We start from the raw sequence: 72089 nt of genomic DNA on the forward strand, positions 1-72089 counted from the left end.
TATTCAGAACATTGAATTGGAGACAGGTGGAAGTAAGAGTTCATGAAGAATACCTCCGCATTCTCGGATTTTCTAAAGACGTTGCCTTGCTAGGTTACCCAAGGATGAATTGCAAAGCATGCTTACCGCACTGTACAAACAGAGTAGAACCGTTGGCCTGACAATATTATGCGGAAAACTAAAGTAATGATCAATAACCTCGGGACAGCACAGTGGTTTGAGATAGGTGGCGAGGCAGTGTAAGTGGTAAGCGAATATATTTACTTAGAACAAGTTGTGACCACGATTCGCAAGCACAGTGCAGAGATAATTAGAAGGATAAGAATGGGGTTGAGTGGATACGGCAGGCTTTCTAAGGTAATGAATTGCAAATCTACCACTGTCCCTGAAAGAGAAAGTGTATGACAGCTTGGTCTTGCCGGTACTCACCTACGCGTAAGAAACATGGAGGCTCATTAAGAATGTTGAAATTAAATTGAGGATGACTCAGCGAGCAATGGAACGGAAGAGGATAACTGTAACGTTAACGGACAAAAAGAGAGCGGTGTGGTTAAGGAAAGAAACGAGTGTAAAGAACACATTTGTAGCACTTAGAAGAATGGACGTGTTCAGGGCAGGACATGTAAGGCGAAGGCAATACAGCTGTTTGTTATTAAGGGTAAAAGAGTGGATCCCTAGTCGAGGCAAAAGTGGCAGGTGGCGGCACAAAAATAGACGGGAAGATGAGACCAAGGAGTTTGCGGGATTAATTGGTCGCAGTTAGTACAGAAGAGGGGTAATGGGAGATTAATTGGAGAGGCCTTTGTCCTGCAGTGGGCGGAGATAGGCTGGTGATGATGATGATGACTTTCGTTACAATCATATACCCCGGGCCTGTCGACACTAGACCTGATCGGGTCGGGTGGTTGGTCAAAGAAAGAAAAGGCATACTTACCTGGTGCCGAGGCCTCATTGATTACCAATGACGAGGCCCAAGGGGGAAGCGGGGGCATTGCACTGCACCCGCATCGACCCCTGCCACTACTCCAATGTGGGGCAGATGGGGAATGCAATTTGCTGAAATCAGGTTCAACGGAAGAAGGCATTGCGTATCCGCCTTGATGCAAGAGAGCGCGCCACCACCTCGGAAAGCGCGCCGTCGATCCTCTTACCACCGCTTTTCCCGCGCCTAATCAGGGCGTGCCATGTGGAAAGAGAAAGACGAGCCATCTTCGAATGCACATATACACCGCATGCTTCGCCCCTCGCCAGATTTCACTTTAGTGTGATTGCCCGGAATTTTTTTAGACCTTGCCGTAGGCTGGGAATTTCGCATCAGCAACGTTGTGACTTTTTTGCGCTACTCTATGTATACGCTCACTATTTTTTCACTGCTTCCAGATTTGGCCGTAGTACCGTTTCCAAGCACACAATTCCCACCGTTGAGGCGGCACATTCAATTTCTCAACGGCCGTACCCAGTCTCACACATAGAACGAAAACAAATACAAAACCAGGTTTAAGACCTGCTGAAGGAAGATCATATTCACACGTGTAACAGTCCCTGAGCTGCCGTGGTGGGGCTTGCATGAAAAACGACTGAACATTACGACTTTTTTATACTGTAGGTGGCTAAAGAAAATTACAAAGAAAGATCTGTACCCGTTCCCACATGTTGATGACACCCGGCGTAGGCTTCGCCACACCCTCTACTTCTGGTCAGTTTATGTTAACAGTGAGTACTAGCAGATTGGCGTACACGATTGAGATCGAAGAGAGACGGCATTAATTACTTAACATAGACTTTATAAGTTAAAAGGCATGCCTACGGGCTCTGTACGGCACCAGCAACTTTCCAGCGCATTCTTGACATCGTTCTTGCCGGCCTCAGGTGGCAGACCTGCATCGTGTACCTGAACGATGTCACCATCATTTATCATGAATTCTTACATTATTTGCGGCGCTTTGGAGCAGTGCTGAAGGCTCCCGAAACCGCTGGCCTCACGCTGAATCCATAGAAGAACAGGATAAAGCATTGGCTAATAAATGGGTTTTTCAAGCACAGCCTCAGAGGACTGGCTTGTTTTGTCCTTGCTGTGGCCCTGCGTGATAACAGTCCGCCTCACATTTCTCCCATCTCATCTCATTGGCAGCTGGCGGTCGTTTCTTACCGGAGTCGTGCGTTTTCACTCCATATTTGGAACCAAACAAAGCGCTCCATTTTCCGGAGAAGAGAAAGGGAGCGTCTCTTACTCAGAGCGCGTTTCTCGGCATCTAGTCCCAGTCCCTCTGCGCCGCTCAGTCCCTCTGCACCGTCTGGCCACGCTTTGTCCGCTACATTGAATAGTGGGTAGCTCAAAAATAATCGCAACAGGAACGAGTCCGCGATCGTGTATACATTCTTACAGAGGTATTCCCGAGTTTCAGAAATTGTAAAACAGGCGAAGAGAAAACGGCGGGATCCACAAAGGGTTCGTATGGCAGAGGCAGAAGCCAAACGACCATGACGGACCGTTCCGGTGGTAATACTAGTTTCGCCAAGGGAGCGACGCAACGCAGAGCCAAATATAGCGGTTCGAGAGACTGACATGAAGTGCTAACGAACATGACTCCCTTGCAAATATTACACTGTGCTGCAACATCAATGCCCCACTAGTGTTTTCTAAAAGGAGAGGCTTTCATTGCACCCCTATTTCCAATAAGCCTCGAGTGCTGCCTGTAGAGGACCACTGATACGCCTAGCGGCCCGTTTTAAAAGCAGCCACGGGAGGCTCCGGCCGGCTGCCTATTCTCGCTGCTGCATTTGCGGCACGTTCACGAAATACATATTTATGTGAAGCAGTCACTCTGTTAGCCAACGTGGTGTATTTAGGAAGGCGTAAACATTTCTGACGCGGTCTTAGTGTCACAGGCCGGCTTCACAAAACCGCCTAATGCATGGAGTTGATGGTAATTGCACTGTCCTGAAAATTAGTAACAGTGTCTTCGTAAGCAGTGTTTCCTCAGATGGTCACGCTACGGCTACACACTACGAAGAAAATCCGTTGTGTGTGTGTGTACTTACAAAATCTAGCGGAGCACTCATACCTCACAACACGAAAGTCATACTAGCGAGTATCACTTCAGATGTTGATCAGTACCCTGCACAAGCCAATCATGCATAAATTTTACGAAGACTCCACGAAAAAAGTATGGCGCATAATGTGAAATATAGTCGGCAATCAACACACGACGAAGAATTTTTTTCTGGGCAGTCTTGTTGGGAGGTCAGCGCTCGCAAAAATTTATCTGTTACACTTATCCTCCGCGAGCAGCGTGGAGACGGACTCATAGAGCAATCCATGTCCGCGGCTAAACCCTTCTTTGAAACATCGTCATATGACAGAGGGAGCCTGCAGAATCTAGCACAAACTGAAATCAGAGGGCCTCATCAGATACCACACACTTGCAACGGCACCTTTTATCGCTTGTGAACCACCTAGCCAATATTCTACAAAAAGTGTCCCCACCGAGTGATCAGGTGTTCGTTGGAGTCTAAAAACAAACGGAAAGTTAACCTGAAGCTTGTATGTATGGTTACTAAAATGTTCCTTCCTCGATTTTGCTCCGCATTTGAACACAACGATAATTAAGCGTGCCCTGTCCCACCGTCCCACCTCAGATATTGCTAAGTAGCCGTGCAATTCGCATCTATAGTGGGTCTGGCAAGTCCTACGTGGCTTCAGTTTAGATGAACTTTAGCATTTCCGAAACTACGCTGGTTTTTTTTTTCATTCCCGCACGAGGTATTGTTTTTCCCGGACTTGCAGGCCATTTATTTTTCCGTGGTTTTACTAACCCACTTTTGTTCTTAAGAGGGTTCAGCAGTTCGGCGCCAACTCAGATTCGCACTTTTTCGCTTCATAGATGGCATCGCGTACTGCCCCCAAAAAGCTGCGTCAGGTAGTTGCAATCTAGCAGTGTAAAAACAACCAGGACACCGAAGCACGCTTTATTCCGCCGCACGAAAGGAAATATAGCTCCGATGACGGCACTAAGCGGTCGTGCGATGACACGAGCGTTCCCTGATACGACCGAAGATCGTGGCCAAGAATGTCAGATATCAGTGCGGAATGAATACCGGCATGACTTGGCCCAGATGTTTCTTTTTGCGTTTTTGCATGCTGTTGTTTTTTCTGGAGAACACGAAGTCGGCGACTTGCAAAGAGGGCGAGGAGGGTGCTTCTCGTGGGGCGAATGAGAAGATACATTCATTTCCTGCGACCCCCAGATAAGGCCACAGCGTCTAAGAAGGCGACAGAAAATGTATTTAGAGGTTTTCTAAACCTTTGGTATCAATCTACGCGCACAGGTAAGAACACAGGAATACGACAGCGCGTATACACAAGTCACTTTCGCGCCAGCATAAACGGCGGCGGTTACATGGCTCCGACCGACAGAAGAGCATTGCAGCGACGGAAGCGGCAAGGGGTGCGTGTGGACTACTGGGCTGCAGGCTTCCCTCAGCATTCGTTGTCGATCCTGCCGTTTGCGGATAGAAGCTTGGCTCGCTGCGCTTCTGTGGAAGCCACGAAACGTGACTTCTTCAAGGAGAATTCTATCCCACTTATGCGTGTTAAATTACTGCAGCGACGATTGCGAGTGTTACGCATGAAGAAAATCGCACCAATGTCAGAGCAGAAACTGAAAACACATCTCTTGCGGGCGAGAAAATCACGCTGTGCGGCGTTGTGCCGGCGATAACTATAGCTTTATCAGCCCTTCTAGGTGAAGAAGGGTGCCTAAAGTTGTCACCCACTGCGCAAATATATTTGTACTCTGAGCGAATTTCTTCCTTAATATTTTCCGCAATCGAGATAACATAATTTATAACATTTCTCGAATAGTGGAACAGCTTAGTTGGAATTTATTACCGCTGTATTGCTTTTGAAACGTTTCGTACAATCCGACATGGGATTTGAAGTAAAAGTACACGATTGTACGTAGTATCGACGAGACAACATTTCGTCATAAAAAATCAGCAAACAAGAAGAACTATCACTTTCCCGATCACACTATTATGCAAGCGGTTAAGCCCAATCTAAGCTACGCGCATAGTGGTTCGAACGGTAGTAATTGTGGTCATTGCTGCGCCGACTTGCGAGTTCTTGGACAATTCAATTTGGCTAGCTGCCTGGTGTCTTTAGCATGGGAAGTGAAACGGGAAACCGGGTGTTGCGGATGGGATCCAGCCATGGCTCTGCTTTGAACGCTCTTTTATGACCTGTTCTTGCTCTACGTAACAATAGTGATTTCTCTCTTAGCTCGTTTTCTCTCTTAGCTCGTTCTTTTTGTTCTTTTCCGCGATATGTGTTTGGTGTACCAAGATGTTCTATTTAGACGGCTTTAAACCCTACGCAGCACACTTATTTGAGGCGTTTCGTTGTATTGTTTATTTTTGTAAAGAAATATAACAAATTATTGTGACCATAAATATTACGGAACGACGAAAGCGCATGTAACAAGTGCAATGCGTAGGTTACAGCTTAGGTAAACGTTACCGTAACGCTAAAGTCATATGTTATACATTGAGCTAAATGTGAATAACGAAATGTGATGCCGGTTTACTTAAATTATCGCACGTTTTTTCTCAATTTTTCATAATACGTCAACACTGCGTACATTGAGTAGTATACGTACGTACGTATGTGCATACGCAGGTATGTATACATGTATGTATGTATGTATGTATGTATGCATGCATGTATGTATGTATGTATGTATGTATGAATGAATGAATGAATGAATGAATGAATGAATGAATGAATGAATGAATGAATGAATGATCAGCCTATCAAGGGCGTTGCCCGTGGAAGTCCACCTGCTTTTATATTGCTTTGTCCGAATAACTCATTTAAGCTTAATTTCTTTATTTCATTCTTTCATAGCGCTAGCGGTCTTCTGCTCTCTCTATTCTCATTTCAGGGTAGTCATTCCGTTGCCACGGTGGTCCAACGGTTATCCGTTGGGGCAAAACATGCCCTCCCTTATTTCACATTCAGTGGTATACCCCCTCCTCCTCCTCTCCCCTCCCCCCCTCCCCCAGTAACACAGTAACCCAAGACGCTCATTCCCAATGTCCGAGGGCTTTTTTTATCATTATTGTTTCGGTGGCCACATGGGCCGACCGAAGATTGTTTTGACGTAATAACTCTCTGACTGGGAACTTTGTAACCTAGAAATCCGGCTATCAGATGCTTTTCGGCTGTTCAGGTGCCCCTTGCCTCTGTTCGGGCCGAAGATAAAGCCCGGCGTGCGTGTGACATGTACAGCTCCGAGTGACATGAGCCTGAGGGCGCAGCTTCGCGGCGCTCAGCTTCCGCCCGGAGCACTTTACGCACATCTGGTGAGCTTAGGCTCTGAGCGCTGTACCTCTGCCCGCAGTTACAATTTCGGAAATGTAATAATCGATACGAGATGCACTCGTGATCCTCTACAAGTTAATCATTACAATCAAGCACCTAACTTTTGATAATTGAAACGGTGATTAACCAAGTCAAGTTACTTATTTCCATAAATAGCACTTGGCACCTACCAGGGCCCCTGATCACTCAGCGCAGGAAAAACAGCTTTACTTCGAAAATCCAATTTTTTTTTAACTAATTAATCACGATGAAACACCCCGTATCCCCACACATTTCTTTTAACCATTTTTTATTTACTACCCTTGCTTATGTGTTGTCTCTGTATGCCCTATATTCCTCATTTACCCAGTGCCTCACCCGAGAAGGCACACCACTGTTGGTGAGTGCTTCAAATAAATAAATAAAATAGTGCGTGGTTGCACTCCTTGGCGGCCGTGGACGTAGCCGTCTTCCTAAATAAACCAAACATTCATGAAAACGGAAAAATGCAGCTAACAAAGAAGATTTTGCACGTATGTATGATCATTTATTAATATTTTTGGGCACTTTTTGTGCTGTTAAAGAGAAGCTTCAATGTTAATATGTACAGACAACGTAAAGAACAATGAATATTCAATTGTGCACTATTCGAAATCGACACGTCCAAAAAACTTTGAAAGCAATTGGTAAAAATTAACCTCCAGCAATGACCCCAGTAATTACCAGAAAATAACGCCAAAACCAAGAGTGAAAAGTTGGGCTCATCAAAACATCAGTTTGAAAGAAACCAGCGCATCAGGCGGAACACGAAGTGAACTTGACAAACACTTGCGCAAGTGTTTTTTATACTTCTCTTTCCGTCCTGTCTGATGCGCTCTTGCTTTCTTTCGAACCATTGAAAGACCCATGCAGATTAATTGAATGCCTGCCATGAAAGCAAGGTTTCTGTCACTTCCTGAAACTACCTTTCAACGTTCCATTAACAACGTTTAAAGAAAAAAATAAACCGTTTACTGTAACAGATGACGTGAACGGGGCAGTCTCACGCATTGTCCAAGACTACATGACCCAGCGTTATCAATAGTCGCAGCGTTCACGTGGCTGCGACAGACGTGCATCGCAGCCAGCTGAGGCAGCGGCGAGATAACGAATATGCGCCTGCTGACGCTGCGACTACAAGGCGACTTCCGAACGTGGTGTACCATGTACGGGCATGAGGTCAACGCGGCCTGGACTGGGCTCTGTACGCTTTAAAAAAATTGAAATTTTGGGACTGTAACACGCTGCAGCCACAACTGGGATATAAGCCCCCCCCCTGGGATAGTGGGGGCTCCGGATGAATTACAACCAGTTGCAGATCGTTCTGTGAAATCTCGCCACGGGGACGTTGTTCCTTTTCGCCTCCATCTGAAGAGCGGCTGGGATGGCACCCGCATCTTCGCTGCGCTTTTGTCGCAGCCACGCAGTGACGGGTATATGGACATATTGGTTTAGGCTGTCCGGTTGTGCACGGGTCCTGCAGGGTTGCTATGGGAACCTTCCCGAGTGCTTGCTTTGCGCTTTTTTATATCGCTAAATTTTGATTGATTGTAGGGTTTTATCGCGCCGACGCAACGCAGGCGATGAGGCGCGCCGCAGTGGAGGGCTCCGGAATAATTTTGATCGCCTGGGGATCTTTAACGTGCCCCGAAATCTCGTACACACGGGCGTTTTCGCTTTTCGCCTCCATCAGAAAAGCGGCCGCCGCGGCCCGCGCGGCCGGAAATCGAACCCGCGACCTCGTGCTCAGCAGCGCAACGCCTTAGCCACTAAGCCACCGCGGCGGGTAAATTTCTAAATTTTGCGTTGCTGTTGTGTGATGACTGTAGCCTGGGTAGTTGTGTTTTTGCTGCCCGCAACCCTGAAATCACGGCGGTGTTCCACTGAGCAAGGGACGTCGCTATTCCTGTACACACGGGTGGTGCGCCTTAGCCACACTGCATTAGTATAGTTCCCCGACGTGGGACGGGCGTGCTGCGTATCTTTCTATGAAGTATTTCAAGGTACAGGCAAGGCACGGAATTTGCTATCGAACTGATCAAGAATCTTGGATTAGCACTCTGCTTTATTCCGGACCGCAACGGTTATTCGTGAGTTATATGGCCGTGGTAAACTGATTTCGCAATTCTAAAAGAAAAGTGTGAAGAATCTGCAGAAAATACAATGCAAGATAATAAATTGCATGAAATCGCGATGCTACTTTGGCGTCAAATTTTCCTGGCATGCTTGCACCCCGAGTTACTTTGTATCAAAGTAACTCACAGAACATCAAGTAACATCAAAGAGCTCTGGCTTGCGTGCGTGCGTGCGTGCGTGCGTGTGTGTGTGTGTGTGTGTGAATGTGCGTGTGGGTGGGTGGGTGGGTGGGTGCGCGTTTCTGTGCGTGTGTGCGTACCTGTGTGTCTCTGTGTGTGTGAGAGCGATAACTGTGAGAGCGTGAGAGCGATAATTGTGAAACGTGCCACCGGAATCTGGGTGCGTCATCGTAGCATTATCAGGCACAGGCCCGCCCTGTAAACTGGATGTTGGCAGATTCACGTGTGTGGTAGAGATGTATTTACAAACGTATTTACTGTGGGCGGAGTTATTGAAATGGGCTAAAAAATCTGAATGATTACGGGCACTGAATCTCGCCGCCCCAAGTGCGGATGAAATGCAGAGAGTAAGCGATAAAAAAAACATCAAAGAGCTGTGCATGGGGGCATGCACAAAATAAGAAGCAATGTGTGATACCTCGAAAAGAAACAAACAAGTCCACTTATTTTCCGTGAAGGCGAAATCATCTCTCTGAGCAGGACATGTCTGGCTTCCCAAACCCCTAGGTTAAAATACAGCGTAAATTGCACATCCATGTGTGTGACCAGAAATAGATTGAAAAAAAGGGAAAAAGGGAAATATAATATGGAATAGCTCCAACCTGTTTCATCCAAAATACAATTTAAGGATTTTTTTTATAAAAGTGTTAAGACTACGATATTATCATTTATGTAGCTGTAAAAGGACAGAACCTAGCTGAGTTATTACAAGCCATGGCGCCAGCATGATGGACGGGACAAGATCAAGCAAGTCACCGTCGTGGCCTGCCGGTGGTTGGTCTAGATCGGTCGTCTGTAACAAAAATGCGCCGAGCATGCTCGAATGGAATATAAATGAAAGCAAATGAACCAAGTACCCGCCACAGAGCATTTTAACAAATACGAATCACTGAAATCTTTATTTCAGCATCACAATTCTGGATGTGGGAGGGGGGGAGGGGAGGGGGCGGTTAAAATCATAAAGCCGTTAATCGGTTTGACGACAAAAGTGTGCCGCAAAACCAGCAAGTGGTGTTGTAGCCGACCCACTAGACACATGAATGCATACGAGTTACAGCAGAGTAGTGGTTTTGACGAGTTGGTACATAACGACGTGTGGAAGCGCAGCACAAGACGAGGGTAAAGAACACTGAGAAGAAACACTGTGCGATCTGCGTCTTCTGCATTTTTGTCGCTCGTCTTGTGCTGCGCTTCAACAGGATGATACAAGTTACAATTACATACAAGTGGCACCTTCGCTTTAAAATACGTAATATGCGCTGATACTAGAAAACACATTGTAACGTTCGTGTCTAATTTGTACACAAATTGACCATACTGCGAGAATAAATAAAAGATGTATGTGCGTGGACTGACACAAAAAAATAAAAAAATAAAGGAAGGTGAACACCGGTGAACGGCCATTGACGACCAATCGTTTATCCCTGCTTTAAACGGTTCAAAATGAGCGATGAACCCTAAACGTAATAAAAAGAACGGAAATAAAAACAGTCACTATTAAACAAAGACCGCGCTACCAGGGATGGAAAAGAAGATGAAAGGAACAAACGGGGGAAAAAAACAGAAAAATCAGATTTCGTTCTTTCAGAGACTAAGCTAAACTTCCGAGCGTGGCTTTCTTACCTCTACGCTGTATCAGTGCATATTACAGCACACCGTGCATTTCTTTGCTTTGGGGACTGAAAATCGAACGGTTGAAGGAGGATTTGGAAGAAATTTTGGAAGGGCACATTTAAACTGCAGAAAAATTAACGTCAGCCTGAAGAATTTTCATTAATTGCAGTACAAGGAGAGTGATACTTTTGATTTAATATACTTAATTTCAAGTAAGGTGAACATTCTGTGCACTCGCACAGTTACCTCCGTCTGCAACTTTCAGCAATTTCCGCCTTGAATGGATATAAACAAGGAATCAAGTAATAAAAACATTGCATTTTACGATTTCTATAAAGGCACCCTGACATTTAGGAAGATTGCTACGCTAATTGAACAATACAATAACGTGGTACACCTGCTTCATATTAGCGCACGAGTCAGCGGGTTTACGCATTACTCCGCTAACGCACACGTACGCAGATGCAAGTGGCTGCGTAAGCTAAGTCTCCGTTCGCAGTAATGCCGAAGTTGAAGATAAAGAAGAAGCTGTCCCTGTAATCTGAATAACGGGTGCTCCTAAGTGTCTAACGCTCATGCTACGCGAAGGGGAGAGAGAGAGAGTGAGAGAGAGAGAGAGAGAGAGAGAGAGAGAGAGAGAGAGAGAGAGAGAGAGAGAGGTTGGTTGATTGATTTTAGGGTTTAACGCGCCGACGCAACGCAGGCGATGAGGCGCGCCGTAGTGGAGGGCTCCGGATTAATTTTGACCACCTGGGGATCTTTAACGTGCGCCGAAATCTCGTACACACGGGCGTTTTTGCTTTTTGCCTCCATCAGAAAAGCGGCCGCCGCGGCCGGGAATCGAACCCGCGACCTCGAGAGAGAGAGAGAGAGAGAGAGGAGAAGGAGGAGCCGAAAGAGGAGGCAAAACGTTTTAATGAGCAAACAGAAAAATAAAGAAGTCAGGTGGCGTTTCCCGTTCAGGAAGCCCCACTAAAGTTTTTTTAGCCGCTCAAGTGCGAAACCACCCCCTTGCCCTCTTCCCCCCTCCGAGCCTACAAGAAAAATAATATTACTGCATTTTTGCACCGTGACACCACCATTATGCAATGGACACAAGCCACAGCTTTACCGGCAAGATTTGAGGTCGCGTCACTTCGAACAAGCGCTTGTCTTTGCTACGGCTCAGAGTTTAATAATAAAAAAACTAAACAGCATTACTGCGGAATCAAGCCGTCGTTCGGTGAAAAAGCAAAATATTCACCGCTTCGACCAACGCCATCGGTATACCGTGCTCTTCCCCGCGCGCTGATAAGCGTGGAACCCGGCTCGCAAGAGATGACGCTGCAATGCATAGTTGCAATCAAAGCAGTGGTGCCACTCGCATGAGTGACGGCAAACGTTTCTTCGCTCTTCCGCGTGCATACCGCATAAGCCCAAAGTCCGGCTATCCGCGCAGTAACATAGCAAGACCGCAGCGTGTACGCGGTGAATGGTAGAGCATAATAATGTTTCCTCCTGATTACGAAAGACGGAGCCACCAACAAGAGTGCGAAATTTGAATGCGAGCGTTCTCGAGCTGCGGAACTTTCAGAAAGCCTAGCGCTAAAACTATTCGCCTCAGAAGAATTCTACCGGCATGTACGCAATCAGAAGAGCCTAAGGGAGGGAATGTTGCGAACAGAATTTTGTTATTGGGAGATTTTTTTTAATGCGACGTGCAGAAATACAGGCACCCCGAAAACCCAAGTTTTTGCTCATATTTCTTACTCGTTTGTAAAAAAACGAGATCCCAGTTTAAAAATCTGTCCGCAACATTCCCCCCGTTTTTGAAAGCGGAAAACGTTGATACGAACCCCATAGGGTTAGACGAAATATTAGACGCGCTATAGCTTCTGAAAGTGTCCATGTATTGTCTACGGCAGGCCGGCACTGCTGAACCCTCTTAATATAGGGCGTGAATGGGCATGTATTTAACGACACACAACCTTTGAATATACTTAGCATTTTTGCGTGGCTTAATATTCCCATAAGTGGCCCAGGTTATATTCAGGTATTGGGTAATCACATCCCCGAAACATATTGTTCTACTACATACAGTGGTGAGCTCGCTTAGGGTAAACACAGGAGCACGTGGCCGCCGGTATTATCAGAGCAGCCAACCGTGAGCTGCGTGAAGCTTCACGTTTGCGCTGTACATGTCGAACGAGAATTTCCTTTCAGCGTGCGCACTTCGTCGTCGGAGCGTCTGCTCGTCTTTTGGTATTCTGCGCGTCGTGTCCTAATGGTGTCTCGCCTCAACCTCGAATAGGCATATCCTTGTTTGAACATGCCTAATAAAAAACAAAGGTGCTTTTACACCATAAATTAAATCGAGGTTGTAGTGCCCGAGCAAACTTCAAACTCTCAATTTATTTCTCATAAACATTGTGCACACGTGTTCCTTTGGTTTCAGTGGCCACCACTTACAAAAAATAAATTGCTATTCAAAATTGGTGTTACCTTTTTATCGAGTCTGCTTGAAGCAAGCTGGCGGGGTGCCATGTGACGAACCAATTCCAATTGCATTTAAAGCTATTGAACGCGTACACGCTCACTGAAACATTTTTTCTTGCGGATTCCAGTTTGCAGTTATGTATACAGCGGCCGATTGCTCCAGCGCTATACACAATATGAAGTTAGCGGACGACGCTCAGACACTGAAATAAATGCTGCGACCACTGAAAGCATCGCCTCGTCGACACGCACAGCAGTTGCGTGCTGCTTCACACATCACACAGTATATTGCTTGGATAGTACCGGCGGCCACGCACTCCCATGTTCACACTAAGCGAACTCACCGCTTCACATATTCAAAACAAAGCCGCATTTGTTGTCCGCGCAGCAAAACAAAACCAAGTTCTCACTGTGCCAGAGTCAATAATACCGACTATGCCAATATCAAGTAGAAACGAGGTGGCCGTAGAATTCACTTGTGTCTGACGTGTTCGGAAACGACAGTAGTGATATGCTTCTGCCGTCGGTGACGCCCGTAAGCATGGCCGAGATGGCGCAGAGCTGATCTGAATGATTGATTATTGTGTTTAACGCGCCAGCGCAGCGCAGGCGATGAGGCGCGCCATAGTGGAGGGCTCCGGATTAATTTTGACCGCCTGGGGATCTTTACGTGCGCCGAAACCTCTTACAGACGTGCGTTTTTGCTTTTCGCCTCCATCAGAAAAGAGGCCACCGCGGCCGGGAATCGAACCCGCGATCTCAATCGCTCAAAAGCACCTTCACGGATAGCTCTTGTTCGCATTCGAGCAGTCTCCCAAGACGTAGATGTTTATCGAAGTGCCGTAATAGTTACTATTTGGTTGCAGGTGTCTCCATAACAAGTTGTTTAGGGCGTCGGAATGCTGACAGAAGTGAAAGAGAACCAAAGCATTTGATGAGCCTCTATCAGCCACGCAGCGGTCATCCCATGAATTCCACGGTAAAGCAGCAGCAGGCGGCGCAGCAATCGCGAAGCTCGAGGCGTATGCAGGTGGGATTGGTTACTTTTAAACAGAAAAATCATTTATGGAACAACCTAGGAACCACGTACAGGCACAGGAACTAGCACGTGTGCGAGATTGTTGAGACATTTTTCATGACGTGATCAAACACCCCTTGATTAATCCACGCGTGTGTTAACATTTTAAGAGGGTAGAGTTGCCTATGTTTAAAATGAATTCTCCGTTGAGAAATAGCGTGACGTCGAACATTGTTTGTTTGGTACAAATTGGCCAAGGTTTTTTATCTGTGTAGCTGTTTCTGTAGTGAGGGAATTTATTAAACTGTTTAAAATTAACGGCAATTTTGTGAGAAGTTGTGAGAATTTTCTTGCTCATTATAACAGTATCATGTAATAGTAAATGAATTCACTGGTTGTTTTTTCGTAGTACAGTACGTGTGATAGAGCAATCAGTTTACGCATAATATTAGACGGAAAAAGTTAATGCGCCTGCCATGTAAAGGTGGAACAATTGCAAGGTTACTTACCTTGATCATGTTATGAAGAGCAACAGGAAAAAACTGGAGCGGGGCGAAGAGTTGAGATTAGAAATTTGAACACTTTCAGAGCATTTAGAGGAACATAATTTCAGGGTGGGTACTCTAAAATGTAGTGTACTACAACTTCCCGAGCCTCTAACGCGATACAAAGGTCAAAACAGTGTCACACTAAATTTATGCTTGTCTAAAAAATAACCTTGAGTAACATTCCTAATTGCCTTCGAATTTACACCTTCAACGTTTTAGTACTTTTAAAGGAGTTGGCATCAGCGTCTTTGTTAACTACTTTTTGATAAACTGAGCCGTGATAAGGCCCTCTAAGTAATTCTCAAGCCACGAGGTACATCCGTACTCAAAGCAGTGAGAGTTGCAGTTTTTCGGAGGAATATTTGTACGGCTATTTATATGGCGATAAAGCTTTTATAAACATACAAAACGTTTCAAAACTTTTCATCGACAGCAATACGAGAACAGACATAAATCGAAGAGTTGGCGCGGATTCAGTCGTAAGTAGGTTTTTCGTTGTTATTCCGCAATTGTTCCTTTTATTTTGGTTTGATTATACATAATACAAAAATTGCTTGATGCTAATAACCAGAGCCGATTTTGGTCCCCTTTTATGGAACGTTTTCATTTGTACCTAAAGGGGCCATGCAGACAAAATGCAAGTTTGCTTCATTTAAAAGATCACCTTGTTCGAATCATACTGACACCAGCTTTAGCGTAACCTAAGCTAAAATAAGCTATATAACAAGGAAAAAAGGAAACGGCCAAGCGACCCACTAGCTCACTTCTCGCAACAGAAGCTGTGATGTCATACCAGACAGCTCTGCGATTAGTGGAGGCTGCCAAAAGCAAACGCAAATAATGCAGAGCTCATAAGCTTGCCGATCAAACCATTTGCCCTTACATTCAGGGGGCATTCTTTTTATGGCAGTAATAATGTTGGGACAAACAGTTGAAGTTACGAAAGCACACGTAAACATAGAAGGGCCGATGGGTATTGCAGTTGGTACTGCGCGCACTATGCCTGGTTTTGATGCGCAGCACTGCGGATCTTTGGGCGTGTCTCAGACGACACTCATAATTGACGCAAGCGACGCTGTCATAAGTGACCATATTTGTCGAGCGAGAACCATGTTTTACGAAACGATTATTTCCTCCATGAACAAAGACAAGCCAGGGTATATTATGGCCAAAAAGATACCAAAGGCAGAAAACAGCTTGTGCCGGTGTGGTGGCGCAATCTTTGTTGACTAACGGCAAACAAGTCTCCGTACCACACCGAGTTTAGCTGAATGACCTGTTGTTATGATGCCATTGCAAATGACGTTAATAGCCACGTTTTGGAGCGAGAATCAAGCTTTTAACTCAATTTGCTTATTTTGGAGTGAATAAATCATCGTTTTCTATAAAACGCGAAATATTTCGAATCCATCAAACACGTATTTTGCCTCCATGGCCCCTTTGATGTTCTGAAACAACTTCACCTATAAATCTAGTCTGTGTACATTTTTCGGTAATTTCTTCTACCAAAGTTGTTTCTTCGATTCCTTGAGGATCCAACTGTTACACTGAATTTATATCTGTGTATGTGTCAATCAATGCACCACTCGGTGTCACCATTGTAACCAAGTTATATGTGCTTTATATGTACTTCATAGGTACTTTATAAGAACTCTAAATGTAGTTTTCGATGTACTTCCAGAATTTTGCATCAATAATTGGTTGCGTCGTTTTTTGCGTAGATATTAATATTTTTTATTTTGTTTTCACCAACAAAATGTACCTTAAACCCTCATTGCATGCGCCCACCTTCTGGGCAGAAGTCAAGGGTTCAGATTATAATTTTTTTATTGCAAGACAACTCAACCAAAAAATTTTATTCTTCTTCCAAAGGCAGCTCTGCCTGGGTATGAGAGTTCGGCCTATGTTTATTCTGGAACTCATGAATCGGAATTGACAAATACGCGTGTGCTTCTTGCACGTTATATATGTGTGCAGTAATTCCTGGCTATAGGAACTTGGAAAAAAGTCGGAAGATTTCCCTACATGTAGGTTTTCGTTACATGCAGGTTTCCAGTTAAGGCTCGCGTGAATGAACAAAAAACTAAGCCAAGCACTTACCCCGTGTTCATAAACAAAATTAAGTACCACTTTCGAGTTTTGACACTTTTTGATGCACTAACGCGTTTTAAAGACCACTTTAATGCTTAACGGCCGCCTTTTCGTGAACGTGATGCTGTTTGCCGCACTCACAGTTGTTGAGAATGTGCTAGCTGGGATACTGTATAGGATGGAGACATTCTTCGTTCTCGCCGGGGAAGACATCATATTTCGAACGTATCTTGCAAAGGCAAAACTTTTAGTTTTCTGCTTGCAGAGCCCATCACCGAAGAATCAGGACCTCAGATTTGTAGCGGATAAACGCGACTATACACGCCTAGAGGCAGGCCTATCACCTAACCGACAACGCACTCGTAGGTGCTAACGCGCGGTAGTTTGCAGTGCGGGCGAAATTCTCCAAATCAGTTCATTTTTCCAGCCCAATAATCACGAAAGGTGCATTGAAACCGTTACTGATAAGTGCAGAGAATTTGTTACGCAGTCGTTAACCGTCCCAAAGTCTTCGCAACATAGAGGTCGTAAACACATGGGCTTCAAAGAGGGTTGCAATGGGTAATGAAAAAACTTCGATAAATCCAGGAATTCGTTACATAGACAACCGTTGCACACAAGTTTACCTGTAGTACGGAGATGTGAGTACCTGCACAAATTTGAATTCTACACGACCAGTAACAAACATTTTGCAAACTTGCAGCAACCTGTTGGGGTTATTCCAAAACATCTATTCTATCCTGTACATCTGTCTATCCTATCCTATCTATCCTATCCTATCCAAATCCTATCCTATCCTATCCAAAACATCTATCTATCCTATCCTGCGGGCAATTTGAGACTGTAGTTGGCAAGCGTTGCAAACGCATTTTGTTGCCTTTTTATGTCTCTGCATCGCTATGAGCACATCGAAATCTTGATTTCCCTGTAGCGCAACACCTTTAGTTAATTTCCCGGCGCTGCGGCGCTTCGTTCGAAGCACCACAGCGCCGGAAAACCTTGCTCGAAGTCTTCATTTTTAAGGTTCCCTGGCGTATTTTAATTAATTAATTTATTTATTTAATTATTTTTTTAACAACACTGCAGGCCAGTATTTTGACCCTGGAAGGAGGGGATACACAGTATACATACAATATAAGGAAGATTAGTAACAACAATCAAGACAACACGAAGACTATAGCAACGTTCAACCAGCAAAATTTACAATGTGGGACTCAAGCTCTTTCATAAATCAGCCAATTCAAATACCTCTCGTGGAAAGAATTCCATTCAGACACAGTTCGGGGGGAAAATGCGTCATCATTTCTCCCCCCTCTCTCTTGTAGATATATATATATATGTAAATATATACACTACCGCATGCTCGCCAATCACATGAGAGCTCTCTTCCCACAGGCGCACGCTTGTGTTGCCGCAATGCGCGTGGGTGGTGTGGGAGACACCGTTTTAACACCGTTTCTTTTCTACTACTTACATAATCTTTGACGCCGCACGTTGCAGCGATATTGCCACACTGTAAAAGAAAGAAGTCGACATTAACGTTGTATTTTTCTTTCACTTCTCCGGTACATTTTACATTTTTGCAACGCCACTATGCTGGTAAGCATAGTTTAAAACTATATGAGCGCGCATTCGTATTAAAAAGACAGCAAGATTCATAACGTTCCAAAACAACTCATATTCCACTAAGCCTCGGCAGTTTTAGGGTGAAAAGGGGCGCACCAGAAGCTTGGAGACTAAGCCGTTTCAGTTCTGTTTGATATTCCTTAGCTGAACGTTGGTGGGCAGAGTGCCATTATACAGCATGTTTTTTGGGATACACACATCCAGAGAGCGGAGGTTTTCTCAATAACTTTCGGGCCAACTCGTGTGACGCTGCCTGAAAAGATAGTACTCTTGGTTATTATGCAGTAAGTCACGAACTCCTACCGCCAAAGTGATGAAAAAAGCAAAAAGACATTTATCTCTTCTTCTTGTTGTTTCTTGTTTAGTTTTGTTTTCGCACATGCCCACTTGGAGGTTGGGCCACAATAGTGAAATTTGAGATGCTGAAGGGCCCGTTTCACACAGCTTTGGATATACCAGAACGTGATCCTTCACAAGCCGCTAAGGAACCTTTTATTGTCATAGCTGGTGGGCTTCACAAGGCCGCTGACGAAACATTTAATAAGTAGCGCGTTACGATTGAACGTTTACGGTAATGCCACGGTGAGCCCCTGCTGCTGTTTTCTATGATTTTTGTGTATCTGGCACAGCACACAGAAGTTCTATTATAGCACCCGTTCGCGCTGTGGTGGCCTCGTCATCAAGGTATATCGAGCCCAGGCACAACTGTAGACAGGCCGTTGCAATCGCACGTTGTGATTGTTGATGGAATCCTCCCTAAAACCCTTATATAGGGCCTCAAACGTGTACATGTGCTTCTGTGTCAATGAGCTAACAACCTCATCAACAAAAGTGTGAAAGTAATTAAGCTGCCCTACAACATGACTTGAATATTGTACCCAATCGTGGTCACGTTCTTGTATCAGTAAACATTATCTGCGGATATGTGGTGTGGTTGTGCGGATCCAGAAGCCAGGATATACAAGCAGACAGGATCACGGCAATGTTGATCATGCGGACGTAATTAAGGCTATCTTGTGTCCCGTTTTCAAGCCAATAGAGAGCTTTCTGATTCTGTGTTAAACCGAATTACTTTTTTGGCGCACCGATTTGCAGTATGCGTGGGCATGTATTCTTTAACCCCTGATTCAAGTTTGTAAACCTTTAAGATTACAAGTACGATTCGGGAGGTTGAAGATGCCGCGAAAATGAAGAATGTATCTTAAAAAACTGCATGTATCTTAAAAGAATGTATCTTAAAAAATGAAGAATGTATCTTAAAAATGTGCCAGCAATGGAATTTTACCTAAAAGAGCTTCGTTTACTTGGTAACCAATGACGCTCTATATATGTCGACTCCGAAAATTATAGGCTATTTTTGTCCAAGCCCCCCTATTCGCTCACATGGGGTTTCATTTGGGCAGCTGTCGCTAGTTTGTTTTAAATGCAGAGCATTTCTTTAACTCACGATGTCACCCGTTCTTGGCGTTCGTAGTTGTCCGCATCGCTCGCAGATGCCCCTGTCGGCGCGATCGTGGCGTTATAAAGGCGGTTGTCGGCGAGGCTGGAACGCTCTCATCGCCGCGTTATCTCGTCAGCCCCGCTTCTCCTCGCCTACTCTCCGCTCGCATCGCGCGCTCTCTCCGCGGTCGGTTCGAGCCCAACAGGTGGGGGCGCGCTCGTCGCGGGATCAACAACACCTGTGGCGTGATTCTGACGTCAGCATCGCGCGCGCGTGACGCGATCGTGGCGTGATAAAGGCGGCTGTCGGCGAGGCTGAAACGCACTCATCCCCGCACTCTCTCGTCAGCAGTTGCCACAAGTGCAACAACATTAACGTAACACAAACTACTTAACGTCGTGCTCCCCCGGAAATGCTCTGAATTTGATCGTGCCCCTCGCGAGGGGGATGTTTTTTCCATCAGGAAAACGGCTACCGCTGGCGGGAATCGAACCCGCGTCCTCGGGCACAGCATTTCTTTCACCCGTCGTCTTGTCATCATTATCTCAGTTAGGACGGTGACGCTGCTGAGCCCAGAAACGGCCGCCAAAGGGCTGCGCCCTAAAATAACAGCTTCAAAATAACAATTGTTTTTGTTTGGTTAGTTCATTAGGCTATCTGGGGGATTATATCTGACAGTTATAGACTGATTGGTGAATCCTAATGCAATTCCAAGTTTATGACTGGTTTGGACAAACATTGATGTAAACAAAATACACCATCTTCCCGCGGTGAAACATTAGGAGGATGCGAAGAATAATAGGGGATCTGTGGAAGTTCCTTTGTGTTGCCGTTATGTTTTATTTATCGGAGCACGAATGGGAACGTAGTGTGAACTTCCATGTAGAGATAGAGAAATGTAGAGATATTTAGGGACAGCGAAGAGACCGACACCGGCGTTACCTGATCGAACACCTCCTGGTTCTCGGCTTTCTTTATTGCGTGCTCACGCTCCTACCCCGCCGCACGCCCTCTTTGTCCTCTTGACTGGTTAAGCTACAAAGCGCGTGGCTCTTCCAACCACAGCATTCCCACGGTAAATTCAACGTTCTCCTCTAAAGTTTTCAGTTCGTCGTTTCCGTTGACGTTCAGCTTCACGTGCATTTGTTGTATCAGTAGCATCTTGATGTAGTTTGAATTAGTCAAGGACATAAGGCGCGTTAGTAGCCCTTGCTCCTGTCTCGGTTTTGTAGTGCAGTGGGAAGAGCACCGCGTACCTCCAATTGCGGCTAGAGAGTCGTGGGATCGAAACTGGGCGCCGCTAAATATTTATTTTTTTATAGTGTAGGGGGAGAGGTGCGGACGCCGAAGGTTTGACTAAGAGATGCTTTGGATCTAAAAGAGAAAACTAGCATATTAACACTGAGTTCAAGAATACCGTGGAGCAACGTTAAACCTACCATCACGCATAATGATATACAATACGTACGACATTGTTACACACATCGTAGAGCCCGACCTAGATGTTACACATTGTTGATCTTATACACAAAATGTCGGTTCTAATCTTTTTATTGCTTCTAACAACGCCAAACGGTACCCGCTTCAAAAGTACACATTGTAGTCCTTTTATGTCAAGCTGCAACTCGATATCAATGTCTAACGTGTTAGGTGCCTTCAGGTGGCTTTAGGCGAATTGCCAGTGCAAAGCATTGGTGAGTCCCAGGTGACGGTGTCGTAGCGTACAGTCCGGCAGGCAGTGGTGTTCTTGCGGGTTGCGAATCACACAATGCGTCGCGTCGGCGCACAGAGTGCACTCTTCGCTCGAGCATAATAACGCGGCGCGGCTGGTGCGACTGCTCTCTTTCGAAGCTGCGTTGCCTGAACCGTTGTTTGAAGTATGGGGCTAATGATGCTGTAGCTTCTTGTGGCGGTGGCGACGGTAGCAGTGGCTGTAGGCATTGAAGCGCAAGAGATGTCAGCACTCCATCCCACCGAAGTGTCGCGTTTGTGGGCTGGTCTGGGCTGACAAGGCGTCAATGCTTATGATTTGGTATATTTGCAAGGGCCCTCATACCTGACTGGGTTGTGAAATGCATCCTGTTTTGGGCCCCACAGCCCACACAGAAGAGTGTGCTTATTTAAGACAAATTGTTACCCTTCAATAGGCAACTGGAATACGGGCAGTTTGCGTGCGACAACACCTGAAGCAGTCCTTCTTGTGCCAAAGGTGGTTTCGTGGCTAGAAGAATTTATTAGACACCAGATAGCTGTGCACCTCACCGCACTTCTTGAAGTCGTGGTGGCAGTGCCACGCCCTGTTCACATTTTTGGTGATCTCATTCGCAAAATGGTATCGTGGTATAGCGTGATTACGGTGGAGACCGACCCAGAAGGCTAAACGGGAATAAGCCCACATTCTACATACTTCGGCGATTTCGTTTGGGTGTACAGAACCAGAAAGAACGAATAAATTCAGGACTTCTTCTTCCTAATTCAAGCGCACGTCTTTGTTCGATCAGTCTACTGTTATAAATATGTTCTTTTCAAGCACGGAACGCTACTGCCCACCAATTATCCATGTTTTTTTTCCTCTTGATATGTAGGTGACTGCCTTTAAAGCGCAGTCGTATCTGAAGGACGTAGAAAACTACCTTTTGATTCTCTAGACTTTTGAAAAATTCTTACGTTATTCATCGTAAGCCCCGCTACTGCAGTTTCTCCTGAGACGGCGAAAGATAAGAGAATGACATTTTAGAAAAGTATTTATTGCCATGCTCGAAATTTACGGTCATTTCGTTTCCAATATCCTTCGTCTATGATGCAGCTCCCTTTTTTTCAGGATTCTTCAGACGTATGCTGTCATGTGTACGCGGGTTTTGTAGTTTACATCCCCGCTCTCTGTGGTTGCCCTGTCACAACCGAGTAGCAACAGGCTCTACCGTTCTTCAGGAAGCAGTGGGACTGGAGTACCTTAGAATGAATAACATTCATGGGTGACTGCTTTTCATTCGTAGGCTTCTATTTGTGGTTTCTGTACGGGCCGAGACAAAAATGCGAGGACTCGTTTTTTTGCTGGTTAAATCATTTCCATCTCAGTCGATGGAGACAACATACCGTCTCAAGAGTATGGTGGTTACTTCCTCATTTGAGATAAATTTGCACTAACATGCTCCGGTAAACACTTGCTCAAACCTGGAACTCAACATGATGCCCCTGAAGAGGGTCGCAAGGCGAATAAAAATTGTATTTTGCTTGTTCAGCGTCGGGTTTGGGTGAAGGATAAGGCTGCTCTAGAATAAATTGCATTTGATTGCTTCTTGTTTTATTTCAATCCGCGAGGCCAAATGACCGTGAAGGTTTTCTGTGGAAGCCTGTTCTGAAATTTTATTGGTTTGTTTTTTCGAACGTGCACTGCTATATAAAAGAATGAGCATAAAGCGGTACATATTTACGACGCATGTTGCCCTCACATTCTATTCAGCATAGTGCGCGGCATAGAGAGCAAACTATCAGGGTGCGCGCGGCATTTTATTGCGGAAGAACTAGAAAGATAACTGTAGGACAGTTTCTTCCTCATGAAGAAATCATCTTGTGATACATGTCATAACGTTCCCACGAAGTAAAAACACCTAAACATGGAAACATTGAACCACATAAAAAACTTCGAGCTTCTAGGCACTAAAATGCCACACTTAGCATTTTTCTTTATTTTTCAACTACACAAGTAATTTCTGTAAACGTATACGTTACGCTACCATAGAATTCCTCAATAAAGAATATTACACTCTGCCAGCAAACACTTCGCAATGCGTCCTCTTCAGCTCAATATGTTTTAACAGAGAAGCTGTTTCTGGCTGTAATTCCCCGTTGCAGAAAACTCTCCAACCATAAACCCACTCTGGAAGACTGTCCAAAAAGAATTTGTTTCGAAAGGTCTCCCATGCCGCCGCATTCTCTGGAAGCCACTATGGATGATTGGAGAGGTGGCTAGGATTGCGCAATTTCATCCCGCGTCGACTTCAATTCCCGCCACTGCTGCATCGCGTCGATGAAGAAGAGCTGGTGGATGTCTGCAATGGTGGGGGGGACTTTATAACTACCACTTGCCGCGAACAAGACAAGGGCGGCGTGTTCGATGCATATAACGACGAAAACTATCGCCACAACTACGGAAATAAACACTCAACGTTGGGTGCGTCAATGTTCAGCTTGAACAGCTTCGATTCGCAAGTCTTGCGCGCTAGTGCAGGCCACCCTGAATTTTTTTCGTCCATGAGACCCTCTAGAAGGATCTCAGATGGCGGATTCGCGACATGAGTATACACGCCTATATCATTAGGACTGCTCAACCACCCGAATGTAGCGTAGAACGTTGCCAAAAGTCGTCCAGATTTCAGTGCACCCCAGCACTGCAACTGTACAGGAACCAAGAAACAATACTACGAAGACAGAACAACACTTTGCAGGCAACGTTGGCTCTTGCGGGAGCGCATTTTTTTGCTATTGCCCAACATAGACCGATCGCCACGATGACTCGAACTACTGGATTCCACAATCAGGGGTGAAAATGTGGACGCCGGAACACGGCCCCTCCAACAAAGGCGGATTAAAAGAACCTGGTGCCTGGCTCATAAAAAAACAGCCCGCCGAGATCGCTGCGCCAAGAACCTTCCATGAAAATTCCCATTACCGCAAAGTAGCCTGAAACCTGTCATATCTGATACATTTCTTCCTTGAGCTACTTAAACGAAAAAATTTGGTCTGTCTGTCTGTCTGTCTGTCCTCATGTTTGTCCCCCAGTTCTGTCGCTCGGCGAAAGTCAGATGCTCCACAATAGGATTTTACTACCTTCGCCGAAGACGATGAAACCATCTTCGGGAGCCGTCGGGAGACATCAGTGGCTCCTAAAAACTCCGGATGTTCTGATAGGCACCGCTGCCACTGGCCTCTCACCTGCTACCTTCTGCCATTATTTTTGTCTTCTTCGGTGGCCTGCCGTTTTCATTGACCAGTGCTGCAACAGAATTGGTGACCACGGACGTCGGACATGGCTGACGGCAACCGCAACGCTTTGGGTGCCGAACTCAGAACCACCGCTGCATATGACAGCCATCAAGCATCCTCTGCGGTGTAGGCTGACGTGGCTTCCCCAGTACTGGCCTCAGAAACCACAACTCTGGCTCGCCCCGGTAAACAGCCAGTTCGGCATAGCACGCGTCTCATCACAGCGCCAAAGATTCAATCAGCTCACGTCTGCACTGCCTCCTGAGATCGCGACCTTATTGTTTCGCGACCTTATTGTTTCGCCACCGGTGACCGAGCAGCTTCACAACATTGCGAGTGAGAACTCATGAAGAGGTTGACAATATTGGAACAGTGACAGTTGCAGCTACCAGAATTTGAACTACTCCGTGATCGCAAGCCCTCAGAGCTACTGCGTCGCCTTCAACAGCTCCTTGGAGAAAAGGAAGCCACGTTCGGTCAAACTTTGCTTCTAGTCCTTTTGCTTCAACGATTGCCCACCTCCGTCCACATGGTGCTCGCAACTGCGAAAAGTTTACCCACTGCCCAGCTGGCCCAACTTGCCGACTCTGTCATGGACGTATCAACTCCTGTCTAACGTTCCGCGTTCAACTTATTATTGTATCGCCCGAAACGTTCTGGGCCAAATAAAGCAGCACACACAACGCTGTCTTCTCCTTCGCGGCAGAGCCTTCGCAAGGAATTCTATGGTGAGATCACCAAGTTCTCAGGTCAAATCGCTGCATTCTCAGCGCAACCCCTCCTTCTGGCGCCTCGCTCGCGACCAAGAGGTATGTCGCGAGCGATGCGCGAGAAGGAGGGGTTGCGAGACGTATGCTGCTGGTACCACCGCAACTTTGGAAAATCAGCACGGAAGTGTACGACACTCTGCACGTTTCAGGGTAATTCCCTGGCGCAGCACTAGAGGCGGCGAGTGGTGTCATTTGCGAAGCCGCTTTTGTTATCCCGCACAAAGCCACCGGAATGCGTTTCCTCCTCGACACCAGTGTGGACGTCAGCGTCATACTGCTCTTAGCCGGGTTTCGCAAGCGCAGGCGAGCCACACGCATCTCACAAGCCTCGAACAAGACTCCCATCGCCACCTACGGAGAGGAATCACTGTCCCTCAACATTGGCCTGCCAAGAACACTTCGATAGATTTTTCTTATCCCTGATGTGACCGACCCCGTTTTGGACACAGACTTACTGCCTCACTACCACTTGTTAGTTGACGTGAACCTCGACCGCTTCAGTGATGCTACAACGTACCTCTGTGTGCTTGGTATAGAATCATCGAAGTAACCGTTTTTGGCGGTCCAAGCTTATTATCGAAGTCGGTCTATGGCAAGCTCTTTGAGATATTTCCGTCCCTTCTGCGACGTGCCAACTTCCTCCTCTCTGACGTCACTCACTACAATTTCCCTAGTGGCCCACCCATTCACAATCGAGCTCGTCGCTGACCACCTGATGGCTAGATGATCGCCCGTAGTGAGTTCGAACACAAGCTTGAGCTCGGAATCGTTCGACCAGAGTCAAGCCTTTACGCATCGCCGCTGCACGTGGTGCCAAATCGGTCAACTGAAGACTTCCGTCCCTGCGGAGACTACCAGTTGCTTAACACCGCCACTGTTCCCGATCGTTACCCCCTTCCGCACTTGTGAGATGTGCGGCGATTGACCTTGGTAAAGCCTACCATGGTATTCCTGTACAGCCGGCGGATATTCTGAAGATGGCGATCATGCCACCGTTCGGACTTTTTGAGTTCGTGTCCCTGCATTTCGGACTTCGCAACATTACAAATCTTTCCAACGCTTTATTGACAATGTGACCCAAGGATTCCCTTTCTGCTTCGCTTACATCGATGACTTGCTTGTGTTCAGTATCGACGCCCAGCAACACTTCGAGCAACTTCGCCAACTCTTCAGTCTCCTTGCCGAATAGCCCCTTATCGCCAAAAAAGCCAAGGGCGAGTTCGGTGCTCACGACCTGGACTTCATCGGTCACCGTGTAGACAAGAATGGCCTTCACCCCTTGACTTCAAAATTTCAGGCCATCCAAGACTTTCCGCCGTAATCTTCCTTATGGAAGCTCCACAAACTTCTTGGACTACTCAATTTTTACAGCCGCTTCATACCGAACTGCGCCGCCCCCTGCGGCCGGTGACGGAGATGGTCAAAGGGAACAAACAAACAGAATATCCGCTCTCTTGGTCTCAAGGAGCACTAACCGCTTGCGAGAATGTCAATACAAAGCTGGCTCAGGGAACCATTTTTGTCCATCCGATCCCGGGAGTTCCGCTTGCTGAATGACCGATGCATCTGACGCTGCATCAGGAGCTGTCCTGCAAGAGTTTGTGGACGACCCCTGGCAACTCCTTGCTTTCTTTTCCCGCAATTTGTCACCCACCAAGGAGTCACGTTACAGGCCTTAGGGAAGAGAACACTTTGCAACGTACGGTGCTGTACGTCACTTCGGGCACTTCTTGGAGGGTCGCGAATTTCATTAACAGACGTACCACAAACCTCCGACTTTCACCATCCGGGTGAATTCCACTAAATTCTCACCTCGTGAAACCCACCGACAACTTTCGTCGCGGAATTCACAACAAACATACTGCACGTGCAAGGACAGGACAACACTGTCGCGGATGCCATCTCGCGTGTCGCCGCTTTATTCTCCAGTTCCCATAACTCAGCTGACAGCGACTTCACTGCAATCGCCGCAGCACAGCAGCATGACACCGAAGTAATAGCGTTTCGCGAAACACCCACCGCTCTCCACCTTCCTGAAGTACCACTCCATCGTGTCCTCTCCCGGTGCTTTGTGATGTTTGCACGCCGACCCCACTGCAAATCGTACCGGCGAAATTACGGCCATTTTTTTCGATCCCTTCCATAGACTATCGCAGCCTGGAATACCAACCGCGCATCACCGGCTGACGCAGGGTTTCCTTTGTCGGGGCATTAAAAACAACGCAAACGAGTGGACCCAAAGATGTCTCGTATGCTAGCCGTCAAATGTTCACCGGCACACCAAAGCCCCCTTTCGGCTCGTTTACACCACCAACTGAGCGCTTGGACAAGGTGCACGTAGACATTTTGGGATCGTGGGCTCCTGACAACTAGAACACATATCTACAAACTTGCTTCGATTGTTTCACGCATTGGCCCGAGCCGTTCACTTTTTTCCGACATCTGTAGTAAAACCATCACCAAGGCATTCGTTGCGGGCTGGGTTTCCCGTTATGGTGTCACATCAATCAGCACTGACCGGGGCCGCCAGTTTGAGTCGGCACTCTTCAATAACCTGGTCACCTTTCCTGGCCCTTCTCCAATCTGCACAACAGCGTACTACCCCATTCCCAACAGTCTCGTTGAGCGTTTTCACCGCTCCTTTAAGACTGCACTCAGGGCACAGCCGGATGCACTTATTGGTCCACATCCCTTTCGTTGGGTCTTTGGTGCGCCGCAACCCCTGCCAGGAGAGTTTTTTACTTTTCGGAATTATCAACCTGCCCTTATCTCACCAAATACATTACCTAACTGAAATATGTATTTCGCTCACTTCGGGCACGTTCACCACAAGGTGCCAGCAGCGTGCGGATCTACATGTGCTCATTCGGCTGGCGACGTCCACCTACGTTTTTGTTTACCGTAACGATGTGCGGAAACCCCTCCGCCAGCCTTACGACAGACGCTACGGCGTCATTCATCGTTCTCACAATCATTTTACTGTAGAATTGGATGGCAGGAAGGACACAATTTCTGGTGACCGCTTCAACCCAGCCTTCTTTGAAGGCCCGCTGTCTGCACAATAAGACGAATCTTTAATGATATCAGCGGTTCACCCTCGTCAGATACCGCAGTCGCAACAGACAACCTTGAAAAGTGCCCTTCGGCTACCCTCTCGGCTTCGCCATTTGAGGGGGTCTTTCTGTATCAAAATTGCCGAGGACGACGAAGCACCGCGCTGAGGCCCGAGGCGCGAGCCGTCAGTGGCTCCTAGGATTTCTGATCCGAGTTTATTCTTTTACATCTTTAATGCCGAAACTTACTTCCCCCAAGTACGATTCGTTCAAACATGCCTTGATTGAATTTTAGTTATGTCATATGAAGTTTTTCCAGTATCCAGTATTGAGCGAGGAACAAAGTTTTTTCTTTCAAACCCCTTCTCTTTGGCAGCAAAACGTCTCCCACGCTATCTATCAACCACTCTAAAAATGGCGAGAAAGCTGGAATAGGTATTTTTCACAATCGCTAGATTGATGTTATTCGCTACGAATCACGCAGTACGCACCCAATTTTACGGCATAAGTTTTAGAAATACCTCTAACTCTACGAAAGTTCCGCAGCATGTATCAGAAGTTATCATACTATCATATTCGATGTCAGTTAAATTGACATTAATTTCCTCTGCCGACTCTCCCTTGTACCGCACATAATTCTTTTTGTTCCGAGGCACGTGACGGAGGTACGTTTCGCTTGGGTCCATGGCCATAAGAACATCAGGGGGAACGGTCTAGTGGATAATGTTGCTAATCTCGCCGTTAAAGCTCGCATTCAATTTAGCATACCTAATCTGGATCTTTTTTGCATTTTCAAGATTACGACGTTATTGGCATTTAGATGCGACTGGTTCAGACGCACTCTTATCCTTTCAAGAGTATCAACGTTTAAATTACGGGTGGAATGTTCATTTTTTTCGTTCTCGGCAATGACAAGTTACCTTCACCGAGCTGCGCTGCCGTAATCTAAGCATAAATTTCCATCTGTTTAAAACAAGCCTGTCACCTACCGAACTATGTGAGTGGGGCCAGGACCCTGAAAGAATCGAACTTTTTGTGTCGCCTGTTGCCGCTTCTCGGCAGCTAGACTGCTGTTTTTAAAGGACCCATTTGAGCGTTGGGGTTGATTTTTTCGGTTCCACTTATAGTATGTATTGTCGCAATAAAATTTTGGTTTAAATGAACAAATATATATATATATATTTGTATTCAAGCTTTACTTTCCGCTTCAGGTCGCTTGAATTGCTGAAGAGTAAGAATTGAAGGGTAGCTCGGGATTTATTCATACCGAAGTTTCATTTTACGGTCTCGTTCTTTCCGGTAATATGCAAGTATATTGATCTCCTTGTGAATTCCGGAAGTTCGGTTAGCCCTAGCCAGTCCCCCTTCTGGGTACGTGCCAACATCTTTGAGGGTATCATCATCATCGTCAACAACAACAACAACAACTCCGGGAGTTCGGCCAGGAATCGCTGCCGCTGGCTCTCAGCTGTTACCTTCTGCTTTGAATATTTGTGTTCTTCTGTGGCCAGTCGTTTCCATGGACTAGTGCTGCCATATGTTTATATAACCACAGCCAAATGTAAACGTCATATCTGTTGGCAATGTTGATACCTGCCAACATTGTGGAGGAAAAACAAAATATTACGCATACCTGGGCGAAGACATCATTACTGAAGTGATAATGACAATGTTTTATTTTCTTAAAATACAAGGGTCGTTGATTCAATAACACGTACGCCCAGAAAAATACAAAAGTGGTCACCAGTAGCTTTCCTGGTGGCATTTCAAGACATGAAACGGAAACAGTAACGAAAGCTTCCACTAGACAGTTTTCACGTTCTCCTTGCAACGTACGTGCAGTAGGGTGACCTGTTTCACGTGCGTCTCTGCCATACGACAACGCCAGCATCGAGGCATTCGGTTTGGGGAAGTAAAATGCGGTAAGATTAAATTGACTTGAGCAAACCGTTAGCTTGTTTATCTTGGGAGGAGAAGAAGGGGAGGAGCAGCATGTGAGGTGAGCGGGAAAGAAAAGGCAGGCATTTACTTGGCAGGGGCGCCGGAGTACTTTCGTCTTTCGTCGATATTTGCAACAAAGTGGGCAGATACGCGGCCATTGTTTTCATGTGGAAGGAACTGCAGCTGTATACAAGTCTCACGCCATTATTTTTGAGTGAGGGTGCACCCCTCCGAAATTTATATTAAGCAGCTTTAAAATATAGAAACCCAGTGTTGTGGGCTTACAAGAAGTTAGGGAACCGAAGTGCAACGCTCTCGCGCGCTGCGAGTTTTAGTAGAGTGTATTCCCAACTGATACCATCTGGCTTGTGTTGCTCGAGTGTCGGAAACGTTATGCTTCCAACCCAAGTGCAACGCGCTCGCGCGCTGCGAGTTTTAGTAGAGTTTCTTCTCAACACCTAGCAACTGGCTTGCAATGCTGGAGTGTTGGAAACGTTATGCTTCGCTTTGTGGCAGATATCAGATCACCGCTGTCTCTACATTTCCGAAAGGCGACACGTAACGTTCTCCAATTTAAAAGTTTTTTTTGCAATGATTGCTATTTTAGCGATCGGTGATCAAGATACCTGTCATTGCCCATTTTGAATCTCCGAGCAGGTAGTTCCATCCACCGACCGCTTGCCGTACAGCACACAGTGCTGCAGGAGTAAGCATCCATGGCAGGTCAGCGTGGAGGAATGTAGGCTTCGCATGAACCATTTTAAGAGGGTTCAAGCTAATAGGCAATTGTGATGAGATGCTCCCCCAATATCCTCTTTTCTTTATCGCATGAGCATTTCTGTTACAGCTGACACCGATTAAATGCCAGATAATTCAACTAAATAAGTGTGCTGAGCAGCCCACTTTTCAATGCTTTGAATGCGTTGTTACCACGAAGGCTATCCATTGAAAGTGAGTAGCCGATTCACGCCGCCGGCTACTCCCTTCAGAAATCCGGGCCTCCAATGACACTCCAAAACACACATTAGAGAACAAATTGGGTATACAAAGTCCGCAACACAGTAAAAAGCACTAAAAACAGTAACGTGACAAAGCACACTTAAACCTAAGGGATTAGCCGTTCTTTCTAAATGCAGTAGCTCACGTCCGAGTTTTCCCGCGCTGTTTATCTGGCTGAAGTTCTTCACCCAAAACACCAAACTTCTTTGTTGACAACCCAGCAACCTTCTGAATGAGCGTGGAAAGGAAGTGAATTGTTTTTTAATAACCGTGAACGAAGCAAAATGATTTATTATTTTCCTCCATGATAGACCCTTTGCTCCACCGAGACTTCATCTGATTATGGCCGTAATGCTACATTGGTGGCTATTCTAGTCCGAACCCACGCACTCTTTGAAAACCAGGATGAAGAGAAGTTCCCGCGTTCCGCACCACGTAGTGACCGCACGCTGCGGAACGTAACAGATTTTGCTCTTGTCAGTGCATGGTGCTACAGTCACATCAGTTTTGGGGTACTTCTTAACAGTCATCAGCGGGTATCACCTTCAGCAGAGTGAAGACGTGATTTGTTACTGGCAAGAGCCCTCCCCTTGTGCTACTTGTTCAAGACAACTCTAAGCCCTGTAGGTAAAATTGAGGCACGAGATTATCCTATGCGAGTGTTCCGAGGGCAGAGGGGTATTTCGCCATCTGGTATTCATGATTATTGGTATTTATGATTGATCAATATACATTTCATCGATATCAGTTGCCTCATTGACGTGATGGGAGACTAAGCTGCATGCAGTGCTCGAGGAGTATTCTGTTTTTGTTTGCAATTTTTGTTGTACGCAAAAGTCTAGTCTTCTAGGGATTAATATCGCAACCCAACCTCCGCCGTGCAATTGCAGGTAGCGTCAATAAGCGGACTGTTTTCGTGACGCAAGGGGTTCAAGACGTTTTAGGGCTTGATACCAGCATGCATTTGTGAAGCTACGAGTATAGGAACAAACCTTTCTGAACATACTGAAGGCACTACACGCGTGCACATCCTGAGTGCCTCCACTTAGCGAATAACACATTTTTAGGCTGTTGCGCGAAATACTGTCGAGAAATTCAGTTCTTTCTGCATTTAGAGACGCTACAAAGGTCATTGACACAACGCAGCAAGGAACGAGATACGCTGCCTTTTAATTACAAGCAGCCCTGGAGATCCTAATCAACAATAAGTATAGCAATAGTTAACGTATCGGGCTCGAATGGCTTCCAATCATCTTACTCATCTTTACATTATAGCCCAGATTTTCTATGGTTGCCTAGCAGTAAAAGCTTGTCAGAAAACATGCCCGTAACCTAGATGGCGAATTGGTCCTCCCACTTTCAACCGGAGGTGGTCGGAAGAAGCGACCCACACCCAACAATAACCCAGACCAAAGGCCCCATTATTATTACGTTCTGCAAAGCGCCTTCTCCACATACACAGCAGCCAGAAATTCCGGGACAGCCGCATAAATTCTAAACAAGAGCCTTCCCAACAAAATAGAGCAAGATAATCTCGACGCCTGCTCGTTAGTCTCGTTACGGCGATGAAGCGGCCCGCACTCAAGCCAGAATGTCTGGAACCGCAAAAGTGTGACGAAGATAACAGACACTTGCGAATAACATGGAACTAAATCACCAACCAAATCAGCTCACACGGCACACCTTCCCACCTGCGGCCGATAAGCTAACTCAGCATGAGTCAGCTTTCAACGAACCCCACAAGGTACAGGCTATTCCATCCACAAACTAACCCCTTTGCATGCACTGCGACACGACTCCTACATTCCACCCTGTGGCCTGTTCAGGCCAGTAAAGCTTTGCCGTGTCCTAATCATCAGTCCTACACGCGAATGGTGACACCTTCGCGCAGCACACGACTTCACCTTTTTGACCGCACACAATTTTCTCCGAGCCAGTGGAAGTATTAAGCGAATATGTCTACTTAGGCCAAGTCGTCACCCCGGATGCCAACCATAAGGCAGAGATAATTAGAGGGATACGAATTTGGTGGAGTAGATACGGCAAAAATTACTATGAAGAAAACCAAAGTAATGATCAATAACCTCGGGACAGCACAGCGCTTTGAGATAGGTGGCGACGCAGTGGAAGTGTTAAACGAATATATCTATTTAGGATAAGCTGTGTCCCCGTATCCCAACCATGAGGCGCAGATAATTCGAAGGATAAGAATCGGGTGGACTGCATTCGGCAGGCATTCTCAGATAATGAATGGCAGCCTACAACTGTCCCTGAAGAAGAAAGTGTATGGCAGCTGCATCTTACCGGTACTCATCTACGGGGCAGAAATTTGGGGGCATACTAAGAGTGTTCAACATAGATTGAGTATGACTCAGCGGGCAATGGAACGGAAAATGTTAGGGGTAACATAAAGGGACATGAAGACAGCGGAGTGGGTCAGGGAAGAAACGCGTGTTAAGGACATATTAGTAGAAATTAAGTAGAAGAAATGGACGTGGGCAGGGCATGTAATGCGAAGGCGAGATAACCGGTGGTCAATAAGGGTAACAGAGTGGATCCCTAGAGAAGGCAAGCATTGCAGGGGGTGGCCGAAAGTTAGATGGGCAGATCAGATCAAGAAAGTTGCAGGGATAAATTGGCCGCAGTTAGCACAGGATCGGGATATTTGGAGATTAATGGGGGAAGCCTTTGCCATCCAGTGGGCTTAGATAGGCTGGTGATGATGATAAACTTTCTCCTCTTTGCCACTCCTGCAGAGGGTCTGGGACCCTCAGAGTCATATTTGGCTGTGCCACAAAATTACCCTAAACACCTCAACTTACACCTTTCCATAGAGTTGTTGAGAGATGCTCGGCCAGGTCCGGCCTTGAAGGTCAGCGGTAATTGATCGAAAGCGCTGTCGACGCGGTCCGAGCGAGCTCAAGACATACTGGGATGAAGGTACCTCTCTGAAACTTTTTCTTGGTTATTTCATTTTTATTGTCTCATTTCCTCACCTTGATGTGAGCATCGGGAGAGTGTTTTTACAAACGTTTACCTAAACAAGTCGATTTGCTTGGAAAAACGGGCAATAAACCGAGGAGCACCGATGGAATCCAGGACGCATACAGGTGTTTCCTTGTGAGCAGGGCCAACACACACATGGCACCATCTACGGGTACGTTTAAAAATGTGTTCACGTGCTTATGGCACTATATATATATATATATATATAGAGAGAGAGAGAGAGAGAGAGAGAGAGATCATGAGGTTCGATGGGCCAGTATAAAAATAGTGAAAGACCCTGAAGAAGGAGTTTCTAACACCGAAACTGTTGGCAACAAAAACGGGAAACGTGTCAGTCGACTTCTTTCACTATATATATATATATATATATATATATATATATATATATATATATATATATATATCAAGGTTGCAGTCGTCATTGCCAGTGCTATTCGGCTTTCTTTTTTTTTTCGAAATATTGAATAGGGCCGAATGACGTGTGCTTGTCACGTTTCTTTTGATTCATTGATAAATAAGCGAAAATATAAGTCGAGAAAAAATCCGCCGTTTTCCGGGAGCGGGACTCGAACCCACATCTCCGCATAACCAGTGCGGTGCGTTAGCCATTACGCTATCCCCACAGCGGCTTCTCTCTCGACTTTAAGGCGGGGGTTTATATTTACAAGAGCTCTGAGGCCGGTCAACTAGCGCCGCCCCTCGACTACCGCGGGAGACGTAGAACGTCTTCTTTCCCAGCGGCCGCCACGTAGAACGTGGTCGGAGGTCGGGGTTAGCAATTGGCATATCCGAACTGCTGGAGCCAGTGCCTCGTAATGCATGTAGCAGAACAGAGAGATACGGGACGAGGGACTCGGTAAAGATACATATAAAGGTTGCAGTCGTCATTGCCAGTGCTATTCGGCTTTCTTTTTTTTTTCGAAATATTTAATAGGGCCGAATGACGTGTGCTTGTCACGTTTCTTTTGATTCATTGATAAATAAGCGAAAATATAAGTTGAGAAAAAATCCGCCGTTTTCCGGGAGCGGGACTCGAACCCACATCTCCGCATAACCGGTGCGGTGCGTTAGCCATTACGCTATCCCCACAGCGGCTTCTCTCTCGACTTTAAAGCGGGGGTTTATATTTACAAGAGCTCTGAGGCCGGTCAACTAGCGCCGCCCCTCGACTACCGCGGGAGACGTAGAACGTCTTCTTTCCCAGCGGCCGCCACGTAGAACGTGGTTGGAGGTCGGGGTTAGCAATTGGCATATCCGAACTGCTGGAGCCAGTGCCTCGTAATGCATGTAGCAGAACAGAGAGATACGGGACGAGGGACTCGGTAAAGATACATATCAAGGTTGCAGTCGTCATTGCCAGTGCTATTCGGCTTTCTTTTTTTTTTTTCGAAATATTTAATAGGGCCGAATGACGTGTGCTTGTCACTTTCTTTTGATTCATTGATAAATAAGCGAAAATATAAGTCGAGAAAAAATCCGCCGTTTTCCGGGAGCGGGACTCGAACCCACATCTCCGCATAACCGGTGCGGTGCGTTAGACATTACGCTATCCCCACAGCGGCTTTTCTCTCGACTTTAAAGCGGGGGTTTATATTTACAAGAGCTCTGAGGCCGGTCAACTAGCGCCGCCCCTCGACTACCGCGGGAGACGTAGAACGTCTTCTTTCCCAGCGGCCGCCACGTAGAACGTGGTCGGAGGTCGGGGTTAGCAATTGGCATATCCGAACTGCTGGAGCCAGTGCCTCGTAATGCATGTAGCAGAACAGAGAGATACGGGACGAGGGACTCGGTAAAGATACATATCAAGGTTGCAGTCGTCATTGCCAGTGCTATTCGGCTTTCTTTTTTTTTTCGAAATATTTAATAGGGCCGAATGACGTGTGCTTGTCACGTTTCTTTTGATTCATTGATAAATAAGCGAAAATATAAGTCGAGAAAAAATCCGCCTTTACCGAGTCCCTCGTCCCGTATCTCTCTGTTCTGCTACATGCATTACGAGGCACTGGCTCCAGCAGTTCGGATATGCCAATTGCTAACCCCGACCTCCGACCACGTTCTACGTGGCGGCCGCTGGGAAAGAAGACGTTCTACGTCTCCCGCGGTAGTCGAGGGGCGGCGCTAGTTGACCGGCCTCAGAGCTCTTGTAAATATAAACCCCCGCTTTAAAGTCGAGAGAGAAGCCGCTGTGGGGATAGCGTAATGGCTAACGCACCGCACCGGTTATGCGGAGATGTGGGTTCGAGTCCCGCTCCCGGAAAACGGCGGATTTTTTCTCGACTTATATTTTCGCTTTTTTATCAATGAATCAAAAGAAACGTGACAAGCACACGTCATTCGGCCCTATTAAATATTTCGAAAAAAAAAGAAAGCCGAATAGCACTGGCAATGACGACTGCAACCTTGATATGTATCTTTACCGAGTCCCTCGTCCCGTATCTCTCTGTTCTGCTACATGCATTACGAGGCACTGGCTCCAGCAGTTCGGATATGCCAATTGCTAACCCCGACCTCCGACCACGTTCTACGTGGCGGCCGCTGGGAAAGAAGACGTTCTACGTCTCCCGCGGTAGTCGAGGGGCGGCGCTAGTTGACCGGCCTCAGGGCTCTTGTAAATATAAACCCCCGCTTTAAAGTCGAGAGAGAAGCCGCTGTGGGGATAGCGTAATGGCTAACGCACCGCACCGGTTATACGGAGATGTGGGTTCGAGTCCCGCTCCCGGAAAACGGCGGATTTTTTCTCGACTTATATTTTCGCTTATTTATCAATGAATCAAAAGAAACGTGACAAGCACACGTCATTCGGCCCTATTAAATATTTCGAAAAAAAAAAGAAAGCCGAATAGCACTGGCAATGACGACTGCAACCTTGATATGTATCTTTACCGAGTCCCTCGTCCCGTATCTCTCTGTTCTGCTACATGCATTACGAGGCACTGGCTCCAGCAGTTCGGATATGCCAATTGCTAACCCCGACCTCCGACCACGTTCTACGTGGCGGCCGCTGGGAAAGAAGACGTTCTACGTCTCCCGCGGTAGTCGAGGGGCGGCGCTAGTTGACCGGCCTCAGAGCTCTTGTAAATATAAACCCCCGCTTTAAAGTCGAGAGAGAAGCCGCTGTGGGGATAGCGTAATGGCTAACGCACCGCACCGGTTATGCGGAGATGTGGGTTCGAGTCCCGCTCCCGGAAAACGGCGGATTTTTTCTCGACTTATATTTTCGCTTATTTATCAATGAATCAAAAGAAACGTGTCAAGCACACGTCATTCGGCCCTATTAAATATTTCGAAAAAAAAAAAAGAAAGCCGAATAGCACTGGCAATGACGACTGCAACCTTGATATGTATCTTTACCGAGTCCCTCGTCCCGTATCTCTCTGTTCTGCTACATGCATTACGAGGCACTGGCTCCAGCAGTTCGGATATGCCAATTGCTAACCCCGACCTCCGACCACGTTCTACGTGGCGGCCGCTGGGAAAGAAGACGTTCTACGTCTCCCGCGGTAGTCGAGGGGCGGCGCTAGTTGACCGGCCTCAGAGCTCTTGTAAATATAAACCCCCGCTTTAAAGTCGAGAGAGAAGCCGCTGTGGGGATAGCGTAATGGCTAACGCACCGCACCGGTTATGCGGAGATGTGGGTTCGAGTCCCGCTCCCGGAAAACGGCGGATTTTTTCTCGACTTATATTTTCGCTTATTTATCAATGAATCAAAAGAAACTTGTCAAGCACACGTCATTCGGCCCTATTAAATATTTCGAAAAAAAAAAAGAAAGCCGAATAGCACTGGCAATGACGACTGCAACCTTGATATGTATCTTTACCGAGTCCCTCGTCCCGTATCTCTCTGTTCTGCTACATGCATTACGAGGCACTGGCTCCAGCAGTTCGGATATGCCAATTGCTAACCCCGACCTCCGACCACGTTCTACGTGGCGGCCGCTGGGAAAGAAGACGTTCTACGTCTCCCGCGGCAGTCGAGGGGCGGCGCTAGTTGACGGGCCTCAGAGCTCTTGTAAATATAAACCCCCGCTTTAAAGTCGAGAGAGAAGCCGCTGTGGGGATAGCGTAATGGCTAACGCACCGCACCGGTTATGCGGAGATGTGGGTTCGAGTCCCGCTCCCGGAAAACGGCGGATTTTTTCTCGACTTATATTTTCGCTTATTTATCAATGAATCAAAAGAAACGTGACAAGCACACGTCATTCGGCCCTATTAAATATTTCGAAAAAAAAAAAGAAAGCCGAATAGCACTGGCAATGACGACTGCAACCTTGATATGTATCTTTACCGAGTCCCTCGTCCCGTATCTCTCTGTTCTGCTACATGCATTACGAGGCACTGGCTCCAGCAGTTCGGATATGCCAATTGCTAACCCCGACCTCCGACCACGTTCTACGTGGCGGCCGCTGGGAAAGAAGACGTTCTACGTCTCCCGCGGTAGTCGAGGGGCGGCGCTAGTTGACCGGCCTCAAAGCTCTTGTAAATATAAACCCCCGCTTTAAAGTCGAGAGAGAAGCCGCTGTGGGGATAGCGTAATGGCTAACGCACCGCACCGGTTATGCGGAGATGTGGGTTCGAGTCCCGCTCCCGGAAAACGGCGGATTTTTTCTCGACTTATATTTTCGCTTATTTATCAATGAATCAAAAGAAACGTGACAAGCACACGTCATTCGGCCCTATTAAATATTTCGAAAAAAAAAAAGAAAGCCGAATAGCACTGGCAATGACGACTGCAACCTTGATATGTATCTTTACCGAGTCCCTCGTCCCGTATCTCTCTGTTCTGCTATATATATATATATATATATATATATATATATATATATATATATATATATACAAACTCTACAATGTGATTTCAAGTTTTTTTTTCTTTTTCATCTTTTTGTTTTTTGTCCTCGGCACACGCATAATCGTAAGGAGGGTACTTACATTGTAGAGTTTGTTGTCCAGGTCCGGAAGTTCGACATGCGCACAGCCTACAAACAAAGAGGCATGTTTAGCACTTATTTGAGAGGGTAGCGCCACAGCTTGCTTCACAACCTTTTACACGCTTCTGATAATGCGGCTAGATAACGATTTGTGCAGTGTTAACGAGGTGTGCAATGATTCAGACGTTTTGAAGCCTAGACGAAAACTACTGCAGGTGTTTTGAGTCAAACTACGCACTCTGTTTCTTAAAATGTATTTTGTCACTGTACAGAGCGGTATTGCGAGCCTCAATTTCAACACCAAATCCACAAGAAAAATCGACTTTTGTAGAAATACTGTATACAAATTGGCTCGTGTAAAATTGTGCCTCGACCGTTTCTTCGGAAAGTTGGTTTAGGTAATGGTGACCATTTCCGAGGTGTACAAAAGGGCTTGATTTACTTTCACATTAGCCTGTAGCGCGTCCTAGCGCAATTCGTTGAACACATTCGACACTTGGCAACGTTTTTTCTAGACCTGCGCTGCAGCAGATGTGCGAGGACACATAGAAGGAAAATGAAGCCACATTTAGGAAAATTGCCTGCAGACCCTTTGTTTACTTTCACACAGAGCCTAGAAATTGCATTATAGCTCTACCGCTTGCACAGACGAAAATTTAGGCACCCTAAGCAATACATTTTGCCGCATCGCGTATGGTGGTTTTTCTCGCAGGCCTACAAAAACAACAGTATGGAAGGCGGGCTTCATTTTTGAGCGCTCACGATCCCTTCCTAGCTCAACATACCAATGGGTTGTGCTCTGTCTCGAGTCTGGCAGTGCCCTTTGTGTGGGTGGTCGAGCTTCGTTCTTCAAGCGCTCGGTGCTTACTAACTCCGAAGTGATGTCGCTTATCGGTAACGTATAGGTTCAACGCACTCGTGAGATTTGGAGAGATAACTTCATGTCAGGAAATAAAAAGTCGCGTGCTTGTAGAGCACGAGGTTTCTAATGATGTCAAAGGAAAAACAAAAGAAAAAAATATAACGCGAGGAATCCTAGAAGTAACGCGGTCAACGCCAAGTTCTGAGCTTGGCACCTACACCCGCGAATCCTCAACGCTGCACCGTATTTACTTTCTGCCATGCAATGCAGCGTTGTAGTCGAATCATCAAATCACAACGGTTACGCGCTGCACGTCTGCGCCATCAGCTGGAACACCTTCATGCCAACAACAGCTATCGGGCGCCATAAAACAGCAGTAAAACTCGACCAGCGAACGTTAGCTGTAGCTTTTCCTGGTTTGAAATTTTCCAAAGTGGAGGTAATGGTACCAGCTAGCTAAGTTCCCAATTTTTATTTGTGAATCCGTCCTGTAACCCTCTGGTTAGTCTGTGTCCAATGTTGTTTTCGGCCGATGCCATCACGGCGTGGTCCTTTGCCATCGCTTCCCGAACTTAAGTTCTTTATTAGATAGCTTTGTTCATAAAGAATTAGTGCGTCCAACGCATCAATGTCAATTGACGTAAAATGAAGTACTAGCTATGTATTGGAGAAATGTGAGACGGAAGGGAAAACATTAATCTTTTCAATACGCTTTCAGACACAAATCAGCTGCAACATCAGTGTATAATCTGGACAGGTATATATAGAAATGGGGACAGTCATTAAACACACGCCCTAGGCATCTTTTGCAAAGACCGGTAGCAACCGAGTTTTGTTTTTATGCAGGTTTTTTTTTCAATTATCAAACAAACACAAGGGTGTTCTCCTCTCGTGCTACAGCCGTAACAAATCATCATAATTCGTGATACGTACTCAATGATCCGGAGAGCGAGAAACATTTTATTTGTGTATAAGCTTCCGCGGGCTAATTTTAAAGCTGTCAAATCGGTGACCACGTGCCCACACTTGACTCACTTAACGTGCATATCACCCACGCCATAGGTGACGAGGGCACCTATCACTAAACGGTGCCCTAGGTCAGATTGTGGACAGTCTCTTTGAAACGCCGCCCGCTCGTCCCCAATTGCGGATGCCAGCGCCGCCTGGTTGTGAGGGATTGTTCAATTAAACAGAGCGGCACTGCCATGTCTGAGCATCAGTCACGAGGAGAGGGAGCACCAAGCTCTAGCCCGACCGGCTGCATGAGAGAAAGGTAACAGTAGGAGCACGTTCACCGCATAGAATTCCTTCAGAAGAGGAAAAGAAACGTTTTATAAACATACGAATATTGCTCATGCACTGAACACTGCGCCGTTGATCCCATATTGACATACGTCTCTGAGCTGCTCGCCCTCAGACAACAACAGTGAAATGCGTTCCAGCGCTTTATGGCTCGACTAGTACTAAAAATGTAATTTTTTTGTAACATACCAAGTGTCAGCGAGAGGGACCTTGGGATTATCCTTGCCTGTCAGCTACCGTTCCCAATTCAAGATGCATCATCGGCGCAGCGCGGCCTGGCTAGTTCTGTTGCAGCGGCCGCGACGACGCCAGTCCTATCTCCTGGTGTAAAAAGCCTAGCGTGTAAAAAGGGTTCAGCAGCAGCACCTCTAGCTCGCTGAAAACCTGAAAGAGGGTCTAAATGGAGTTGCGGCAGTGGCTAAAGTGTCGTGCTGCTGCAGTATCCAAGGACACGGTGTCAATTCCGGCTTAGCTGGCTGCGTTTCATTTGGGAGGCGAAAGGTATAACGCCCTTTAGTCAAGACCTAATGGCGCATTGCCGGTCCCCTTGTGGTGTAAATCGAAGCCCTCCACTACGGCGCCTTTCATGCTTAGGTATAGTTACGGCGGATAAGATACCCAAATATTTTATTGTGTTTTAATAAAGCGTCGCTTTAGGAGAAGCATGAGAATAACTGGACAGGAAACAATTAAAAATAACTTATTTTGATTCCAGTGCATTCATGGGAAAGGTATTACAAATATTATTTATCACCTCGGCGCCCTCGACGATGCGTTCTTGACTAAACAATTCCGCAATGGGTGAAGTGAGGACAGGTTTCATGCAGACGAGTACACCCTCATAGCAGTAACTATAGCGTCAATATCTTTTAAATGAACCGTGATACGGAGAGACGAAACGAATGTTCAATGGTCCCGTGGAGGTAGAACATTCATCAGGCGCAGCCCTATCAGCATTGGGGAAAATACGACGTTGGAGAGTAGTTATAAATAATGTAGAGATATACTCTCTGGGCCTGTATTGACATAGCTACTTCCCCATCTAACCACACAGGTAAGTGGGAATGGCGCGGTGGAGGGAGCGCAAGGGAGCCTCTCGCAGCAGTGCACGTGCCAATAGAGCTCCTGCGTGAAACACAGCTCAATCGACAACAGCGGGTTGGGTCGGCATTGGTGTGGCCGCAGCAGCCGTTTTCAGCTCCGTTGATTGATCGTCTCCATGGTGTTCACGGGCGATTCTTACGGTAACACCCCTTCTACGTGCTTTTGCAGTAATACTAAAAGAGAAGGTGGTTGCGACTGGGTTAAAGTGTATTTGTTTTTTTTTTTCAGAAATTATCAAGTGTTAGTGCAACACTGGGTCTTTTTTTCTGGTGAGCAACGGAATAACGGGTACTCATTGCCCTTCATGATTGTAATGGGTATATCCGACGATGTCAGCTTGAGTAAAACAGGTTTGCGCTGCTGCGCCCAAGAACATCAGTTTCTTTTCGGGATGCGGTGGGCGCTTTTCTGATGGCGGCGCAAAGCGAGAACGCGGGTGTGTTCGACATTTCGGCGCTCGTTGACGATCCCCAGAGGGTCGAAATTATTCAGGGGCCCTGTTAAGCAGTGTAGCATCGGCGCGTTAAAATCCGAACACAATCAGTTGTCATACAGGTACTTTTTGTGGTTCCTTGCTCACGTACGAGACGCTCCTTCATATATTCCAAGTTATCACCAGCCTGCCTATGTTCACTGCACGGAAATGGCTACTCCCATAGATATCCTTTATGTTCATTATATCCATCATTAGGTCCATTTTTTTTATTTCAGCGCGTTTTAGGGCTAAATATGGGGCGCCGTACGTCATCCTACTGGTTATTAATGCTTGAATGATCCGTAAGGGGTCCTTGTTCTTTGAGCCCGCTTTGTTGATTTCTGATTCTTTTACGAGGTGGGTGAATTGTGTCCCCTGTTTGCTGTAGCTTAGGAAGATGGGCTGCACCCAATCCATCCTTGTGTAATATAAGACCCAGTACCTGCACGGAGTTGACCCTGGGAATTTCCACTCCGTCTAGACTAACGCTGGAATCCGCATCAAGAAGTTTGGGTGGTCGTCCGTGAGTTCGAGCCTTCACCACGAAAAGTTCGGACTTCTCCAGAGCGCACTGGAGGCCGCAAGAGTCTAAGTAGGTAACTATCACGTCGATAGCCTCCTGCAGAGAGTCTTGTGGTTTCGCCGTTGTAACTTCCCATTTATAAACTCGTGGACTAACCCTTGGTACTGCTCCTGTATTTAGGACAGGGTCAAATGTGGTTCCCCATACTATCAAACAATTTCTGCAGTGTGCGCACAATAAACCCTTGTTGTTTGTTTGCGGTTCCTTCCTCGGCGAAATCACCCTTCAGCCATGACCTCGAAACAGATGAGACGAGAAGACGAAGCCGGAAAGATAGCTTGGCAAAGAAAACTGTATTTACAATTAGGCACATAACCCTATTTTTAAATTCAACCAGAGAACGTTGCTCTCTTAGCGATCGCCTGGAGTCAGTTACGCTCTAGACACACATCGGCTCCATAAATAAAAGATGTTTTTTTCTCTCTCTTTCTCTCTCGTCTTGGCAATTGACTGTGACGCAGTCACGCCTGAGACAAGGAATAATGTATGTGCGTGTGTATGTACTCGCTCTTGTGCTTTAAATTAGTACAGCACAACCTGGGCGCTGACTGCCTTGAGGGAGAATTTACCACTTCGTGTTGATTGTGTGCGGAGGTGCCGATTTGGTTTGCCACTTTGAACTTACAAATAAATGCTGCTCCACCGCGATTCCAAAGATGCTCTCTTTTCCCAGGCGAATTGATCACGGTAAAATAATGCGCTCCGTGAGGGCATACTTTCGTTGCCAGCATGGGCTCAGGCGCCGTTCTGACCCCAACAGCTCTTGCCATTTCCAAGCTGCGGGCCTATTATTAGGGTGCGAGTGAGCGTCCGCAAGCCTGTGCAAAGGCAGCCCATTAACAACGATCCTTCGCCATCCCCTTGAGGATACGCGATCCCTTGACGTCGGAGATTGGGATCGAGTTCCCTGAAGTGTCCTTATTGTTGTGTCAGCACAGAAAAGGGAAAGACGTTGATAGCTCCCACGTGATCGCTGCGTGCGCGCACGCGCGTCGTTCAAGTCGCAACTTTCCCATGCCGGCTGGACAAAAGATTGTAGCAGTCTTACTCGCCCCTTTTAAGCTACTTGAAACACGGCTTTATACACAGTCCACATTTACTATATTATCCAAGCTTTACCTGATCAGCCCGCCTCTTCACTGGGTTATTGACAAGAATATTGTTGGATTTTGAAGGCATCTGCCACGATCTAAATGGTTACAACGTCTTGCAGCTCCATTTACGTCTAACTCTCATGATCCACTAATGCATACGTCGTCTTTTCGGCCTCTAAATGGGCGGCCTTCCTTATTGCTTTGTTGCAGCTCGGACTGTCTCTGGCCCATCTGTACTTGCGCCGCGTTCCTTATGAATGCTTATAAACGATGACTCGCCAGAGTCTATTCATAGTCAGTTTCTCTTGGTGTGGTGATGATGTAAAAACACCACTTTTGCTTTAAGCACTGCCAACTTTCCTTCTTGAAGAGCCGTGACATATTTTACGTACCGTTGCTCAAGCAACAAACTTCACTCTGTGTGTACATACTACATACATACATTGATTTGATTGATTGTGGCGTTTAGCGCTCCGACGCAACGCAGGCGATCAGACGAGCTGTAGTGGAAGCCTCCGGATAATTTTGACTACCTGCAGATCTTTCAGCCGCTCTTGTAGTGCTCTGGGTCGAAGGATGAAATGACCGAGACGGAAGGATGCCATGTTCCACGCCGTGCTGGCTGACGGGGCTGCTGTCTCGGCATATAACGTGAGATGGTCTGCCGCAGCGGTGATCCAGTGGTGTTTTCTGGATATGCACGGTGGAGGTCCGTTAAGGTCAATGCCCACTCTAACGAAGGGGCGTGGAGGGAGCGGCAGAGGCTGTAGTTCCTTCATGGTTGATCGCGGAGGGGACTTACGGCACTCGCACTTTGTACACGAACGAGCATATTCCGTGACGAAGGTACGCATTCCTCGCCAGTAAAAGCGGAGACCTAAGACTTCGGTATGTCTGCAGGACACCTCCGTGGGCACGCTGCGCGTCATCCTGTAACGAAGGGCAGATGTGCAAGCGCAAATGGAAAGGCATGGCAAGGAGCTATTTGCCACATTGCGATGGATAGTCTCAGCGGCAGAGGTGTTGGTCACGGATAGCGAAATGGATGGCTTGACGGCGAACAAGGCTGAGTGCGGCTGCTTGCGACAGTCGTGACAAAGATTCCACAATGGAAGCGATACACGGATCATTTTGCTGCTCAGCAACCATGTGGATGATATCAAGACGGGCCAGAGTGCACTCAACAGAAGATAAATCGTCGGCGTCGGACTCTAGATGAGACCGAGAAAGGGCGTCTGCATCTGCGTGCTTGCGGCCAGAGCGGAATACAACTTACGTGTCATGTTCTTGCAGGCGTTGACCCCCTACACCGAGTCGGCCAGAGGAATCTTTTATCGGAAAGAGCCACCAAAGACATTGGTCGTCCGTCACTACGTCGAATGGGCGCGCGTAGAGATACGGGCGAAATTTCGTAATAGCGCAAACGATGGCTAAACATTTCTTCTCCGTGACCGAGTAGTTGACATGCTTTTGTAAGGGTACGGTTGGCGTAAACGACGACGTACTCCTCGAATCCGGTGTTGCGTTGCGCTAGTAGTGCGCCCAGGCCCACACCGCTGACATCGATACGAATTTCCGTAGGAGCGTTTGGATCGAAATATCGTAGTACCGGTGAAAAGATAACGAGGTAGCGCAACATACTGGAAGCTTTGTCACAGACGGGTGACCAATCGCCGATCTCGCTGTGTTACCACCAAGAAACTTCGTCAAAGGTGCAATGATGGTGGCAAAATAGCGGACAAAGAACCTAAAGTAAGAGACCAAAATCCAACGAAGCTGCAAAGCTGATTTGATTTGATTGATTGTAGGATTTAACGCTCCGACGCAACGCAGGCGATGAGGCGCGCCGTAGTGGAGGGCTCCGGATTAATTTTGACCACCTGGGGATCTTTATCGTGCGCCGAAATCTCGTACACACGGGCGTTTTCGCTTTTCGCCTCCATCAAAAAAGCGGCCGCCGCGGCCTGGAATCGAACCCGCGACCTTGTGCTCAGCATCGCAACGCCTTAGCCACTGAGCCACCGCGGCGGGTAAGCTGCAAAGCTGTTTCACTGTCGTCGGTTAGGGTAATTCCGCAACCGTGCCAAGTTTTCCTGGGTCAGGCAGGACACCATCTTTTGACACCCCATGGCCTAAATTTAATGTACGTTTTCGAGCTGCAAACCGGCATTTCTTCACGTTTAACTGCAACCTCTCTCTTTTTCCATGTAGTGCAACACTTGTTCGAGGTAGGAAAGATGTGTCGCAAAAACAGAGAACACGAATATGTCATTTTAGTAACACAACATGTTTTCCAGTTCAGGCCGCGAAGTACGTTGTCCAACATTCTTTCGAAGGTCGCTGGCACATTTCACATCGCAAAAGGCATGATGTTGAATTTTTGCAGCCCGTCAGGTGTGACAAAGGCTGTTTTTACACTGCCCGCTTCGGACATTAGGACTTGCCAATGCCGGACATTAAATCCAATGAAGAGAAGAACTCGGCATCGATGGCGACATCTACGGGGGGAAGCGGTTAATACATCTTTTCTTTTGATTTCTGTTTTAGGCGCTGGTAGTCCACGCAGAAGTGAATTGAGCTGTCTTTTTTGACACAAGTACCGTGGGAGAGCCCCGGTTGCTTGTCGAAGGGCGGATAACGTCGCGCTGGAGGATGTCGGCGACGTGCTTATCAATGTCTTGAAGCTCAGTGGGCGACACAAGGTATGGTCGCTGTCTCAGGTGTGCGTGGGAACCGGTGTCAATATGGTGCGAAACACTGGATTCCCGTCCAAAAAGGGCATGTTGGGCATTTAAAGAGTAAAAAAAAAAAGGTGTTGAAGGGCAGAAGCTCGTGTAGTTGTGTAAAAGCTAAAGCGGCGTCCATGGAACGCAAAAAGACATCGAAGTCGCAGTTTCGGGTAGGACCAAACACGCCAGGTGCAGAGTTTTTGCATGTGGAAGATACGATGATCTTCAACGGGCTCGACGTGGCCAAGACATTCACTCTAAACCAATACGGCCGGGCATGATGACGGGTTTAAAACGATTGTCGAACGGAGACGAGAGCGAGTTTCAAGAATGGCGAAAGGTAGAGGTGAACATTTGAAGGCGCTGAAGAGTGTTGACGGAGTAAAGAAAATGGTGGCGTCAGATATACAGTCACAAGACACGGAAACATGCGCAGCGTTGGCGGGCGGAATGCCGATATCGGTAGCAATCAATTTGGCAGTAATTTCGGGTATAGCGGTATCGTCATGCGGAAAACTTTCAACCTCAGCGCGAGCACACCGAATGATAGCGTGATGTGACAAAAAGTAACAACCGGGGAATATATGCGAACAGGAAGTCAGAACGATGAACGCTATGATATAGACGTTTTGCTTGATTTATGCGGGGCGGTGCACGCGGCCACTGGTATTGCGTCTTCAGCATTCGCGGTCTGGAGGGGGGGGCAGAAAGCGGAGTAGTGACGTTTCTCAAGGAACGACGAAGACTTTCGCTTATTACCGACACAGCGGCATCATTACCGTAATAGCGAACGCGGGAATGCCTACGGTAACGTCAATCACGTTGTTAGACGCTGACTAGACCAGTTAGACGCTGGCGTAGTTAGTGCCTCCGTAACTGCGGCCGCTCGTTTCCCGCAGCTGCGTCTTTGACACGTGGGAGCATGGGGTAAACTAAACGGCGACGCGGAGAAATGGAACGCGGATTGTAGGCGTCGAAGTCTACTGGTCAGCAGAGTGTAAATTGGGGGTTGCGCTAGAAGTAGCGGGAGCCAAGGGTGGTTGATATCTATAGGCTGGGAATTGGTAGGAATCACCGGGAAGTAGAGGTCTACGGAGACATAAATGTGTCACGTGTCCCGCAAGTCTGCAGGCAAAACAGATTGCGTGGTTATCGAGGGTGCGCTATGGATTCGGGGTTCGAGGTATGAATCAGGGGTTTGAGGAAGATATGAATCCGCCGGGTACTCTGCGGGACATACAAAGGAGAGGGACGGTGCTAGCGATGGCCTTGTGACGACGGAAGCGTAGGTGAGCGGGGTGGTGACGTATGGTTGAATAGGCGACACGACAGGGTGTGCTACTGGCGCGACCACTGGGGAAAGAATGGGTGCGTGCGTAAGTGGTGGCTGGAGTACTCAATGGATAGTCTCGGCAGCATGCTGTTGTATCCCCCGCTGGACAGGCTGAGGCAGCGTGCTAGAGGGCTGTGGAGCGCAGGTAAGCAAGCAAAAGCAGCTGACGCGAAACCACTTCTCCCACGAACTTCTCGATGTGAGGTAGAAGAGGCGAGAGGTCAGAATCATTCAATTCCGACAGCGACCTACGTTGCGGTTCTTCAAGCGAAGGAAGTTGGCGGGTGAAAATGCGTTGCTTGAGGAGCTCGTCATAGCTCTGACTCCAGTTGATGACGTCGCTAATAGTCCGCGAGCTACCGCTAAGCTTCATTCGAAACGCCCACTCTTCAATTCCCTTGAGAAGGTGCTTGATCTTACCGCCTTCGCTCATGGCTGGTTATACACACCTCCAGAGTGCGACGAAGTCATCTATGAAGGTGGTAAATGTTTCACCTGCCTGCTGCGCTCGCGCATGCAACCGCTGCTCGGCCTGGAGCTTGCGAACTGCCGTACATCCAAAAACCTTCGTGAAGGCAGATTTGAAGTATGTCTAAGTAGTGAAGGTAGATCCGTTGTTGTAAAACCACATCTCGGCCACTTGCGTAAAAAAGAATCTGGCGTAACTGACCTTCAGTGTGTCGTCCCATTTATTGTAGGTGGTCACCCGTTCAAAGGTCCCAATTCAGTTTTGTGCGTCGCGCTCATCAGTGCCACTAAAGATGGGCGGGTCTCGTAGCCGGAGCGTACTGGAGCAGACGATGGGCTGCTGGGCTGTAGGCGGCATGTCGTCGCTGACGGGGAGTCTCCCGCTTCGCACTTCCAAGCTGTCAGGCCTTGCGGGGATCGCGATTCTGCAACCTCCACCAAAAATGTGGTGATGTTTATTTACACCTGCAAACGGTCACGTCGTCTACTCAGGCAGAGTCCGAGCGAATGTAGCAAACCGGGGCTGAGGTCCGAGCTGTGGGAGCACACAATTCGCCTACTTCCGAAAGCGCTGCATGGCACATAACCTTCTCGGAAGATTGTCCACGAAGGTTGCGCATTAGCGGTGCGCAGATTAACAATATGTATAGGTGTAGTCACCTTTGGTAACGATCGGCAAAATTTATCGTCAATAACAAAGACCGCAGCTCCAGTATTAATGAGTGCCAGGGTAGAAACACCATCAACATACAATGTAATTAAATTAGGCGGCGAAGAAGGAGCACTGGCATTTCGACCGTGAAGCAGTTTTTGCCTTCGGACCTGCGACACCTAGTTTTCCGTCTGACTAGTCGTAGGGCTACGGCGCCTCGGAAAGTGTGAGCGGCGCCGTGGAAACAGCGAGCGATGGCTGGCGAAGTCACGGTCATCGGACGAGGTAGGTGTCATCCAAAACGGGGCTGGGGCGTGCATCATGGGTGGTGAGGGCGCATTGGGAAAGGACCTCGATGAGTTGCGCGTACCCGTTATTCCACGGCGGCAGTACCGTTCCGCATGTCCCGCAATCCCACACGAATAGTGAATAGGGCGATTATCGGGCGTGCGCCAAGGACTTGCAAATCGAGACGCCGGATGCGGCATGGCACGCGTGGACCGGATGCGTTGAACCCCGGCAGTTGCATGACTCCCGGAGCTTGCAGCAGTCACAAGCCAGTGTCTCGGTATGGTTCCAGTGAAAGGCAGTGCCACGGTCTTGGCATAGGTTACAGGCTTATGTTGTACTGTGCCGGCGAAAGTCAAAGGAGCGGCCATCGGCGTTTGTGGCGTGATGTCGGCGTAAGCCACTGGAGCTACAGCAAGATTGGGCTGCCGGGTACATGAAAGCGCGTCAGCGACATCTTGCTGTATGACGCTCTTGAGGGTTGGGGCTAAATCGTACACTAGCGGCTTCGATACGTCACTAACGAGGAAAAGCTGACGAGCCACTTCTTCGCGAACAAATTGCTGAATCCGCCCGAAGAGTACACGTCTATCACCAGAGGCTAAGCGGCAAAGCCTTGTTGTGCGGGTTTACGAGTTGGTGCCCTCTCTCTGCAGAGTTCATCGAACTCTTGGCAAGCGTTGATGACTTCTGCGACAGTCCGTGGGTTTTTCACGAGCAACATTTCAAAGGCATCGTCGTCTATGCCATTAAGGTTACGCTTGATTATTCGCTCTTCGGTAATAGCGCTGCTTACCCATCTATACAACTCAAGGATGTCCTGAACGCAAGCGGTAAAAGTTTGACTCGTGCGCTGAACGCTGTGCGCGCGCAGTTTTCGAACTGGTGGGCGCCCGAACACTACTGCAAATTTGGTCTTCAAGTCTGACCTTGTGCAGAGATTAGACCCGCGGTTTTTACACTGTCTCCACGACGCCGGTAAAGGAGAAAACGACGTTGTTAGGCTTCAGTTTATCGCCCCCATTGTTATGGGTGCTCACCCGTTCGAAGGTGGTGAACCAGGCCTCAGCGTTTTCGTCATCAGTGCCGGTTTAGGATCAGGATTCTTTCTTATGCATATTAAAAAATATCAACCTCACTAAACGCACTAAAAAAGAGCCTAACAACACCCCTATGCCTCCTTTCACGTTGTAAACTGCCGATTTATGTTTCTGTATTTCTTCAACGAGTTCCACATTTCCTAACTATATTATTTGGCGAAAGCCTAGAGAGAGTGTCGGTTCTGGCGGCCTTGACGCCAAGGTAGCATGAGAGGGTTTTCTGGCAGCTACCCTCAAATGACAGGCTGTAGTCGTTCGAGTCACGCCCCGGGGGTTGAAAGAAGGTCTCCTTCTCCGCGTGTAGTCAGAGTGGCGCCGGCTACCACCCTCAAGCGTGAGAGTTCTAGTAAATAAAAATACACCAGAAAGTGAAGGAGAACGGAGTCGCCCAGCTAGCCGTATTGGTAAGGCATTGGGGATCAATTCGAAAGGCGCGGCTTCGGTCCCCACTCTGGGCGGGTGTGTTTCTTTCTCTTGTGAGTATATATATATGTAATATATGTTAACTTCACTGAACGTACTAAAAAAAGAGCCTAACAACACCACTATACCTCCTTTGGCATTGCAGCCTGCTGATTTACATATATATATATATATATATATGTATATATATATATATATATATATATATATATATATATATATATATATATATATATATATATATATATATATATATATATTGTAATGCAGAAGATTGGCAACGTTCACCGGAAGAATCAGGACCGTCACCAATCTCCTGCGGGATATGTGCGCCATTTTATCGTCGTCGGCACCAGAAGCCGAATATGGAAGCCGCACCGCCATCGGCTGGAGCGACGGGGTGCTCCCTCGCTCTGCTTTCTCCAAGCGTCGACTGTGCTCGGTCTGTGCCCTCCTTATCTTTCGCCTGCACAGCAGCCTTTGCAAATAAACCCAATTTCAAGTGGCGGAGGAGCCGGAGTCACGATCCAGTCCTGGAACTCCGGAGCCGAAAGCTGCCCGAAAGGATGACCAGCGAAGCCAGCCAAACCGCTACTCCCTCGCCTCGGCCTGTGACGTGCTCTGTTGCTGTGCGTGAGCGAGACCCGCCAGACTTCAACGGCACTGACGAAACAAACGCGGAAGACTGGCTTGAAACCTTTGAGCGGGTGAGCGCGTACAACCGGTGGGACGATGTTTTCAAACTCACACGAGCTTCCCCCTGACGGCGTCGCTGAGGTGGTGTTCAAGAATAACCAGCGTCGCCTTAAGACATGGGCTGAATCTAAGGACGAATTCCTTGCGGTTTTCGGCCGTCCAGCAGTGCGCAAGGTTCAAGCAGAGCAGCGCTTGCGCTTACGAGCCCAGCAGGCCGGTGAAAACTTAACGAGTTACATTGAAGACGTCCTCGACCTTTGTCGGCGCGTCGACACCTCTGTGCAAGAAGCTGAAAAGATCAAGCACATCTTCAAAGGAATAGATGACGACGCCTTCCAAATGCTTTTGTCAAGGAACTCTCGCACCGTCGCCGAAGACATTAACATGTGGCGAAGCTTCAATGAGTTACGTAGGCAACGGGCCCTCGCTAGACGATCTCTGGTACAGAATGACTGTGTGTCACGTTTGTCAGCGATGCACGCAGATCCTTCGTTGCTTTCGCAAATCAAAGACTTCGTGCGGGAGGAGGTGGCCCGTCAGTTGTCTCTTCTACCTGCCGCGGCAAAGCCTGTGTCGACGCTAGGACCTTCTCTCGAGCATGTTATCCGAGATCAAGTTGCCGAAGCACTTCCGCCTTGTCCGCAATACGTGCCGAGTGCCGCGCCAGTCACATACGCCAGCATCGCCGCAAGACCATGGCCGCAGTCAACCCTGACGTACCAGCCGACGTTTCCAGTGCAACCTCTGGCTGTCCCAACTGTGCCTCCGCCTCCACGGTTTAATCCCCAGGCCGGTGGTCCGTGGCGTACTCCGGATAATCTTCCTATTTGCTTTGCTTGTGGAGTACCTGGGAACGTCGCACGCTACTGCCGCCGCCGTCCGCCGTCATTATGGGACGCTACACATGCCGGTTTTCCGCCGTCGGCTCAATCCCAGGCGCCACTTCCTTCCCCGACTCAACCTTGCTCTTCGGATCGCACCACATTTACTGACCGTCGTTCATCTTCCCCGCGCCGTCGCTCACTTTTTCCGATGTGACGTCGTCCTGGTCACGAAGAGACGGAACACTCGTCGCCGCAGTTCCCGAGGCAAGAACTGCGCTGACGTCGAAAAGTACAAGGCCTCACCCTCCTCCGTCCCCTACCAATGTTATCGACGTTACCATACGCGTTTAACGTTTTCGCACTGTCGCCCTGGTAGACACGGGAGTTGCTGTTTCCGTCATCATAGCCGATGTATGCCATTTACTGCACAAAGTCACGACGCCTCTTCAAGGACTGTCGCTCCGAACCGCAAGCGCGCAAAATATTGAACCAATGGCTGTTCGCACGGCTAGAGTCGTTATTCAGGACGTGCTGTACTTCGTTGAACTCATTGTGCTACCGGCGTGTTCCCACGACGTCATACTAGGGTGGGACTTCCTTCCGCGTCATAACGCAGTGATCGAATGTGCGCGCGCAAAAATTGAGTTTTCTTTCTGTGACGCACAATTTGATGACAGCAAAAGTGCCCCCACAACCAAACTTCTCATGGCAACCAACACCGACGTCCCGGCCTATTCTTCTGTTTGTGTGCCTGTGTGCTGCGCATCCACGACTGACTCCACGGCGCTGTTTACGCCCTCTGACGTTTTTCTCCGCCGAAAATGTTTTCCCCTGCCGTATGCCCTCCTTACTCTCAGCGCCGGAACGGGCAACATGTTTTTCACTAACGTGTCTTCGCCGCCGTGCGCCCTTCTGGAGGGTGAAACACTTGGCAGCTTGGAAAACATAGATCCTGGTCGTGTGATAGCCATTTTGGACCGCACTTCTCAGGTTCAGGTTCCCGGATTTGACCCATGTCCGCCTGGGGCGGAGCCTTCGACTTATGTTTCTCTTGCCTCTGTTGACGACGGTCTAGACCCTACTCAGCAAGCCCAACTTTTGGCACTGCTTCAACGATTTCAATCGTCATTCGACTTGTCCCAAAGCGCGCTTGGCCGCACATCTACAGTCGAGCGCACCATCAACACTGGTACCCATGCCCCCCTCCGGCAGCGGCCTTATCACGTTTCCCCAGCTGAGCACTGCACCATCGAGCAGCATGTGGACGACATGCTTCAGCGTGGAGTTGTTTGACCCTCAAGCAGCCCGCGGGCATCTCCTGTCGTGCTCGTCAAAAAAAAGGATGGATCCATTCGCTTCTGCGTGGACTACCGTTGCCTCAACAATATCACGCGCAAAGACGTCTATCCGCTTCCACGCATTGAGTACGCTCTGGACACCTTGCAGGGGCAGAGTTTGTTCTTGTCTCTTGACTTGCGATCCGGATATGGGCAGGTACCTATGGCCGACGCTGATAGCTCGAAGACGGAATTTGTCACCCCTGATGGAGTATATGAATTCAATGTTACGTTGTTCTGGCTGTGTAACGCCCCGGCAACATTCGAACGCATGATGGACAATATTCTGAGGGGACTCAAGTGGAAAATTTGCTTGTGCTACTTAGACGACACTGTCATTTTTTCTGCCGATTTTCTGACGCACCTCCAGCGCCTAGAACAGGTTTTAACCTGTCTTTCTCGAGCTGGACTCCAACTGAACCTAAAAAAGTGCCACTTCGCCGCGAGGAAGCTAACCATCTTGGGCCACGTCGTCACCAAGGACGGCGTTCTACCCGACCCAGCGAAGCTCCGTGCAGTGGCCGAGTTCCTGAAGCCCACTAATATAAAATCTCTTAGGAGCTTCATAGGCCTTTGTTCATACTTCCGACGTTTCATCCGCAATTTTGGCTCTATCATTGCGCCATGGGCAAAACTCCTTGGTGGTGCCAGCGACTTACCTCACTGGTCCCAAGCTTGCGACCACGCGTTTGAGACTCTGCGTTGTCTACTGACTTCTCCATTTGTACTTCTCCACTGCGGTCCTACAGCGCCTACTGAAGTTCACACTGACGCCAGTGGTGTTGGCCTTGGGGCCGTGCTTTGCCAACGAAGACCTGGTGTTGACAAATATGTCGTTGCCTATGCGAGCCGCACGTTGACGAAAGCTGAAGCTAATTATTCGGTAACCGAAAAGGAGTGCTTGGCCATCATCTGGGCGCTTGCTAAGTTTCGACCATATCTGTACGGCCACCCATTTGATGTGGTCACTGACCACCACGCCCTTTGCTGGTTGGCGTCGTTAAAGGATCCGGCAGGCCGTCTTGGGCGATGGGCACTTCGCCTACAAGAATACGACATACGCGCCGTATACAGGTCCGGTCAGAAGCATTCTGATGCCGACGCTCTGTCCCGTTCACCAGTTTCTTCTCACCTTGCGAAGCCGTCGGGTGACCTGCTGGCCCTTTCGGTGACTGATATGGCAGCCGAGCAACGGAAGGATCCCTGGATCGCTTCCCTCATCAGCTGCCTATCCGATTCTTCCAGGGCCGCTACGACTCGGGCTCTGCGTAGGCAAGCATCACACTTTGCGGTACGCGATGGGCTGCTTTATCGCCGCAACTACCACTCGGACGGCCGCAAATGGTTACTTGTCATCCCTCAACATTTGCGATCCGATGTGGGCGCCTCTTTTCATTCCGATACCACGTGCGATCATGCCGGCCTGCTCAAAACCTATCAACGTTTGCGCATTCGTTACTTTTGGCGTGGGATGTACAGCTTTGGGCTCAAATACGTTCGGTCCTGCCAAGACTGCCAACGGTGAAAGGCGCCGGTGCCCCATCTGAGCGGTCCTTTGCAACCGCTGCCTTGCCCGGGCAAGCCTTTTGGCCGTGTTGGCATTGACTTGTACGCCCCATTACCTTGCACAGCTGCCGGAAACCGCTGGGCAATAGTGGTCATTGACCACTTAACACGGTATGCAGAGACCGCTGCTCTGCCAGAAACGTTGCCTCGTTTCTCTTGCATCGATTTATACTTCGTCACGGTGCCCCTAAAGAACTGCTCAGTGACTGGGGCCTTGTCTTCCTGTCTGACGTCATTTCGACGCTTCTTAAAGAATGCCATGTCATCCATCGCAAGACCACTGCTTACCACCCGCAGACCAATGGTCTAACAGAGCGCTTTAACCGCACCCTTGGAGATATGTTGTCTAAGTACGTGTCGTCCAGTCACATAAATTGGTACCTGGTGCTTCCCTACGTGACGTACGCCAATAACACCATCATTCAAGCCACGACTGGGTTCTCTCCATTTTTCCTTTTATACGGGCGTGAGCCATCATGTATGTTGGACAACATTCTGCCGTATCGTGCCGATCCATCTGAGTGTGCTCCGGTCTCGGAGGCCGCCAAGCGTGCAGAAGACTGCCGGCAACTTGCTCGTTCTTTTACCACGGAAGACCAGGGCCGCCAAAAACCTCACATTGATGGCAAACCCGTGCCGAGCTTCGTTCCCGATTCTCGTTTATGGCTCTGGGTACCCACTCGGACTCCTGTTCTCTCCTCGAAATTCCTCTCAAACTATCAAGGCGCTTACCGCGTCATCGAACAGACTTCCCCAGTCAATTACGTTGTCGAGCCCTTAACACCTTCCCAGGACCTCCGACGCCGTGGTCGGGAAACAGTGCATGTTGAACGTCTAAAACCGTATTACGATCCACTTGTTTCGCCAGCGCCTTGAGTCACCAGGATGGCTACCCTTTTCGCCCGGGGGTGATTGTAATGCAGAAGATTGGCAACGTTCACCGGAAGAATCAGGACCGTCACCAATCCCCTCCGGGAGATGTGCGTCACTTTATCGTCGTCGGTAGCAGAAGCCGAATATCGAAGCCGCACCGCCATCGCCTCGAGCGATGGGGTTCTCTCTCGCTCTGCTTTCTCCAAGCGTCGACTGTGCTCGGACTGTGCTCGCCCTGTACCGTCCTTATCTTTCGCCTGCACAGCAGCCTTTGCCAATAAACCCAATTTCATTGATTGTAGGGTTTTAACGCGCCGACGTAACGCAGACGATGAGGCGCGCCGTAGTGGAGGGCTCCGGATTAATTTTGACCACCTGGGGATCTTTAACGTGCGCCGAAATCTCGTACACACGGGCGTTCTTGCTTTTCGCCCCCATCAGAACTGTAACCCCCATTTCAATATATATATATATATATATATATATATATATATATATATATATATATATTGAAATGGGGGTTACTGTTCTGATGGGGGCGAAAAGCAAGAACGCCCGTGTGTACGAGATTTCGGCGCACGTTAAAGATCCCCAGGTGGTCAAAATTAATCCGGAGCCCTCCATCCGGAGGGCTCCGGAGCCCAAAGCCAATAATTTGTTCCGTTGTTCTTGCGGTAGCGCCGGATTCACGTCGAAGGTGTGCCGGAGCTTGAAGGTTTCTACGGGTGTGCGTTCAAAGTTGGCGACCGCGATCACTTCACTTGCTTCTTGCGTTTCTTCTAGGAATGCAATTGCCGCGCCCTTGTTTAAATGCTAGTACTCCTCGGTGAAATTAGTAAGCAAAATGTGGGATTGGTGTTCCTTGAAGCGCGCAATGCCTCTTGCGACAGACACACCACGGTCGAGAAGCACCCTTTGGTCAGTGTCTACGATAGCGTCGACGTCAGGAGCAGCATCTTCACAGTAGACTGCGACCATCAAGCTTGCGCGGGGTGGCAGGGTGACATGATCATCGGCAATCCTTACAGCAGCACGTCGTTCGGGGTTCGGTTCCGGCGTCATGGAGTGATGGGGGGAAAAAGTTATTGACTTAGTCTGCAGATCGATTATTGCACCGTTGTCCATCAAAAAGTCCATTCCAAGAATTACGTCGCGGGAGCAGTTAGGCAGAACGACGAACGCCGCAGGGTACGTTGTGCCGTCTATGGTGACGCGCGATGTGCACGTTCCACTTGGCGTCACGAGGTGGCCTCCTGCTGTGCGTATGTGCGGACCGTCCCATCTGGTCATAACTTTCTTCAGTTTAGACGCAAATGGTCCGCTCATTACCGAATAGTCAGCTCCCGTGTCTACGAGGGCGACTACGTCAAAGCCGTCGATGCACACCTTGACGTAAGATACAGTCTTCCTCGAGTTCTGGGTTCGTCGCGGCGTCGTATCTCTGCTTGTACGTGTTGACGGTCGGGCACTGTGCTTCGTCGTTGTCGTTGTCTTCTCAACGGACGTCTCGGTCAGGTCGGGTACGCGTCGCGCCGTGTAGCTGTCGTCGTGTTCGGGAGTCTCGTCAGGGTTAGGTCGGGTCGTCGGGATGAGGGCATGTCGTGAATCACTGTCTTCAGCGCGTCCTTGCGTCGTTGAAGGGTTTCCAGTTTTGCGCCGTAGAGCAACTTCACCTCCAGAAGTTGCTGCTTTTCGTTTCCCCCGCGTGGGCTGGGGGACCTTCCACGTGCAAAATTAGCATTGCTACGGCGGTTAGGCGACTGGTATGGGTAGGGCGATGGCGATCGGTGTGAGCGGGCTGGTCCTCGGTTGGTGTTGGACAGATATTCGTCGACCTCTGTAGGGAGCTGGCCGGGTCGGGGGCGCGGTGCGTCGACGGGGAATCCTCGCAGACCGAGCCTCTTGTAAGGGCAGCGACGATAGATGTGGTCGGCCTCTCCGCAGTGGTAGCACAGCGGGCGATTATCGGGCGTTCTCCACACGTCGGTCTTCCTTGGCGTCTGGTATTGGTCTACAGGGCGTCGGGCGGGCGGAATTGGACGGCGGTATGGCTGGGCCTCTTGACGACGGGGTGGAGCAGGGCGGCGTTGACGAAGAGCTGCGGAGTAGGTCATCGCTTGGGGCTGACGGGGTGCTTCTGAAGGCATAGAAGTTCCAAGCGCCTGTTGAACCTCTTCACGGATGACGTCAGTCAGAGAAGCCACTGGAGGTTGCGGCGTTGTTGGAAAAAGCTTCTGAAGCTCCTCCTTGACTACTGCTCGAATGGTCTCGCGCAATGTATCGGAGCTTCCAGTTGCGGCACCGATGGTCTCCGAGAACAGCGCGTTGACAGGGCGGTCGTACTGCCTCGTTCGAATTTCTAGCGTCTTCTCCATCGCGGCTGCCTCAGACGCGAATTCCGCCACTGTCTTCGGAGGGTTACGGACTAGACAAGCAAAAAGCTCTTGCTTCACCCCTCGCATTAGAAACTTTAGCTTTTTTTGTTCGGTCATTTCAGGGTCAAAGCTGAGATCCGCTCTAGCAATCAAGTACAACGACAATACAAATAGGTGTCTGTGAATAAATGCATCTTTATTTCTTTTTAGTTGTGTGTGTGTGTGATCTCCCTTTCGCGAACATTACCGAACCGCGCAAATTCAACTCCTGCATTCGCACTTTCACATTCTTCCCCTCGGGGAAATGCGGGTAATTTTTTTCTTTTTCCCTGTAGGCCTATACACAATAAAAAAGTGCATTCTTCAATCTTTGTGTCAAATTTCGTAGATCTGTGAAGTTAAAAATCACTTTCGTTTAGCAAAGTTTCTATCACTTAAGCAATGTTTGTGTGATTGCCATTTATAGGACCGCAATTAATTTATATATGCATAAGTGATGATTATGATGGTTGATAGTGGTATTCCCTTTGTAGCAGGGCGATGACGTGTCATCTTACCCAAAACTAAGAAGGAGCTAATATACGTGTATTTTACACCCTTCGTTTCATATTAGCGCTGCTCTTAGGGTAGGCACAAAGGAACTAGTTAGCACAACATGCTTATTATCTCGGTTACAGGTGATAGCTGTTCAAGACAATATTCCCCTCACTCGTTTTCGTCTCCCAGCATTACAACCTTCTTTTCGTCACCTCGACAGGCTTGAGGTGGACTCCCTCTGGGATACCCCTGAATAATAAGTCATCTGGACGCCGAATATTTCCTTCTAAATTTGTATGATATCCTCGCAATCTAACGCTATGTGCGGCATAGTTTGTTTCCTTTCCTCAGACCAGGCCTACCCCATGACTTTGTGCATACTTCCCCACAAAGCTCTTCGTTCGCAAGCCACATACTCTAGCCTCAAAAATTACAGTACTACCTTTTGAATAATAGTAGGAATTTTCCTTTCTGATGTGTACTTTCTCTGCCCTGCACATCTTTAACGAAATTTTAGCTTCCAGTTGTTCTCTCCATTTATACGTTTCCATTTCTTCCTTGCCTCGCAGGGAGAACTGTTGGGCTAGTTGGTAGGACATCATTATAATACTATAGCGAAAGGACGGGAAACAAAGACTATACTATACTATAGCGCTATACTATACTATACTATAGCGCTCGTCCCGTCGTCTTACTTGTCTTTGTTTCCCGTTCTTTGCGCTATAGTAATATAATGACTTCCTTGCCTCTTTATGATTACCTTGACTGTCGTGGATTCTCCACTGTTGTTTCCATACTTCATCATTACCCTACTAGCCTTGCTTAGCCACTGCGGGTCCACACTTTTCATGTTAGGTACCTAAAACCTTTAACTGCCCACCTACGTTGGTCGATTGCTCTGTCAACCTTCTCTCAAAACATATTTTACAGTGCGCTTCTCGAGCTTCAAATGACGCAATTCTTTGTTAGTGGCTTTTCTATGCGCTCCTAAGGACAAAACGCCAACCATTCTCTGGTTCACTTCAAGTCCTGCTAAAGCGTCTCATTTTTACCAGGGTGCGGCATAAAAAAATGTGAAACCCGGAACCATTAGTCCTTTCCAAATTGCTCTCACTACTTCATATTTGTTATGCGACCACAGAGCTCTATGCTTCATTATAGCTGCCTTTCGCTTTCCGTCACCCTTAAGTTTCTCCTCGTGAGTCCTTTTAAGTAGTTATCCCCTTTGTTTATCCACACTTCTAAATATTTATATTCCTTTACTCTGGGATATTTGACATGGCGTATTGACACTGCGTTACTGCTAGTAAAAACCATTGAAAACCAAAGTCCTAATTTTTCTGTGCTAAACTTTCAAATGAGGTCGGAGGCTTCCTTACCGCTCATATTGATGAGCCATTGCAAATCAGTCTGATTACCAGCTAACAGAACAATGTTGTCTGCGTGTGACATTCCCGGAATACACTGTTGTACCACTTCGCCTTGCAACAGAGGCGTTAGGATGAATCCTTATTGACTTAATTTACAATTTCTTTTCTAATCCTGCCATGTAAAGCATAAGTATTATTGGGGTGAAAGGGCATCGTTGTTTCAGTATCCGATGGGTGTTGCCCTGCTGTGTGCATTTCTTCCCTTCCCACGTCAGCTCACTCTATTATCTTTAGAGATCGCTATAAGGAACTTTATTATCTGATCATCTAATCCGTGGAGTTTAGGCATTCCCATCAGTAGTTGTCCGTTTACGTTGTCATATGCTCCTTTAATATCTAAGAACGTAATCCGTAACGGTGAATTATGCGCATTTGCAATTTCAATGATTTGTGTTATCATGAATAAATTATCATCCAACCGCCGTTCTTGTTTAAATACATTCTGCAGTTTCCCAAGGATTTCATTTTCTTCCATTCATGCTGGAAATTCTGATTTTGTCGTCTGCATTACAAATCTACACAACAGTGACAATATAGTGAGTGGCCTGTATGAAGCAATACTGTATTTCTTGTCTCTGTTATTACATATAAATTTATCCTACTTATTAGCCAATCCTCCGGTATTTGTTTGCTTAGTATCCGCTTATCTATTGCCCTCATAAACGATGCCTTACTTTTACGTCCAAGCAGGCTGATCAGCTGGACAGGTATTCCGTCCGCGCTCGCTGCTGTTTGGGGGGCAAACTTTGCTATGGTTTTTTCAAGTCAATGTTGCTGAAACTTACCTCCCTTTCCGCTGCCTTGTGTGGCGCTGATGTTATCGGTGGAGGCTTCTCTACTTGTATTTTCCTAAACGTCTCACCAATAACTCGACGAATATGCGCCAACGCGTGCTGTCCTTTTTTTTATTGCGAAAGTTGGCTCTGCAGCATAAAAAGGTGGAGGCGAGTGTGTTTAAATGGACATAAACAGAGAGTTTTCACTAAGAAAATCTAAAAGGCACCCGTGATACGGCCCAAAGAGCCAGCGTCTGTAGTAGGGAGGCCGCCCTGGGTTGAGTCCCACACTACGTAGTACTTGCTGTCGGGAACGTTGGAGGCCACGACAAGTCCACAGAAGATGGTGAATGTCTGCGGTCGATGCCGACGTGGTGCAAAATGGACATGTCAGGCGGCCAAACGGAGCCCGTCGATCCGAAGGCCAGGTGTAGGAAACAGCTGGTGTAAGAGCAGCCCCGACGCGTATCCTTCGTAGGGCCACCTCCTTACGGCGGATGAGCCCACCAGGGAGGTTTGATCCACACGGTGGAATAAGTGCGCGTGTGGAGCGCCGAAGGTCTTCATTGTCGGTGGCAGACTTTGACATTGCGTCAACTGGAAATAAGGGCAGTGGATGCGTCGTTGGAGGTATACGAGTCGCCGCATCCGCCTGTTGCTGTCCTGGGGTTGACGTCCTCTGAGCCCAAGTAATCTTCACTCTGAAACTAAGGGCCGCATCCTTCGCGTGGATGGTTTGGGACATGGGCACTTGATGAAGTACTTTCTAGAGGTCTCGGACTGCTTGCATTGAATCTGTAAAGATGTTCACAGGTTGTGGTTGGTCTGGCCTCAACCGCGCTATAGCCGTCAAGGCGTCGAAAATCACTTTGAGCTCAGCAAGTGCTGACGGGGGCCTCTGAGGGCGTAGTAATGGCAGGTTTGACAAAACTGCATGGCTGGGATTACGATGGCTGTGGTAAAAAGGCTTCCTAAAATACTGGCGGAGACGTAAAACTTATCTTTGCCAGCACTGGATGAGAGTTGCGGCGCAACACGACTTGACCGACCCAGAGGCTTGCAGTCCGTAATTAATATTGTGGTCCAAGGAGGGGGTTCTGGAGAAGGATCTGGCGGCGTTTTTCTATCTTCCACATTCTCTCTTCCTATCATTTGAAACCACCCTTTCCTTCCCTGGACTGGGTTGTATGAGGGTGAACTCCCCGACTGAGTTCAACAATATCCCCAGCTCTTTTCTCTTCCCTTCTTTCTTAATAAATCAACACCACCACCACCAGGTCCTTATGCCACCCTAAAGCAGCCACATATGTGTACACTTGCGCTTTAAGAGATCGTCCCTGTCGCCGCTGGTGAACCAACTCATCTATCGCGTTAAGGCCATCTTCTTCCTGTAGTGTAGAGATGTGTGTTAAGCGAGAAAAGCAGGTAATAGTCCTCATGGCTTCTCTATTGATGGCATCTAGACGATCCCATTCCGCCCTTGTCATGTACTGAAAATGAGCCTGGTACGTGATACGTGGCTGCAGGATTGCACGTATACGAAGCCTAGCCATCTCTGTGCAAGCTCCTCCCGATTTCACAGAAATCCGGCGAACTAGATGTAGCAATTGAAGGGCACGCCGGCGAGCTTCCCGGAGCCATGGCGTAGCTGAGCCAGAGGCCGCAACGTCAAGGCCAAGGATGCGGTGACAAGTAACTTCCGTCACTGGCTCGCCATCAAGGTTTAGTAAAATGGGTCGGTTTTGCAGTCTTTGTCGTGCCCTTCGATTGCCGACGATAAGTAACACGGTCTTACCTCGGGATAGCATGAGTCCCACGTGTTTACGCCACGTGTCAACGGTATTTAAAGTACTCTGAAGAGCATTTTCTTGATCCGCATAGTCTGGAAGTGTCGACCGGAGCGTGATATCATCCGCATAGATGAGGCATATTAGATCTTTCAATGCCCCTACTGCCCAAGCGAGCGGAAAAAGGGCCAGGTTGAACAGTACGGGTGCCAGGACCGAGCCTTGAGGTACCCCGCGGCATGTTGAAAAGGAGCCAACCACCTGTCCTTAAACTCGAATTGAAAATGTGCGGTGTGTTAAAAATGATCCTATAAATGACACCACAGCCGCCGGGCACCCAAGCCAGCGCAATATCTGTAGGATTGCTTGATGACACACATTGTTGTACGCTTTCTTCACATCTAGGGCAAGAATAGAACGAATACGACAAGTGCGTCCTCCTATGAGTACGGAAGTAGAGAACGCTTTAATGTCATCCTCTGCTCCGATGTGGGGCCGAAAGCCGATCTGAGAGGGATGGTACCAACCGATGCCATCAAGCCACCATGTGAGCCTTGATGCTAGCACACGCTCCTCCACCTTTCATAAGGTACACGTCAGAGCAATCGGCTGTAGATTGCTGAACCTATCCGGTGGTTTTCCTGCTTTCGGGTCGCCTATGATTTCTGCGTGCTTCCAGAAAGTGGGTACGAATCCAGAGGCCCAAGCTTTGTTTATAGTGGCCAGTATGACCTGAAGATACCTCTCTGTGCAGTTCTTATGGACTTCGTACTGTATGCCATCGGACCCCGCTGCCTTATGTGTTCCTGCTGAGTCGATAGATGCCAACCGTTCCGCCATTGTGAAGGGGGAAACAAGACCAGCTGCCTCACCCATGATAAGGGGTCGGCCTGCCTCAAGGATGAAAGAGTGAATGTCCCCCAAAAGACGGAGGAAGCGTGTCATAATTGGGGAAAAAACCTTCATTGCCTCCTCCGCAAATTCTTGCAAGGAGAGATCCGATGCAAGGCAACCATTGTTCAAGGGGTTCTGCGGCTTGTGGCCTCGTTGTATTGCCTGAAACGTGCGCCATATCAAGGCTGTGTTTTTGAGGGACAGAGTGAAGCACACCACTCCATACAGCGAGCCCTGGAAAGACGTCGTTCATGTCTTCGCACTTGTGCTGACAGGTGATTGGGGTGAATCTTGGCACTTTCAGATGACGGTTGGCGGGAAGCAGTCAGTTCTGCTCGACGGCGGACGGCCCACAATCGGAGCAGATGAAGGTCATGCATAGGTGGGGTTTCATCTACCAAAGAGATATGTGTTTATGCGTGCAGTGCGCTTTGTAGGATAGAAATCGGGTCATCAGTCTCTTGTTCGAGTGCGGAGAGCTGTGATCTGAACTCATCCCAATCGATGACCCGGCAGCGTCGACGAAGTCGCGGCAGCGGTCCTGCAGCAAGCCTAATATAAATGGAATGGTGATCACTCGCCCAGCAGTCGAGCTCCAAGTGCCATAGGGTGCACCGTGCCCAAGCCACCAAGTGAGTTTCGGAGATTAAGACGGTGGGCGAGAGTGTGTTTGCCGAAGATTGGGGTTGAGAACATGATTTAGGAGTTGAAAGTTCACCCCCCCTAAAATGTGTCTGCCACCAGCTGACCTCTAGAGCTGTTTCTCGGATAGCCCCAGGATCTATGCGGAGCATTAAAGTCTCCACACACCACAATCGGGACTCCTGGGAAGTCGTGGCGGAGATGTGAAAGCCAGCCTAAGTTCGACTGGCATGACCACTGCTCGGTCGAGCGTAATAAGATACGAGAATCGTCTTTGAGTGGGATAGGCAAACTCGCACAGCTACCACCTCTTGCCAAGCGGTGCACCACGCGGGAAGAGGGACCTGGGCTTGTGGCAAGTGGGAACGAACGTATACAATTTCTTTGCCAAAGCAGATGTCCGGACGCACACCCCTGCGGTCCCGAATGCTTGACACTGAAGTCCGATATTTGCGGAGCGCAGTTTGTTTCTTGTAGCAGGAGGGCCCATGCAGATAATCGGCCAATGCGCATGCGGTATTTCAGTTCACCGAGCTTACCCGTTAAGCCCCTACAGTTCCACTGCAGAACACAAGACAGGTGTGTAGGCCCCGCGGTGCTAGTCATCGCGAGAGATGAGCCGCGAGCGCCGAAGCCAAATGCTGTAGCTGCTTCGACATGAACATCTGGAGCTGCTGTGGTGTCATCGGCATCTCCCTTGTGTGCACCAGGAAAGACGGTGGTTTGGCAGGCGAAGTGAAAGACGAATTTGGGGCAGGTGGAGTTGGTAAGCGCTGCTGGTTGTGTCGCTGGGACAGTATGACACGTCTTCTCCAGATGCGCTGAATTTCGGCCTCCAGTGTTGCCAGGCGTCGATATAATGCATCCAGCTTTCAGTCTCTTCGGTCATGGTCGAGTCCATACGGGTGCATGAAGGGCGACTCTTACTACGAGGGACTTCACTGTAAGTCGGTTTGAACTGTGGGTCATGTTCCGCAATTTCTCACGATTGTTCTTCTGTAATGTCGGTCGACAGTGCTGTGTAACGATTTTATGCTTCAATTGTAGTGACATTCTGTTGGTGACGTGAAGTAGCGAGTTGTAGGGTCTGGCGTTGTCGCATCAGCTCTGTAGCCTTCCGCATGGTGGGGCACAGTGGAGAGGTAATCCGATGATCATTTGTCTTGCAAAGTCCACAACTGAACTGCGATGTCGTCTCCGCCACTTCTGCAGCAGTTTATGGGCATGAAGCCGGGCGGAGGCATTTGGTACTGGAGAGGCACGGTACTGGAGAACGTGAAGGACGCATCCATAGTAGTACATGCGAGGCGGTGAATCGGAGGGTCTACTTAGTGTTATGAGACACGAGCACCCGTTCCCAAGGTAACGGGAAGCAGCCACGCGGTGCGTAGAGCACTTCAGGCCTTGTAAAAGGGTAGCCGGGTCTTCTCCAGCATCCACGACATAAACAACGTACTGTCGAAGGACTCTGCCTGAAGAGAGGTACGCCTGCACCGGTACAGTCAGATCTTTAGAGACCTCATTGTTTGCGAAGTTGTTGAAGGCTGACATCTTCCATACTATGCACCCAGACGAAAATGGTGTTCGTGGGGCGGTGTAGAGCGAAGCCGTTGAAGTCACTTACATGAAGGTATGCGTCCAAGGTCCGCTGAATGATGCGACTAGGGAGATTCGACATGTCCATGTTCCACTTGGGCTTGATTACCATCTTGTCTGATGAGTGGGATGACATGGACTCTGGCGGACTAGGATTGGTACGAGGTCGTTTCCCCTCCGGTGAGACGGCGATGTTTTTGCCATCCTGAAATGGAGGGTCTGGTAGCCTTTTACAAGCGGTTGACGTCCCAGGCTCTGATGGTGACCGTGGTGACTGTACTGTTACTTCCATCGGGCAATGATCAGGAGGCGGCACAGTCATCACCTGTGGCGCCGAGGTTAGCCGCTGTTCGGAGGACTGCGCCATAGTGTCCATATTATCACTTCCAAGTAGTGGAGAAGTGACTTGTGCAGGCACTGCAGTTGACGTATCAATTGTTGGCAGCAACGTAGCTGCTGTTGACGCTGCGCCGGCTTCCATCTTCGCCCGCTGTTGGGTATGAAGGCCGTCCCGGCGGCCGGAGTCTAACCGCCGTGCACTTGGCAAGATGCTCACCGGAGAGGCCAGTGGGGTCCGCAGAGCCCTCCGAACGTGACGGTTAGGTGCCAGATGGTCGCTTGTAAATCTCGAAGTAATGACAGTTTGTTGAAACTCGTGAAGAACGAGAAAATCACCAGAGTGGGGTAGTGCCCGCCTATTCCGATTCGTCTTCTTCGTCCTCCCTTCTGCTGTCCTTCTGTATGTTTCCCCTCCTCATCAAACAAAATGTTTTGATGGGTATTGTTTCTTGAGCTTAATAATTTTACATTGTGTCAAAACCTCTTGGATGCGCTTTTGTCCATCTTCTGTATTTATGGCATCCGTTGTTCATTGTTACGCTTAATCTTTGCTTGCAGCGTTTTCGGCACTTCTTTTCCCGTTAGATATCCCATTTCGCCTTCACTACATCCGGCTTCATACCAGTTCTTTTTGCCTCTTGATGTTTTCTTGGTGCCTTTTTTGCTGGTCAATAGCCTATTTTATTTCCGTGTGCCACCAGATCCTCTCCTTTCTTTTTCCTTGCCAGCGTCTTCGTTGCGTGGTTTCAATGATCTGATGCTTTATGAACTCATCATTTCGTTGTACTCGCAATCTTTGTCAGGGTGCTTATTGATTTCGTCTTCCATCGTGCCAGCGAAGCCCTTTAACTGTTCGTCCTTCAAGTTAGTTCCTCCGGTTGTGCCGTATTCTAAGTTTGTCCGGGTTACGACTCCAAAGTGCAATGTATGGTGCTTGTGGTCGGTTCCTAAGCTGGCTGTTTCGTTTACATCTGTCCTCATTTCCCGCAACGTTTCTTATACCGTTTCGGAAACTAGACAATACTGCATGCTGGACAGTCTCTTACCGCTTTCCCACGTTATTTGTCCGTCACACTCGTATTTTGTGTTTACTGTTACAAGCCGGTGTTCCTGACATAGATCCATCACTACAGAACAGTTCTTATCTCTGTATCCATCCTACCCTTCAATGTGGGCATTCATATCCCCAATTAGGATTATTTCACATGAATCTTTGATCTCGTTTACATCTCTTCTCAAGCAGTATACCATTTCCTCATTTTCCTCCCTAGCTCGGCTTCCAGTCCAAAGATTCAAAACTCCTAACCACGTATTTTCCCCCGCTATGGTGCCTGTAACCCATAGATGGTCCTTACAGCATTGATGCCCTCTCTGCCAGTCAGACGCCCGTTTATTAAGCATGCAAACGGCTACCCCACTCTACATTCCTGTGGTCCTGTTTCATCCTTCCCAGACATAGTTGTCTGGGAATTGAAGTATTAGCTCATGCAATCATTCTAGTGGATAGCCACGTGTTCTACATACTCACAAAACATAAAAACTTCCAGGGTAGTTTGCTGCTGTAAAAGGCAACCTTGCACAAACGTGTAATGAAAATCTGCATAAGATCCAATTGAAATATTTAAAACGAAATCACATTTTGATAATTTCTTCTAATGTATACACTATAAAAAATCCACAGAAAAAAGTTTAAAACGTGAATACTGCCAAAGAGACCTCTATCAAAAGTGTTTACATCAGGTAAATAAATGTAGCAAGGTATGCCGAATTAATACTTCAGGGTTATTTACGGGCTTACGTGCTTCAAAGGCAAAATAGAGTTGTACTTCTCAAAACCTATTTCACAGTTTATTGCTGTGTTGGTGTGTGTCTCTTTTTTGCATTTCGTTTTCTCGCCTTATGGTGCAAAATATTCAGCCGACACACTGGAGACTCTTCACGCCACAGCCTCTCCGCAATCTGTGTTTTTCGATGCTGTAGTGCTCCTGTTCTACGGAGCCTCCGCCACGCGCACCTATGATACAATTACGCCTACGCCCCAATCATGGGCTAAGTCTTGTTCACCCGTCGGCAACGTGTGGAGGTGGGGTGGTGGCGACGCACTCAGGTCTTACCATGGGGACACTGTTTCACTCATATATAAACTCAATGGTGTGTTTTGTTATGCACCGCTACTGACATTTTCTCACCAGACCAGAACATTACCTCCAGCTTTTCACACATGTGATACCTCAAGCCTTCTTGCGTAAACCAGGAATTATCAGACGAATAAACAAAGCTTACCTGAGTGGCTGGGTTCACTCAGCGACAATTCGACTGTGGCGCATACGAAGAAAATGTGTATGAGAAACATCGTGACTGCAACGCGTTAAACATCGGCGAAACCTCACTGCTCGTATTCCGCACCGGATCGACCTTTTATATCAAAGCCACGACAGGGCCACGTCATGAGCTAAACGTGCTGCTGTTAAAGCGTTCTTAAAGAGGGGCGCAGTGGCAAAACGTATGCGCTGAAAGCTGTCAGAGCACTTATTGGGTTTTCCCGCTAGTTTCCGGTTGCATATTAGGACCTTACTACATTTTAACTGCGTAATAACATGCTCTCTTAGGCTTAGTAAGTGAGGGAGTTTTCTTGATTTTTCGAAATTCACATGCTAGAATTCAGGCCTGTTTTTGTAGGCAATTGTGAGACTGGCTCGACGACTCTGGGATAGAACTTTTACGACCATTATCTTTATTCTGCTTTAGGAGTTCTTTTGCGTAAAATTCCAGTGAAGCTGTGCTTTTCTTAACCATTCTAATTACAACGCCAAATTTTTCTGCCAAATATTGTTTTTCTAGTGCTGATAGAAACAGTGCAAATAGGAGTAATAGTACTCTTTTAATTGAAAAAACGTGCGACTGTGATGAACTATGATTGGTGATAAGAAAACAGATGTATATAAATTCATAGAAAAAGAAAAGTGTGTTTTGGAGAGGTCCCAGTTGAAACTGTGAAAAGGTTTCTTTTCAGAAGTCTTTTATGACGGGTCAGGTGGTACATTGTTACACTAAGCGCCTGTGGTGTTGTCATCACTTTCTTCGTGCTGCCCTTTGCGCTGTTTTTCTTCTTGTCTCTTTTCAGCCCTGGTTTATTGTTGCAAGAGGTATCGGGTAATCCAATGTAGACCCGTGACTAACAGGATTGGCGCCGCCCTTAAATTCATAAATGCCTGTTTGTCAAGTACCTTCTTATCGAGTTCTTGGGAATCTAGGAGGATGTTATTAGTCCAGAGGGAGGAGAAGGAACATTCTACTAAAAAAACACATAGATGCTTCCGGTAGATTTTAGCACAAGAACCGCGGGATGGGGGTTTGGGTAGGAATTTTTCGTGAAGGATTTTTTAGGCTTAGACCACGTTGGCGGATATTAAGGTACACGTGGGACCTCGACGGGTTCTTTTATCTTCACTGCTCTCTCTGTTATGACAAAAGACGAAACAGTGAACTCCATTCGGAAGGAGTTAAAAATAGGTTTTCATTTTTCCGCAAATATTTCTTGAGTGCCGAAAGTCTCATATTTTTCTTCACAACGGCGTTCTTTTTACCAGCTCAGTTGTAAGCCCTCCTTTGTTAGGGATCTTGTTTTAATACAGATCTGAATTGGCTTATGTGCTCACAATTCGCAAAACGGGATATCTGCAATTCCCGCTTACAAAAATCCGCATCACCATAACATTTACCACTGAAAAGGAATATTGGACACAAAATTTGCTTCAATTTTCCAATGAACAGTCTACACACATAAGCAAACACTCAGTGATCAAAATACTTTTTGAGGAGCCAATATGTTTCTGAAATAAACTCTATGGTTGTGTCGGCCACATAAATCAGTGTACGGCGGCGCAATGATCACAGATGCACTGCGGGGCTTCCTACGCCACACGTTCGTAACACAACAAAAATTACTACATGAAGCACGCAACTAATCATGTCAGTACATACTTCAGGTGGGTTCAGGACAACCCACATCAAGGAGACGCAACACTTCCAATCACTAGATTCTTCAGACGTGCTGGCCTACACCTATATGTCTGCTTACCCAAATACCGTGCGACAGAATTAAGAACTACTGAAGACGCCTACATAGCTGAACAGAAAATTATTCTCTGCACGAAGATAATGACGCATTACTCTTCCGCAGTGTATACTAAAAACCAAACGCATTTCACGAGCCTTGACCCGATAAGGGGGTGCAGAAGCGCACCTACAAACCTTCTTTTAAACACTGCACAAGTGAGGGAAGATATTCGCTTGACTCAATATCAGTCTCTTGAAGCGCAAAGACAAGCTATGTGATGGATCAAGATGGCAAGCTGGGCGAGTTGGTATTGGTTCATGGTGACAGAAAATAGCCAGCGCAAGGAAGACGCTGTAACAGACGCCGCGCTGTGTCTGTTACCTTCCTCGTCCTCGTCTTCCTTGCGCTGGCTATTTTCTATCCCTGTGTGATGGACTCGTTTGGCACTGCATGTGTGAGACGAGTACGAGGGGGACTCCAGGGAAAGATCAATAACAAAAAGCATATTCCCAGCGTTACGAAAAAGCGGAACAGCGGTACATTGCGAACAAAACAACATATAACACAAGCGTCACAGATCCCTAACTCGAGTTCAAGCGGGGGGGAAGAAAATTAGCCGTGGCTTAGCGCATCTATGCCAGGATGTACGTACCGTGAGCTAAGGTTCAGCTGGCTATTCTTATCTTTCCTTGTTGTCTAGGATCAGCTTGATTATCATGCCTACTGCTCCTTC

The sequence above is a fragment of the Haemaphysalis longicornis genome, unplaced genomic scaffold, assembly GCF_048455015.1.
Source record: "Haemaphysalis longicornis isolate Haplotype H1 unplaced genomic scaffold, Haemaphysalis longicornis Haplotype H1 scaffold_4, whole genome shotgun sequence".
Classification (NCBI taxonomy): domain Eukaryota; kingdom Metazoa; phylum Arthropoda; class Arachnida; order Ixodida; family Ixodidae; genus Haemaphysalis; species Haemaphysalis longicornis.